The following is a 72089-nucleotide window of genomic DNA, read 5'->3' on the forward strand; positions in this document are numbered from 1 at the left end:
AGTTTGTTGTTTAAAACATGAACGGGTCAAATAAGTTGAAAATAAATATAAAGCCGAGAGCTTAAAGTTAAAAATTTTGTTAATCTAAATGTCGGATTTTAACTCCATACGATGCAGAATCGAATTAAGATCACGTAGAAACAAACGGGACGTAAAACGGATAAAAATTCAGAAAGTTATGGCCAATTTGGTAAAAATTGGCAAAGCTGGGAATATGCAGCTCCAGCTTAGAAACCTTCTGTCAAAATCAGGGTGTTGCGCCTCATGACAGGTTTTGTTAATCACAGTCGTGGCCCGCCAGAGCCTTCGCGCCCCGCGACAGTTAAACCATGATTCGTCCGCGCCCCGCGACGGCCTAAAAAGCTGTTGAAAAGTTGTTGTTTGCTTGTTTTGGCTTACGAACTTGTTTAAACGTATTATTAACTCTCATAACTAACGTTTATAACGGTTTTGATTATAGGTAACTACTATAAACTTTTGGATGATCATCAAGCTTGCTCGAGAACCGAACACACATACAAATGAAGCTTCCACATCTATATTAGTTTCTTTTGTTACTAAAAATTTGTGTAAAACTTTTATAAACATATTTTGAATGTTTTAAACTCTATGTAAACATCGTTAAGCCGATGCTTTTGTAAAAATGGCATTTTGTATATAAATGCACACTTTATTTTATGAATTATTCAATGTTATTGTAAGAGTCTTATACAGTTCGAACATACTTACAAAACGTCATTTCATAATTTTAGCGTTTATTTTAAAAACTTTCCTTTCCTTCAATACTTAAGCCATCTGTTCGGGCCTTAGCCCGTCATTCACTCCAATTCTCAAGAGACACGTTGCAATTTGTCTATCACGTGACTTCATTCGATCCTTTTCATTCTTACCTTTCATTCTTATAAGTCTGATCCGCACTAGCTTATGGATTTAAACTTTTCATTCTTGATTTACATTCTTTTATGTTTAAATCCGTCTATAGATTCAAACTTCTTTCATTCATACTTTTAATTCCTTTATGTTTGAATCTGTCTATGAATTCAAACCTTTCATTCTTACTTGATTGGTCCGTTCTTACTTACGGACTCATACCTTTTCATCCTTACCATTCATTCTTAACTGTTTGATCTGTAATCACTTACGGATTCACACATTTTCATTCTTACCATTCATGCTTTTCTTTCATGCCTTTCATTCTAACAAGTTTGACTCGTACATCAACTACGGATTCAAACTTTTCATTCATGCTTTTCTTTCTTATAGAGTACTCTCAGTTTCCTGAGAGTCTTACAACTTCTTTCACCCACATGTCCACCTACTACCCAATTCTACCGGACATACCTGCAATGATTATCATGGTCTCACGAATATCATATGCTTCTTGCGTACTGGCCAGGGGCGCAATCCACATACTAGTTTCGTGCCTTCACGTAATCATCACCTTATGTCTGAAGAAGTAGGTTTCAGTTCGTGCAACATCTTTAAAACCTTAACAAGACAATACCTTTGTCTTCCGTTTAATAGTTACCCTTCCCAAGGCGATTCTTCCTTTTTCCTTTAACACCGGTACCCATATACATTAATATTGTGTACCTGAGATCCATTCGTCTAATTAATGCTTTGGCATTTATCCCAGACCGCATCCTCGAATCATCCTCCTCAAATAGTTAAGCTTACCTTGCATATACAATACTGTTAGCTTCTTTATATGAATACATAAGTACACTTTTTAATTCAATTTCTACCTTTGGATCTTGATCGAGTCTTGGATTGTATGGTTTCCTTGTCACGAGAGCACATGTGTTTGAGTTCAAGTACTTAACTTCTCGTACTTGATTCTCTCAAACCAAGGCTCTAATACCAACTTGTAACACCCTAACACGTTTTAACCGAAAAGACGCAGCGGAAATACATACCGTAAAATTTCTTTCTTTATAAATATCCTTTCATACTTGATAACCATTTAAAACAACTTCTTTAGAAGAATTACATTATTCATCCTTCATTTTGTAAATCGAATATAACATACTATTACAAGTTACATGACCACCTATTCCGTACAAACCATGTCTCTCTAACTCGATCATCGATCGCTTGTTCTTCATGATGATGATCCATTATTCCCTACGACCTGCACTCACCAAAAACAATCACATCATTAGTACACATTATATATATATATATATATATATATATATATATATATATATATATGGGACCGCTAAAATGAAAACCACCTCCAGTTGTAAGAACCATGAGAACTACACCGTACAGGGCGAGTTGGACGAAATTTTTTTTTTCATACACGTAGATGTAAAAACATTTACGGTGCCCGTAAGCACAAACTTGTGGTGCTCAACACTACACACACGACAATTTTCTTTGATTTTTTTTTTTACAAATGTGTTTATAATACACGCATCTACGTTTATGAAAAAAAATTTTAGTCCAACTCGCCCCGGATAAAAAAGTTCTCATGGTTCTTACAACTGGAGGTGGTTTTCATTTTAGCGGTCCCCTATATATATATATATATATATATATATATATGTTTGTATACACATGTCCAAGATCCATAATTATAGGGTCTCATATCATTCTATTCTCGTATGCATTCCATTATGTTATCTTTCTGAATTCCAGTAATTCATCTCGGTATCTAATCTTTAGTGAGTCAACAATAATGTACCTGCACTTCATTTCATTTTGAAAGGCAATCCGGTTAACATCGGTAATACTCATGTATATTAACACCATAAATACTTACAAATTACATCTGAGAGTTCACACATTCGAATACCCATGGTTCATTAGTGCGCATTGATGCGTGTTAGTGTATATATGTTTTTAGATGTTTATTTAAGCCCTTTTTACACTTTTAGCCAAGTTTTAAATTTATAAAACACGATATTTACTAACACTAAGCACACATATGGGCAAGTGCACCCATCGTGGACGTAGTATAGTGTTGGTAAGATACCGAGGTCGTCCAAGGACACAAGAGCTTTTAATACCGGTTTATCCTCAACGTCTAATCAAATCAAAAAGTTAGAAAAATATTTTAAACTAAGAAAAATAAAAACTAACTAAATGCTGAAAAATAAAAATAAAATAAAAACAGATAGACAAGATGAATCACTTGGATCCGACACGTGTATTAGTATAACCTTTGATTATTTTCGCACTTTTGCACTTGTTTAAGAGATTATCTTAGTTATTGTAGTAGGCCCCTTTTTCGAAGGCGACGTTACCCTCAACCCAGTAGTTTGAGTCAGCAAGGATACAATCCTAAAGGGTCGGATTATTGAAAGATAATGAATTAAGTTATTAATGCAAATTATGGTAGGCCCCGCTTTCGGCGGTGACGTTACCCTCGGCTAAGTAGTCTGAGTCAGCAGGGATACAGTCCTAAATAGCCGGGTTATAGTATTAATAGTAGTTAGCTTATGAGGGGGTCAAAGAGTTTGGATCCCCGCCATCCAATACCTATGGGCATTGAAGGAGATCCTACTAAATTTGACCCAGGTCCCAAGCAGGACCTCTAAACGCTGAACAAGGGCAAGACCTTTACCAAACCGTTCCCTTAACCCCCGACCAGGTAGTCAACATACCTCCATATAGACCGTGGAGATATGAATGGTGAAAATCTTTTATTTTATATAGACAGTAAAATAATGCCAAGACACCACGGACAAACGATAAGGAAAGATCACCTTCAACATAAGTAACTAGTTATTAAAGTCATTAATACAAAACCAAATAAAAAGTGCAAAAGATTAAAAATAAAAAGTATTATACTAAACACTTGTCTTCACCAAGTGATGTAAGAGACTTAGGCAAACATGGCCTTGATTGTCAAGAACTCTTACGATCAATCTTGGATCCCGAGACGACTCACACACTCTATGATGGACAATGGATGATGGTGGTGGATGATGGTGTTATGGTGGTGATGGGTGGTGGATGAAGTGTGAGAGAGGTGGTGTGCCAAGGGATGAGAGAGAATGAAACCAAGCTCCTCTATTTATAGGCTGAACAGAACGCTGGACACGGCCCCGTGTCCGCTGGACACGGCCCCGTGCCCGTCTGACATTCTCTCTCTTCATTAATTGTAATTGCGAATTACAATTAATGCGCCTGCTGTACTTTCAACACGCCCCCGTGTCCGCTGGGCACGGCCCCGTGGTGAGCAATGGAAGCTTCTACTGGTTTGTCTTTTCTGCTGCTTCCTGGGCACGCCCCCGTGTTCACTGGACACGGGGCGTGTTCAGACTTCTGTTCTCTTCTCTTTGTCTTGGGAGGTGCCGTTGAGGGTCCGGGCAGTTTACTTTTGTCCCTTTTCTTGTATTTATGGTAGAATTAGTGGTCTTTTTGCTTCTTTTGTGATTTTGAGCTCATTTCATCCTGAAAATACAAAAGGAAGACAAAAACACTCTTTTTCCAACATTAGTACTTAAAAAGGGTTAGTTTTATGCCTTAATTGATGTGTTTTATATGTTGCATTTTACACACATCAAATACCCCCACACTTGAACTTTTGCTTGTCCTCAAGCAAAACTCTTTTAATGTGGCTTACACTCCCAAATGGAATAGGTAGAAGAGAAGTTTTTAACTTGTCCTAGAGTGTCGGGAATCCAAGGTTTGTATAGGTTCTATTTTTATTTTATTTACAATCTTATTCGTCGTGGCTTATTTTGAACTTTTCATAAGATAAACTACTTATTTGGGCATAGCATGCCTTATTAAAATTCCATTTATATACAAGTTCACATACCTCACGGGAGATCACTCAATCACTCGGCCGAAGGTGTATATTTAAGTGAATCACTCGAGAGCGGCACGGATTTACATTCTCCATATGCTTGCCAAGCGATCAATCCTCCTCCTTTTTAACTTTTTACCTTTGTAAATATCAAGAGGTCTTTTGGGGTGAAGGCTTGGGTTTAAAGGTGGGTGGTTGGTTAGTGGTTAGTAAAAAGGGCGAAAATCGTAACAAGTGTCGGTTTTCGTGAAATACCTTATTTTTGGTGACATTTATTTTTGAAGTATTTCTCCAAACAAGCTTTTTGTAGCTTAAGTTTGTTTTTGACTTCATTCATTTTTTTTTTTTTTTCGTCACTTAAAGGGTATGTTTATGAAAAACCGAGTTTGTTACTAAAATAAAGGTGAAAAAAAATAAAAAAAGGTTTTTGGTGGGTAAAAAAAATTTGTTTTGGGGGTAATGAAATGAAAGGTTTAGGCTCAAAGGGGTTTTCTAGGGGGATTTTGGGTAGGTAAAAAAATGAAAAAAATGGTTTTGAAAGAAAAATAGTTAGTCCTAATGCCTCCATCATTTACTTACTTGGGTTTAAGTTGGTAAGGACCGGGAATGTATCGTCGTGGCAAGTTCTAGATTTGTAAAGACCGAGCGGCTATTCACACAAGAAACGAAAAATGAGCATTTAATCTAAATATGTGTATTTTTATGCTCAATAAAGGCTCAAAACTCACTTTTTGTGGGAATGGGTTTTTAATGTGACCAAGCATATATAATCGAATTTTAGCTAGACTTGTTATACCGGTTCATAATTTTCTTATGTTAGTTCTTTTTATCACGACGCTATCGGTTGTAAGTTTGTAAAAATATAACCCTTTTATAACTTGTTATTCCCAACTTAAACTAAGACAAGTAAATAATAAAAAAAATGAAAAAGTTTTTGAAAAAAATTTGGGGTGTTTAGCGGTTCCAATAGAGTTTTGTGTAAGGCTTGTTTTAGGAGTTTGCAAAATTCCAAGGTTTTAGCATCCCCCCACACTTATTTTACACATTGTCCTCAATGTGTCCAAAAATAAAGTTTTTGGTTGATTAGAATATGTAAAAGTGTGTTTAAAAACAAAGATTTGTGTTACTGGCGCTCTGGACACGGCCCCGTGTTGACCGGGCACGGCCCCGTGGTCAAGTGCCAGTAACAAAAATTATAAAAGTGAAACAGAAGCCTGGACACGGGGGCGTGTTCGCTGAACACGGCCCGTGTCCAGTTACCTGAACTGGGTGATTTCCTGCAGGGGGCTCAGCACGGGGCCGTGTTGGTTGGGCACGGCCCGTGTGGAGCCTTCTGTTATGGAGATTTTTGTCGGTTTGTTCTGTTCTTCTGCATGGTTCCATTTTTTCTCGTTCCCTTTTTCATCCATTACCACCACGAGCCCATAAATCATAAAAACCATCATAACATTGCTAATAGAGAGATAATACATAAAAAAAAAAAAAAAATTACATAGATAGTAAGCTTATGGAGTTCTAGCCCTATGTTTTATTTTAATGTTAGCAAAATTTCCAAGAATCTACTGATCTTGGTTAGATAAGGCTTTGTAGAGCTCCATCTTTCGGACACGTTTTTCCTCATATGTCGGCAAGCCACTCCTCTACCTCCCTTGGAAGGAGGAAGGAAGGCTCGTTTGCATTTGTTTGAGGAGTTTCAACTTCCGCCGGGACTTCTTGTGGGATTTCCATAGGAGGTTCCGCGGGGATGTCTCCCCACCCGGTAGGGTTGTTAATACCGAGTGCTAAGTTCCAGTCTTGTTGTGGAAGGACTGGTTCCATGGGAGGTGCCACCAAAATGTTTAACCTTTGGTGCAAAAGGTTAATCTCTTGGAAGCTGCTTTCCAATCCCATCGTAAGATCGTTGATACGGTCAATGAGGACCTCCTCTACGGACGTCATTTCGTCGAGAGCCTCTCTTAGTGCTATCACGTAGTGCACAAGTGTGGCTTCAACGGAGGGCCTCCTTCCCCTTCGGCTGTTTGAGGAATGAACGGATGATGTTTCGCTGTTTTCACTCGCCATTCTACGAAAAATAAACCAAAAATAGTTTATAAGACTAAACAGTTTCTGGACACGGCCCCGTGCTCATTGAGCACGGCCCCGTGTTCATCTTTCTGCAGAATTTTGGAGCAAGGAATCTTGGGTTTTTAAGTTATTTTCTGGGTTTATGCAAGCTTTTTGTCAGCAAATAACTTTAAACAATGTTACATAACATGTTTTTACCAAGATTCTATGATCAAAACTCATTGTTCCCTACCACAAAGATTGAAAATTCAAACTTTTCATGGTAGTTCTTGAAGAAAGATGAAGAAGAAGGAAATGTCTAGAAGAGGAAAGGACAAGATGGGTTGTTGGAAACTTCTTTTAGACTTACCTAGGATTGTTTGAGAGAAGATTCCTTCAAATCTCTGTCCCCAAGTTGGTCCAAATGTGCAGGATTTTTGGCTGCATTTATAGAAAACGACAGCCTGCTGGACACGGCCCCGTGTCCGCTGGACACGGCCCCGTGTGCAGAGAAAATTCTGACACAGTTTGTCCGTATTCTGACGTCATGATCAGAAGGGAATCTTTTGATGGACACGGGGGCGTGTTGGCCGAGCACGGCCCCGTGTCGGAAAGCTGATTTATGAAGTTTTGTCTTTATTAAGGAGCTAATTCTTATCGGGTGGCTCCTGACTTGTTGGAACAACCCCAAAGTGCCTAAGATACCTTAATTGTCCTATACTAAGGCGAGAACGCAAGAGGTTGTCGGTGAGGGTAATTCCTATTTTCATTCTAGGTGGACAAGTCCAACCCTTTCCCGGGCTCTCGTTAAAGAAGGTGTATGCCGAATCGCTCAGGTCTATGTATGCACCGAACGAGGTCGATGGGGAGTCCTTCACGGCACAATCGGCACAGGGACGACTATCGTCCACGTCTTGTCTAGGAAGAAAGGTATTTTCGGGAGCAACGAGGTTGTCAGAATGCGGTTCCAACATTTCCTCATGGTCATCATCTTGGGATGGATCTAAGAAATCCTTCCTAAGTTCTTTTGACCAATTTAGAAGTAGTTCTTCTAGTTGAAATAGCTCGTCAAGGAGCATATCTCCTAGAATATCCGGTTGGGCGCATTCGAGGGAGAAATAGTGTTTATTTTTACTTTCGCCCCTCTTAAGGCTACAAGGAATTGGTGGGTCTATATAGTGTGGCCTATAAGTGAGGAAGAAACATTTTAATTCCTCGTGTTCGCCCCCACATAATTGACACCACAAACCATAAGAGTGCCGAAAGTAAAAAGAATCACTATTACTCATGTTTGTATCAGAAGTTACCAACCGCCGGGATCAAACGGTTCTGTTTTCAGTAACTGAATCTTGGGCACGGGGGCGTGTTGAGTGGACACGGCCCCGTGTTCAGCCTACTGTCTGATATAAAACAGGATTGCCAGTTCCAATGATTGGGCACGGGGGCGTGTTCAGCGGGCACGGCCCCGTGCTGAGCTCTGCAGAAGCTGAAAAATCTAAAAAAAAATCCTAAAAATTAAAGAAAAATAAAAAGATGATTAGGCCGTTGATTCCTAACTTTCTTAAAATCCTTGTGTCCCCGGCAGCGGCGCCAAAAAACTTGATGCGTGTTAGTGTATATATGTTTTTAGATGTTTATTTAAGCCCTTTTTACACTTTTAGCCAAGTTTTAAATTTATAAAACACGATATTTACTAACACTAAGCACACATATGGGCAAGTGCACCCATCGTGGACGTAGTATAGTGTTGGTAAGATACCGAGGTCGTCCAAGGACACAAGAGCTTTTAATACCGGTTTATCCTCAACGTCTAATCAAATCAAAAAGTTAGAAAAATATTTTAAACTAAGAAAAATAAAAACTAACTAAATGCTGAAAAATAAAAATAAAATAAAAACAGATAGACAAGATGAATCACTTGGATCCGACACGTGTATTAGTATAACCTTTGATTATTTTCGCACTTTTGCACTTGTTTAAGAGATTATCTTAGTTATTGTAGTAGGCCCCTTTTTCGAAGGCGACGTTACCCTCAACCCAGTAGTTTGAGTCAGCAAGGATACAATCCTAAAGGGTCGGATTATTGAAAGATAATGAATTAAGTTATTAATGCAAATTATGGTAGGCCCCGCTTTCGGCGGTGACGTTACCCTCGGCTAAGTAGTCTGAGTCAGCAGGGATACAGTCCTAAATAGCCGGGTTATAGTATTAATAGTAGTTAGCTTATGAGGGGGTCAAAGAGTTTGGATCCCCGCCATCCAATACCTATGGGCATTGAAGGAGATCCTACTAAATTTGACCCAGGTCCCAAGCAGGACCTCTAAACGCTGAACAAGGGCAAGACCTTTACCAAACCGTTCCCTTAACCCCCGACCAGGTAGTCAACATACCTCCATATAGACCGTGGAGATATGAATGGTGAAAATCTTTTATTTTATATAGACAGTAAAATAATGCCAAGACACCACGGACAAACGATAAGGAAAGATCACCTTCAACATAAGTAACTAGTTATTAAAGTCATTAATACAAAACCAAATAAAAAGTGCAAAAGATTAAAAATAAAAAGTATTATACTAAACACTTGTCTTCACCAAGTGATGTAAGAGACTTAGGCAAACATGGCCTTGATTGTCAAGAACTCTTACGATCAATCTTGGATCCCGAGACGACTCACACACTCTATGATGGACAATGGATGATGGTGGTGGATGATGGTGTTATGGTGGTGATGGGTGGTGGATGAAGTGTGAGAGAGGTGGTGTGCCAAGGGATGAGAGAGAATGAAACCAAGCTCCTCTATTTATAGGCTGAACAGAACGCTGGACACGGCCCCGTGTCCGCTGGACACGGCCCCGTGCCCGTCTGACATTCTCTCTCTTCATTAATTGTAATTGCGAATTACAATTAATGCGCCTGCTGTACTTTCAACACGCCCCCGTGTCCGCTGGGCACGGCCCCGTGGTGAGCAATGGAAGCTTCTACTGGTTTGTCTTTTCTGCTGCTTCCTGGGCACGCCCCCGTGTTCACTGGACACGGGGCGTGTTCAGACTTCTGTTCTCTTCTCTTTGTCTTGGGAGGTGCCGTTGAGGGTCCGGGCAGTTTACTTTTGTCCCTTTTCTTGTATTTATGGTAGAATTAGTGGTCTTTTTGCTTCTTTTGTGATTTTGAGCTCATTTCATCCTGAAAATACAAAAGGAAGACAAAAACACTCTTTTTCCAACATTAGTACTTAAAAAGGGTTAGTTTTATGCCTTAATTGATGTGTTTTATATGTTGCATTTTACACACATCAGCATACACCTTATCTAATACAAACTCTTACTTACAATTTACGTTCTTACATATTTAATTGAAGAGGCCTTAGTCACACACTACTATACATAAGACATGTAAACAACAACATACGTGTATATTTATTTCTATTTATGCTTACTTATAAATTCCATCCACTGGATTGTGATTAAATCTATACATACATGCCTACATACTCAATTCATTCCCACGCATACTTACTTACACGCCCCATTCTTACTCGTACTTCATAAACGCTTTTTTAATGACCTCCAGGTACATTTCGGGATCTAAAAAATGAGTTATATACTCGCCCATAGCTCACCAAGCCATTTGGTAAGATTGAGGTACGTTATAGAAGTTAAACGGGGCTTGGAATGGGTTCATGGGGTCCGAAATCGAAGAAAACGAAGAATACATAAACTTTACATTTTGCATATGGCCTCCACCGTAAGCTACGGTAGCCACCGTAGCTTACAGTGGCATAAAAATCCCCACGGTGATTCATAAATGTCTTACGGCTACCGTAGCTTACGGTGGCATTAAAAAACCCACGGTGACTCATAACTGTCTTACGGTGAAAATGTATCATTCCTACCTACCGTAGATTATGGTACCTACCGTAAGCTACGGTAGAGCCCAGTACCAACTTGCTGATTTACTTCATTTTCAGCTCTCTTTTGACCCGTTCCGAATACGTTTTGATTAAGCTGGCCCCCGAGACGTCCAGATATGCATTTAATTAATATTTTATCTGATAATCCTTATATCTAAACCTTCCCCTAACATTAACACATCCCCATACTTCCCGTCTTAAAATATTTCGACTAAAAGTTATGACCCATTTACCCCTATATTGAGGTTTTACCGGTTTAATATCATACCAACCATTTCACAAATCTTACCTTAGCATTTCTCACTTATTTGTACATTCCACCTTGATTTCAAATATCCAAATATATATATGTATATGTATATATTCATGTGACTAAATACGAAGTGATTGCAAAAATCACTTACCTTGTGCATCCGTTTTCGTGCTTGTCTCCTTGCTTCCTCTTGACCCGTTAGCCTTCTATGCTTGAGTCCATGCTAGTGTGATTCCTATCCTTTCATGTCGTCATGCCCATAAAATGTTAGTATTCATGCTCATTCATAATAACATGCATTTTACGACTCTTATCTACATTGACTTTCACTAACACGCATACGGCATGAATTGTCAGCCAGCCACATTGTCCAATATCTTCGAAATCCGAATTCATTATCACACATAACACATAATTGATCTAACACATATCTCATGATCTCCTAAATTCTTACATTTGTGTCAAAATGCCTACTCATGCTATTAATACTTGGTTGACTTTCGGAAGTCAACCTTCTAACATATAACTTCCAACTTCTTTTGAACACACATACATGTTGTTATGGTAGACCATAATAATGACATCATATTCATTTCATACATGATGTTGTATGACACATCCAACCACATGATCACTTAGTTACATACACAATATGCACATAATCAATTTGTACATACTTATACTTTCATGATTCTACATTTGACAATCAGATTCTATGTTAGTTAACCTAACATAATCATAACATCATCCTTTCCTTGGAAGGTCATATGCTATATATTTAGTACACATTCACTTCTTAATCGCAATCAAGTAATTAATAGAACACATGGCGAGCATCACCCGTTCAAGCACAATATACAAACCCCTAATGCAGAATCTTGACATAAACCATAGATTTAACCCGAATTCTTGTACGAGTTCCATCTAACGCACCTTCTTCAAGTTAGTTTACTACTAATATCGTCATTATCATATTTCATTCATAAATTTCAAGCCATTTCATACAATCTCATATCCTAACATCACTTAGACATTTCATCATACACTTGGTGTGCCTACTACTTTCTAAGCATAATGTATAACCCATTCATGCCTTAAATTCCCACTTCTTGCATTCATCTTATCAACATAACTATAATCAAATAAATTTCATACTATACATTAAACTAACTAACATATATGCATCACACACCACATAATACATTACATTTGCACTAGGATTAGGCATGGGTGACACATTCATGTCATTATCTTCGTCATCTCAAATGGGTTTCATTTCAAAACATGAAATTACTCAAAATTATACACAACACAAGTTTTATTTGGTGATTCTAATACACAATCATGCTTAATTTCATATCAATACACGGATTGATCATAACCCACTTCGTATAAAATCACCAAATTGAATTCTACAACTTGCCACATGATTATTAGCACCAGATGGTTGGGATTCTTCATTCATGCATTAGTTTCCTCATCATTTGATCTTGAATTGGCTTGAACTTGATAAATTGACCTAGAGAGTTCTTCCTCTCTCAAGACATCGAAGCATACACACACACACACACACCTTCAAGGGAAATGCAGAATTTTGACTTTATTTCCTTTTTGTTAACCATTTTCCTCAATTTCTAAGATGTCATAATTGGCCCTTGTACTTTCCCTCATTCGTTCTATTTACTCTTTTATGTTTAACTAAAAGAACCGGATTGAAAGGAATCCCTGAGTAGAGTTGGTTCCATGAACCAGAGAACCAGAATCAAACCACCAAGAATTAGCACGAACATTTAAATTATAGGACTCAAGTATCATGAAAAAGTCATTACCTTTCTTAGCCAGCCACTCTTTAAAGTCAAGGTATTCCTTCTGCATATGTCCTGTCTTTTTACAGAACTTGCAGTAGATTTTGCCTAAAGAATTCTTAGAGCTAGAAGGTGCACTTGTATTAGGATTGGGCCTTTGGACCTTGGAAGCACCCCTTCTTGGATAATTGCTCTTCCTTTTCTTAGAGTTAGAGGTGGTGAAGTTTGCAACATCAGTAGTGCGATCCATCTTCATATGCTCTTCCTCCTACAACACATAGCGATCAGCTCACTCATTGTCCATTTGTCCTTCTGAGTGTTGTAATTGATCTTGAATGCTTCATAGGACGAAGGAAGCGAAGTAATGATGAAGTGAACAAGGAAACCATCACTAATTTCCATGTCTAGCCCCTTTAGCTTATTGGCCATGTCATTCATCATCATGATGTGTGCACGAATGCCGTTCCTCCCATCATACTTAGTTGTCACCATCTTGAGGATTAGAGTACTAGCGTGTGCTTTAGACGCCCCCTTGAATTGCGCCTCCACAGAAGCCAAATAGGTTTTAGCATCATCAGAATCAGGAATGGCTCCTCTGATTGCATTGTTTACGGACTGCTTCATAAACATGAGAGACATGCGGTTAGACTTAGTCCACTTTTCATGAATCATCTGCTCAGCAGCAGTACTTTGAGGTAGGGGTGTGCAAAAAGCCTAATTAACCGAACCATAACCGAATTAATCGACAAAACCGAACCGAAAAAACGAACCAAATAAAAAACTGGTGGGTCGGTTAATGGTTTTTTTAAAACCGAAAGTAGTGGGTCGGTTATGGTTATCGTTTTTTCCATACCTATCATAACCGAACCGACATGTAATAAATCTTTGTAAGATTTATGATTTTTCACCATATTTTTAATATTTGATGTTTTTTTACTGAAGATTTTTACTACTTATAGGTTTTCCATATCATTTTGTGGTTTTGGTTGAATGTTTATTTGAATTTATGGAATGTATCATATCACTTTATTTGAATATTAGATAATAATTGGTATTAATATTATAGATTATATGTATTTTTTAATACTATGTAATATACTATTATATACAAATATACAATAACAATTTGTTTCATGTTAAAAAAATTAAGCTATTTTTTAGCTAAGCTAAATACATGGTTAACCACCCACAACTGACCCGCTATAACCATCAAAACCGAATAACCATAACCACCATAACGGATCGGTTATGGTTATGGTTATCCAACAACCGATATCGCAGTTATGGTTATGTTTTTTAGTCAAACCCGACCCAAACCGACCCATGCACACCCCTACTTTGAGGAGTAAGGTCCGCTGGCTTATTCTCTCTTAAAGCATAATCGAAGTCAAGCAATCCAAGCGTAAGCATGAGAGAGTCCTTCCATGCAGCAAAGTTATCACCAGTCAAAGGTGGAATCCCGCAATTGGGTGCTGATAGTGGAAATAAGATGAGCGAATTATGATACAAATCAAGAAGTCCTAATGTGATCTAAGGGCATGTTATACTAAGGCAGGCATAAATAATGACCATTTAAATTATGAAGCTGTGATATTGTCTATTACTAACATAAAAATAATAGACTTAGTTAAAGTTCTACTTAAACAAAGACAAATCAACTTTGGCCAGAAGTGTAATCATTTAAGCATGTATGCAAAGTGACCGTGACAAATCAGCTTTGGCCAGAGATGAGACAATCACTTTAGTATGCACTTGTTAAGTATGCTAGACATAAATGAATTAAATCAGCTTTGGCCAAAAATAAGATATTGACGTTTGTAATGCATTCATAACATAGCTTACGTAATACTTGAACGATAAATAGATGCATCAAATCAGCTTTGGCCAGAAGTGATACATCAAAAGCTCATCCAAGTTAAGCCATCTTTGTTTTGTAAAACATTATCTAATTCTGACTAATTAACTAAGTATTTACAAAAATCAAGTGTCTAATAGCAAACGACCTGTTAGCGCGGATCGAACTTAACTTAGATTTCGAGTGAGATCTTGAGTTCACCTTAGATTTCGAGTGAGATCTCGAGTTCACCTTAGATTGAACTAAATAAAGTAATGAGATTTTGAGTGAGGTTTCGAGTTCACCTTAGATTTCGAGTGAGACCTCAACTCAGTTATGAAATCTCGACTTAACTTGAGATTTTGAGTGAGATCTCGAGTAAGGTTTCGAGTAAGATTTCGACTAATTATGAGTTCCTTTATGATTTTGAGTGGCCTTTTAATCTCGAATTCCTAACGAGATTTCGAGTCCCTTAATGATGTCGAGATCTTGTGAGATTTCGATTTCTAAGTGGGGTTTCGATATCTACAATGATTTCGAGTCATTAATGCCAGTCGCAACCTCACTCGAAATGTCGAGGTTTCGAGTTATGAAGACTAATGCCTTAATGTGATTTCGAGTTCATTATGAGATTTCGAGTCGCAACAACCTGATTGCGAGTCGAAATCTCAGTCGTAATCTCAGTTCTCCTTGAATTTTAGTGAGATTTCGAGTAAAAATCTCAGTCAGAACCTTAGTCGAAACCATCTAATCTCGAAACTTATTCTCCAGGTCTCGAAACCTGCTTGTCAATAGCTGTTAATGGAGATAAGATTGAAAATTCGAATTTTTAGGGATTGTGAGATACAATTTCCTGGTTTAGTACTGATTTAATTTTATCAAAATATTTTGAAAAAATAATCTGATTATCAATTAAAAGTTTTCGAAAAAACTTAGAAGATAAAATTGGATCAAAAGAGAAAAAACACTCAATAATCCTAATTACATTCCAAAACATAAAGGAATTTTGAATTTTCCTAAGAACACATGATGAACCCTAAAATAAAACCATAATTTCTTGAACCCGAAACCTGGATTTTAAGGTTTTTTTAAACAGATTTCAGACATAAATTTACCCATTTTGTTTTTGAGACACATCATTAACCATTCTTTTTCTTTCTTTTTTCCTAAAACAGTGATTTCGGTAGTGTTATATGACTTGAAACAGGCTGTTAGTTTTATTAGGTTTTCAAAATTCTATTTTCCAGATTTCAATCCCCGAATAAGGGTTACGGAAACAGAACCGATTTATCAACATATGCTCTGATACCACATGTTGTTAAGTTCTATTTATACATAATGGAAAACATGAAAACATACCCGTGATTGCAGACAGGCCAGCAGAAAATCCAGTAAGAGATGCTTGTCAAGATGATCTGGTTCCTCATTAGGGTGCAATCTAATGATGGTGATGATGAACTGATAAAGGGTAATCGGTTTGGAGAGAGAGGGAGACGAAAATTGATGTTGTTGAGTAATTAGGTTGTCTAACATTTTAACCTCTACATTAGTCTCCTTATATTTGCACCTAAGAGGAAACCTAATTAGTTAATGAGGGTAATATGGTCCATCAACAATTACCAACTAATAATTTAATAGGTTGTTATATATTTTAATCTATACTATGTAAATGATTATAATGTCTACTAGATTAAATATAACATCATAATATATTTAATCTTACATCGTTAATGGTATTACTTTGTACCTTAGTGTTGTTCTTGACAACTATATTCCTTCAATAAATTTCTCAAACATTCTCTTTATGAAGAATGCTACTAATTTAACCAAACAGTCTTGAAAAATCAAACTCAATAGCGAATGATTGTTGAAGGTAATTTGAAGAACATTATGTATCGTAGTTTTACAAACAAATTAGGTGTTAGGACAAAAGATGTTTATATAATGAGATTGATTTTCTAGTTAGTTAAAGATTTGAAGTAGGTATGTTATAATTGTAATTTGTAACATGATACATTTTTATTACAATATTAAATTAAAACTAAGCACAAAATTTAACATTAGTCTTCAATGGATTGCACTACAATTGTCTTTTACTCTGTCAATGGCATTGACGACGTCTCTCGTCTTTCAGTCCTTTAAAGAAATCCATTCATTATTATGTTGCTAAAAGGAAATTTCCCTGAAATAGGCATTAAAAATGAGTGATGTTATATCCCCCAGTGTCTTCGCCAACAGTACACCTTTCTCTTAAGACAATTAAGTTTTTAAAAGATAAACAAACCAATTTCATTTATTCAATTGCTAGAAAATAATAGTATACAATAATAGATAGTTTTATTTAGTGGTGAAGCTTGAAATTTCCGACCAAAGGTCGAAGACGGATATACCCAAAATTTCTATAAAATCGAGGGGTCAAAAACGTATATACACAAAAATATCTATATGAAAACTGCATACTCTTCACTACTGAGTGAAAAGTTTGGGGGGTCGGCGGCTCCCTCCCCCCCCCCCCCCCAAAGCTACTCCCTTGATTTTATTCTCTTTAAAATTCCTATTATAATAAATGATTTCAAAGAATATCACGTGTTACTGCAATTAATCTCTCACTTTTATCTTTTACATTAGTTTTAATTCAAACTAGAAGATTGACCCGCACGTGTTGTGGCGCGGTCAAAGAAATTGACATGTTGTTGATCAGATTTACATTTACAACGTCTTAAAGATTTTTTGTCGGTTAAATCTGTATTACTATCTTATACAAATAAGTAATTCACTAAATAAACTCAATACAATTAATGGTATCATAATTACTCCGTTATATGACCTGCATCCATATAAATAACCTATCGCATTGAGCCCCCGCGTTGTGGTGGGGGCGTAAAACCGTGACAAATAGCATCAATGCCACAATATAGCCAACGACCACCAACATTGAAGTTGTGGCGTCTTAACGTGGAGAAATTAGACTGACATATAAAACATAGAAAATAATAACTCACTCGATTTAGGACTCGAGCGTTGTGACGAACTTATTAAACGGAAATACACTGAACCACAAACGTACGTTGTGCCATGTTAACTCGTAAAATTTAGAACGAAGCGTATAACATAACGTAAAATCGTTGAACCACACACACACTGTGCCGTGTTAACTCGTAAAATTTATAACTAAACGTAAAACGATTTTTTTTGCAAAATATGGAAAACATAGGGGATCAAAGTTAAAAAGTAAAAAAGTTGTGAGGTTAAATTGGAAAAATTAAAAACTTTTGGGTTAAAACTAAAAAATCAAGTAGTTTTTGGTGTAAAGTGAAATATCAATTTTTTTTTTTTTGAAAATCCCCAAAACATGAGGTACAACACCTCAATGCCTTAACTTGTTGCTAATTTATATTAATTTTTAATTCGTACAATATAGAATACATACATGTTAAATCATTATATAGTTTTTATCTTTACCACTTCTCTATCTCTTCTGTATCTCTGTATTATTACTTATTTATTATACATTATACCTATAAACCTAATACTAATGATGATCAATGATACTCCATTAAGAAAGACAAAACATGTAAACACCTAAGTATTGTAGGGGAAGATCTTGGGTTCAAGTTTCGTACATGACGAGCAACTTAATTTTTGTTTTCCACATAAACCATATAGCCATTTAACTTACACGCAAATCCTTATCTATTTCAAATTTACCCGATTTTTTTTCGTGATTACATTTAATATATATATATATATATATATATATATATATATATATATATATATATTCCTTATTTCCTTTACATCAAACTTGCACGTTTTTCAATATTTTTTTCTTTACACTCTTATAATAAAATTTTAATTTACCGTTATTTAATTTGTTTTCCTTTTACTAAAAAGAGTTGTAATTCCTTTTTTTTTCCTCATTTTCCTTTATAAACCCACAAAACTAAAATTGCAAAAATAAAACCAAGTTTTACTAATTAAAGCCGTATAGTATAATATTTGTGGTTCTAACCTATTATATTTTAAAAAAAAGATATTATTTATACATCAAATATATTTTATTTATATCAGTAAAATAACGCTAAGGTCATCAAAATGTCAAACAATTGTTATTTATGATATTGTAAGAAGAAAGTTGGTGGAAATTTAAGTGTGAAAGATAGGAATTTATATCTCAATAAAATAGCGCTAAGGTCATCAAAATGTCAAACAATTGTTATTTATGATATTGTAAGAAGAAAGTTGGAGGAAATTTAAGTGTGAAAGATAGGAAGGGGAACCACATGTACGTCATCCACCCCATCTATATATTCAACTACTTTCCATAGGCAAAACAAACCAAATCACATTACTCTTTCATTTTAACTTAGATGTGTCTTCACTTATGTTGATTCACAACACATCAATGGCATCTTCTTCTTATTCTTCTCAGTTGCGTAAAAACTACGATGTATTTCTTAGTTTCAGAGGAGAAGATACCCGCAAAACTTTTGCAGATTATCTCTACTCCACTCTTGAGGATCGGCTGATCTCTACTTACAAGGACGATGTAGCACTTCCCCGAGGTGAATCCATCCGTCCATCCCTCTTCAAGGCTATCGAAGGGTCACGAATTGCTGTTATTATATTTTCAGAAAAATATGCGGACTCTTCATGGTGTTTGGATGAACTTGCACATATTATGAAATGCAGGGAAGAGAGAAACCTAATTGTTATGCCCGTATTCTATTGTGTGGATCCCTCAGAAGTGAGAAAACAGAAGGGAAAATTCGAAGAAGCATTTGCCAAACACAAGATAGAGAACAACAACAAGGTTGAATCATGGAGAGATGCACTTGTTCGTGCAACTGAAATTGCTGGATGGGAACCCAAAAACATTGCAAACGGGTAATTTAAGATTTATTTTAAAGTTAATACTTAATATGTGTGTTTAAGACATTTATATATAATTCAAATATACTTGTCCCATATAGGTTTCTAGTCACATATTGATATATTAACTTATACCTTATGTCAGAGGGGGCTAAACTAGATAACTATATCCCGAGCTTGAGCTTGACAAAACTCAAACTTGATTCGTTAAACTAAAACTCAAGCTCCGCTTTCTTTATGTATAATTGTATAAATAATGAGCTCGATAAACGGTCTTGCCCAGAACTAGGTATGAGATTTTTTTACCGAATTACGGGTACCGTAACGGTACCGGTATTGGTAATAGATTTTTCAAAATTCGGTATCGGTAAAACGGTATCCGTAAAGATATTTTTCGGTAAATACTGGTATTAATACCGAATTTAATAATGAATTCCAAGGGGTTTTTAGGTTGGATTACGAAGACCAAACTTGTATATCGAGCAACTATGTTGTCAAAAGCGCAAAAAGCGCGCGCCTAGGCGCAGCGAGGCGCGCAGCAGAAAAAAATTTAAAAAAAAAACGAAACTGAACTGAGTACGAATAAAAGCTGCCTCACGTGGGCCCGGGCTTTTCGGAGCTGCATTCGTGTCCGCATGAGTTCAACCAAATTCCAGCTCAGAAACTCATTTTTGCTGGGACAAAGTATTTAGCACCTTTTGAGACTTTTATTCACACACCCAAAACTTACAACATATAAGTCCTAAACTTTTGCTACTAACTATTAGCTCCATGATCTTAAATGACATGTATAATAGTTTTTTTAATTATATATGTGGAATCTTATTTATTTTCAAAGCATAACATATTTTTTATATTTTTTTTCTCTATGTGCGCTTTTCTTAAAAAAGCCCACGCTTTTTTTGCGCCTTACGCCTAGGCTCCGGGCGAGGCCGATGCGCCTCGCCTGCGCCTTGCGTCTTTGACAACATAGTCGAGCAGTGGAGATGAGAAAAATAAATAAATAAATAAATAAAAATGTCGTTGTTAATCACTATTTACTATTAAGCAACATATTACAAACGCTATGTAGCGCGCTATAGCTGCTAGACAAGACAAACTACAAATGGCTTAAAGTTTACACCTTTTCACATATAACCAATGTAACCACTAACTACAAGGGAAAATCTTAACTAATCATTCACAATTACACACGATGATAGCAATTGAAAACAATAAAGAAACTTCAAACAATTCTTCTAATACTGACCATGAATTCTCTGATTATACCACTTTTGCAACACTACTGATTGCAAATTTGCAATGATAGCAAGTTAGCAACACCAAAGCTGAGCACAATGATAACCAATATTCATGGGCACAAACAGAGTAAAAGCCAATTTGCCTACAGATCAATTTTAAGTTTTTCACAGCAGATAATGAAGTTTAGAATTAATAACAAAATTTTGAATTTTTGCAATTAAATTGATTAAAAGATACAATTTTTATAATGGGTTTCTCATAGTTTCAATTTATTTTGGTGAAATATTTTAGAATATTTTAGAATTAAAAGTCAAACCCATTGATATTTACCTTTTGATTTTTTTTTTTACTACTTAATATGTTTACCTTTTGTTTACATTCCTCTATATATTACTCTAGTTCAATTAATAATGGATGGATGGGTTGCACATGATATTTTTTTAGGTAAAACGATGGATGACACCAAAGAGGTATCAATGTGGTAAAGTACCGAAATACCGGTACCGATACATGTACCGTACCGGTACCGAATCTATAAATACGGTACGGTAATCGGTATCCACATCTCCTCAATTTTGGTAACGGTATTTACGGTATCGGTACCGGGTACGTTACCGGTATCGTACCGATCTCATCCCTACCCAGAACTTGATCTTTGATCTCTAGAACAATGAAATAACTTGTATATAATCCGAATGTTTTGTACATGAATGAATATTATATAACCCTACAAAAAGTAACTTGGGTTACCTCTAGAAAATGAAAAGTCATGACTTTTAACAAACCACACATACATACCCTTTGCTTAATTATTATATTATATACATGTAAAAAACCAACCGGTGCCGGTTAAAAACAAACGCCGGTCAGAAAAGGGATAACGTTTTGGTTCAGTTACCTCGCCCACATGACATGACGCATTGTTTCAATTAAATTTAACAACAGTTACAAAAAATGCTACACAACCCTACAGCGTCCCTTGTGGAGAGCGGAAATGGAAAAAATTCCGACGAAGCTTGCTTTAAGAAACAGGAATGTGTTTAACGGAGATCCGAGCTGCCCCTTGTGCAGTTCTGCGGACGAGTCAGCTGAACATATTTTTACTTCTTGTTACGTGTCTTCAGTGGTATGGAACGACATTAGTTCGTGGTGTAGGATTCCGTTCATTTATGCTTTCTCGATCATCGACCTCCTCGGTATACATAAATCCATCCCAGTTTCAGCGAAGAAGAAGGAGGCGGTGTACGGCATAGTCATCGTTGCGTGTTGGAGCCTTTGGCGTGCTAGGAATAATTTGGTTTTCTCAAATAGCCCGGTAAGGATAGATAGGATTTTGAGCGAGATTAAAGTGCTTAGTTTCCTTTGGTTTTCTAACAGATCCAAGTTTAAAGGGGTTAGTTGGGAAGAGTGGATCTCGTTTGTAAATATGTAATTTGTTTGTAGTGTTTTGGGTCGGCCCGGTTTGGGTCGGCTTGTTGTGAATGAAGTTTACGTTTCAAAAAAAAAAAAAACCCTACAGCGTCCGGCTCACCGTTTGAAAAATTAACTGCCAATCATCACAAAACATTCAAGCAACCGTCATCTTCCCTTCCGTCAAATAACCGCAGTCATCTACTAAACATCACAAAACATTCAAGAAACTGTCGTATCTCCTCCAATCGTCACAAAAACCAACATTCAACCGTCATATCTCCTCCAATCAGGCACCAAACCCAACATATATCTATATATAGATGATTTAGGGTTTCCTTGCAGAAAAATCACAAAAATAGATGATATTGGTATAATAGATTTTTCTCAGGGTCTCGAGTTTACCCCCATTTTCACCGGTGCAACCACTACTTTAAAACGACGACCCAGCAGCGGTGGACCTCAAGGAGTGAGGCGGCTGCGTTTCCGACCAGTACGAGGCAGCCGGCGAGTCTGCATGTCTCGATCTAGACCAGTTTTCGAGCGGTGTTTAGGATTACCGATGATGGTCGTTTCCGGCGATTGAAGGTGATATAGATATAGGGTTTCGATCCCCTCGGCGACAATGGATCTATACTAAGGAGAAGAAGAAAAAAAAAAGGTGATATGATGTGTCGTTTTGGAGGCTGCAAATGGAGACGTGGCGGTGGCCATGCCGACAACGGTGGCGAGTATGGAGGTGCAGCGATGGGTGTCTGGGTTGGGTTATGAGAAAATCGCGAAGTCAACCTGTTTTGATCGGAAAATCGCGAAGTCAAACCAGAACCGCTTCAACGGAAACCAAATTCCCACGTCCCGTTCTCACTGTTCAAACTCCGTCCGTAAACAAATCTTTGTTTACTCGATGTTTCATCCTCTTCAATGGCCGTTAACAACCATAGGTTTGATTGTTAGATCTGGATGACTCAAACAAATTTTGTTTGTTTTGAATCTGAGATCTGTAAAAATGTGAAACCAATTTGGGGGAAGGTTTAGAGATCCAAGCGTAGGTTAGGGTTTGTAGATTTTTTTTACTTGAAGGGATTAAGAGTGGTTCCCCAGAGAGTAAATAGAGGATTTAAGAATTTTGTTGGTGAAAAGAATTAAACATATTTTATATGGGTTTTGAATCTATCTGTTTTTTTATTTATAGTAACTTATTATATTATTTAAGTAGTTTTTGTAAAATATTATTAACTAGGTTATCGTCCCGTGTGTTACACGAGCTGATTAGTGAAAATGATGTAATTTATTATTTGTAAATACTTATTATTTTTAATCTACTCTTGATAGTTTTGATTGAACATACATGATAAATTCATAGGTTGTCATTAATAACATTGAATTTCGAGACAGGATAGGAGTTGGCCAGAAAGTCCAAATTTCCTAAAAAGTGTAAAAAGTCATAAAACACCATAATGTCAACCATAAAACACACCAAAAACCCACAAATAATATGATGAAGATTACTAAAATATCATGTATGTGGGTTTTATGTTGTGTTTTAGATGTTAAGGCTCTGATTGTGGAATGACAAATATTATTGTGTTTTATGTTGTTTAGCATTGTGTGTTTTATCTTCATAGTTCTACGATGGTGTGTTTGAAGTTTTTATGGACTATTAGAGTTTGAATATGGTGTTTTAGTAATATTCATTCTATTATTTATGAGTTTTAGGTGTGTTTTATGCCTGAAATTATTGTGTTTTATGACTTTTTACACTTTTTAGGAAAAACACACTTTCCGTAGGATCCCCACTCTTTCGAGACAAACCTTTAATAACAATGAATTTCATGGGATAAACATCCTAAAATTATAAAATAAAAAAATAAAGTCATTAAAATTCACACCAACAAAACTTAGGAAAAGTTGAATTAAAGAAAGGAATATTGGATTTTAATAATCCCAACTATTCGCCGTTGGCCGCTAACAGTTCTAATTTCAAAATGACCACTGGCCGTCCGAACTATTAACATATTGGCTTCCAATAGAGAACTGACTAACAGAACCGTAATATTGTTAGTCTTCGATCGCCGGAAAAACGTTTTTAGCCAGAAAAAGGTTCTTAAAGGTCCGATATAAGGTTATAAAAGGGTTTGGGACGAAAATGTTGAGTTTTCCGGCCAAAAACTTGAGTTTTTCGGACAAAAAGCAGTTTTCTAGCGATGAAAGAATTTACGACGACCTTAATAATTGGGTCTTTTAGTAGAAAAAGGTTCCTAAAATAAGTAATACGGTTACAAAGAGGTTTGAGACCAAAAAAATGAGTTTTCCGACCAAAAACGTTTTTTCGGCGACCGGAGACTAACGACGTTAGGGTTCTGTTAGTTAGGGTCCATTGGAGGTCAAGATGTTAATAGTTGGGAGTGCCAATGTGGTTACTTATTAAGTTGGGACTATTGGCGGTCAACGACGAATAGTTGTTATTATTGAAATCCAATATTCCCTAAAGAAACATGCAACTGCTTTGATTCTTTTTACTCACTTTTACTACTTTGTGTGCGTTAATTGAAAAGAAGAGTCTTGGTATCAATACATGCATCTCAATCCAATGGAAAATGTCCCCTTTTTATTTCTTTTATTATATAATCTTGTGTAATGTACGGGTTGAATAAATGTAATTTTATATACCAAATAATAAAAAAAAGTTATATCTTTAAAAATCCTATGTATTATACAAGTTGAATAAATGTAATTTTGTATATCATTAAAAATCCCTTGTGTATTAATTTTTAAAAAGCCTCGTGTATTACACGGGTTGAATAAATGTAATTTTATATATGTTATTCTTTATTTGAATCTTATGAAAAAATACCCAATTACAAAAAAAGTATATTAAACTGTTTTATTATTATAGTTTGGGGTAAATTACACTTTTCGTCATTCTATCAAATTGCAATGGATACCCTTTAACTTTAATAATTACAGTCATAATCCTTTATTTCGAAAATTCATTACAACTTACGTCCTTTGGCCCTAACTTGATTAAAATTTTCAGTTATTTTTATTCACTTAAGGGCAATCTAGTCTTTTTATTTATTTAATTGTTTATAGTATAAATCAAAGAAAATAACAATTAAAATTAAGAAAATAAACATAAGTACACTTTTTCTCACTGTCACACACGTAGAGACACATTTGAACAAACCAGGTGCAACCACCACCACCAAACCTACCACCACCGCCACTACCATCACCACCGCTGGTTATGTCCACCACCATCAGCCCGCCTCTACAACAACCACCACCTCTTTAAACACTCTTCTTTCTCTCTATAAACTGAAACACTGCTACCGCCAGTTACATCACCAATTCACCACCACCGGTGACGACCACCATCATCGGATTTACACCACTGCCTCGCTTTCTCTTTCTCTCTCTAATCTCATAACACCACCACTGCTTAAGTCCACCACCACTGATGTGACCACCACCACGGTCAGATCTACAAACACCACCAGCGCCGCCGCTTCTCCCATTATATACCATCCGCCCATCCGGACCTCGCTCAGATTCTGGATGTCGAGTTCATATCGGTGGTGTTATGCCGGCCATCTCCACTTAAATCCTGTCGGCCACCTAAAACCCCTTATTGATCCTATTGTTACCCCAAATCTGAGTCAGATCTGAAAGGTTGCATAACAATCGCCTCCATAACTAGCCTCCGCACCACCTCCAATGATTTCTGGTTCAAATATAACAACCAGCCACTTTACATTTGGGATGTGATAAATATACCCATCACAAGGATTAATATACCCAAAAGTCAAAGTTAATAATAATTTTGTAATGATTAACTACTTTATTATATTATTTTATTATAAAATAAAAAGTAATAATTATGTTTTATTATAAAGGAGCTTTTCCTAATTATGATTTTAATTTTCTGACTAACTCTTTATATTTTTTAGCAATATTTTTTTTTCAAACCTGCAGCTCACTGTTTTAGATCTTTTTATGCTTTATAAATTCAAATTTATATCTATGCATGCACCAACTTGAAAAAAGAGTATTGATGTCGAAAAACAAGCACCTCAACTAAATGACTAGCAATTTAAACTAGGAAGTTCACATAAAAACACAATTGAAGTTGCAGCAACCACTAACAGCGACCACTAACACTGAAGTTGCAGCGTGTTAATGCGAAAAAAAATAAACCGAAACGTTAAACATATAAAAATAAGTAAGTCGATCTAGGACCCGAGCGTTACGATGAACCTGTGAAACGGAAAAAAATAGACGACGTAAAAACATTTAACCACACACGCACGTTGCGCTGTGTTAACTCGCAAAATTATTTATAGTTTTTAAATGAAAAACAAATTTATCTTTAGTGGTACAACCCATTAAGCATTATATTACAAACCATAATGCATAGATATGAATTTGTCTTTAGTGATGCAACCCACTAAGCATTATGTTACAAAACCATAATGCATAGATATGTTGCAAATTAATACATACTAGGACCAAGTATGAAATTTTTGCAAACCACAGGGACCAACCAAGCATTTAACTCTACAAATTAACAACCACCTAAAGCACATAATACTCACAAAGCTCAATGTACAACAATAGGAAGCATACTGATGTTACAAATTAATAGTATATAACGCACACCAATGTCACACTACTACCAGCGACCACTAACACTGAAGTTGCAGCGTGTTAATGCGAAAAAAAAAAAATAAACCGAAACGTTAAACATATAAAAATAAGTAAGTCGATCTAGGACCCGAGCGTTACGATGAACCTGTGAAACGGAAAAAAATAGACGACGTAAAAACATTTAACCACACACGCACGTTGCGCTGTGTTAACTCGCAAAATTATTTATAGTTTTTAAATGAAATACAAATTTATTCAACATTTTATTTGGTTTAAAAGTTAAATAATTTATTCAAAAACATTTTATTCAACTTCATTTGGTTTAAAAGTTAAATAATTTATTCAAAAACATTTGTCAAGTATGTGTGTTATAACAAAGATTAAGAAAACTAATTACATAAAAATTTGATTGTATAAAAAATACTTTATGTTTACTTAAAAAATAATATAAAAGGTAAAAACTAATGATTGTAATTAATAATTAAAAAATAAAATAGAAATATTAATTAATGATTTAAGTAATTAATGACAGCCGTTTTCTCTCTCCTACCATCTTCTCTCTTCTCAAAAGTTGACTTTTTGGTATATTTAACAACACCCTTACATTTTTTATGCTTTTCGTGTTTAGTTTTGAAGATCGTGATCAATTATCGAAAAGTGTTCTGATTTTTGATGCTTTTCGTTCATACACCAATAAAGTGGTTGCAGAGGATAAGGATGAATGTTTCAAACAAATGTCAGTTGATTTTGATCTACATGAATATATTAGTTTTAGTTTGTTATTTTTTTGTTTTGTTTATTAAGAAATTTTAAATAAAAAACGTGAAATGACCGGTATACCTCATGTGATTAAATTTAACTGAAAATTTTAACCAAGCTAGGGACAAAGGACGTAAAGTGTAACGAGTTTTCAAAATAAAGAACTGTGACTGTAATTATTGAAGTTAAAGAGTATCTATTGCAATTCGATACAAACATAAAGGACGAAAAGTGTAATTTATCCTATAGTTTGTTTTATGCGATTAATAGAATAAATTGATTAAAATAATAAAAATTACAAAAAGTATATTAAACTGTTTTATTATTATAAGTTTGTTTTATGTGATCAATCTAGTTGTTTGGGGTAAAAGATAAAAAGATAAAATTTAGGGACTAAAATAATATATTTTTTATTTAAATCTTATTAACAAATATTATCAATATCTATTTATTTAGGCGGGAAAAAATTATTCAGATCACCTTATAGAGTGTCATATGTCCCCAATATGATTTACTTTATTATATGTATAGATTTTGATTTTAGAACTTAAATAAAATATCATAATTATTTATCGTAACTTATTGTTCCAATTAAGATGGGAACTGAATCTATTTTTTTTTTTTAATTCTCAAACAAAAATACAGTTATCATCTTTTTTATTTTTAGAAATTGATTTGAAATGAAACCGTCTTAATATTGTACATTAATGTTCCATAGATTGATATGAACATGAAAGTTAATTTTTTTCTTTTCTCAACATCATTTTTATAATACTGTTATTTTGTTTTAGTGTCCAGTCAACATTAACATCCTTTCTACTTTTAAATATGGCAGCATTCACATCTCTTTTTTTCACATCAACACTTACCATTCCTTTTTATTTAAAAAAAAAACTTTGAAAAAAAAGTCATTTTTACCCACATCGAGTTTCTAAAGTTTTTAGTTTATCATTCTTCAACTTTAAAAAAACATACTATTTTCTTACGTGGTTATTTTTATGTATGTGTCGACATAAATTTAAATTGGTTTAAGATCCCGCTGCAACGCGCGGGTAAGCGTTAACTCGTTGATTACAAATGGGAAATCTAAAGCCAATTTATACTATTCTAAGAAGTGCGAATGAATGGATGTGTCTCCTCTTGAAAAACACGTCTCTTGATCCATGTGGTGTTTGCCGCCTTCTAAATCGATGCGTCTGATGGAGAGATGTTGATTCCCTTAATAGTAGGTTATAATCTTCCACTTTGTCACTTCCGGTCCTCGCAATTGTTTAAACTAATCTAATTACAATACAAATTGACTATATACTATTAACATAATAACCCTTAGACTTAGGATGTGAAATGATTTGATCTTCATTTACCCCCTAATCACAAACATCCTTGAGTTGTTGTAGGTCTTGAACTCCTAACAGTTCGCGCATTGTAGCAAACTTGACCCTTGCTAGTGCCTTTGTTAATGTGTCTGTCCTTTGAAGTTCTCCATTGATGTGTTCCACATTGATGTGTTCATTCTCCACGCATTCTCTTATAAAATGATAATGTGTGTCTATGTGCGTGCTCCTTCCATGAAAGACTAGATTCTTCATGAGTGCTATTGCAGAAATACTATCCACCCATAGTGTTATCTTTTCTTCTTTCTAGCTTGTAACTTCACTTAACAACCTTTTAAGCCATAGTGCTTGGCAAGTTGTCGTAGTGACTGCTATGAGTTCAGATTCACATGACGAAAGTGCCACTGTTTGTTGTTTTTGTGTGCACCAGGTTATAAGTGATTCTCCAAAGTAGAATACTAGACCATTTGTATCTTTTCCTTGGTCTGTGTTAACACCATAATTGCTATCACTATAACATGTAATCTAACATCCCCCTTGCTTCTTGTAAATGTTCCATGCTCCTTAGTTCCTTTGATACAACGTAGTACTGGCTTGACTGCCTTCATGTGATGCTCTTTTGGTTCTCGCATGAATCTACTAAGCAAATTGACTGGATAACATAGATCTAGCCTTGAATGCAGTAAGTACCTGAGAGAACCAATCAGGCTTCTGTAATGTGTTGCATCTACTAGATATCCTTCTTCAGTCTTTGTTAATTGTCTTATGGATTCATAGGAATGTTTGTTTCATTGCAGGTTAACATATCGGCATCTTTGAGTATCTTGTTTATATACCATGTCAGTTTTATAGCTATTTCACCCCTTGCTTGAGTGACTTATATTCCTAGATTGTATGCTAGCAGTCCTAGATTGCTCATTTCAAACTTCTTCTCCGTCTGACACATGAAAATATTTAGCTCCTTCTTTGAAGTTCAAGTGACTATCAAATCAACAACGTAGACTCCAACAATCAGTGTAGAAGTCTTAGTTGTCCTTGTATTTATTGCTTGTTCTAAAGTCAACTTCTTGATGTTAAGTGACTTTAGCGTTTGATCTAACTTCATGTAATCACATGGTGCTTATCTCAATCCAATAGTTTGTAAAGCTTTCCTTCATCTCCCGACTTTATAAATCCTCTGGTTGTGAGACATAGACTTCATCGTTGAGATCTCCATATAGGAATGCAGACTTAACATCTAAGGGATGTACATCCTAACAATGATATGTTGCTAAAGCCAACATGAGATGAAGTGTCTCGATACATGCCGCCAGTGCAAATACTTCCTCAAAATTTATCCCATGTTGTTGGATGTAACCTTTTGCTACCAGTCTTGCTTTGTGTCTGAGGACTTTTCCATTTGCATCTTTCTTAGTCTTGAATACCCACTTTAATCCTATTGCCTTGTGATATCTTGGCAATTCTGTCAATCTCTAAGTGTTATTCTAGTTTATTGAATCTAACTCTACCTCCATTACCTCAATCCATTTGCTATCAATGGATGCTACCTTGTAATTTCTTGGTTCATCTTCAACGTAGTAATTCATGTGGATCTACTAGAATTTACTGCGTTTCATCATATAATTCGTCAAGACTTCTTAGTCGTACTGAAGTGTCACTAATTACTCCTGGTTGTACTTTCAGATGTAGATTGATCTCTACTTGTTGATAAGCTCTCTAGATGTTCCGGAGGAGTTCGGATTGTACTAGTAGGCTGTTGAAGTTACAAGGAGTCTGGATTGTTTTCTGATTAATCCACTCCTGCATCTTCATGGTGTGGCCCACTATTATCAGGACTACTTGGTGCGTCTTCTTCTAATTCTGGTGGGTCATCGTTTTCTTGTATGATAAAGTTTGTCCATTCAGGATTTCTTGATTCTACCCCTTCCATGTAGGTATTCCAACTCCATGGTTAATCTTCCATGAGCTTTACATCTCTACTGACACATATGTTGTTCTTTGTTGGATCGTATAACCTAGATGCCTTTGACCCTTCTTCTATTCCAAGATATACCATAGGCATGCTTCTATCATCTAACTTCTTGAGTTGACATGGTAATACCTTAGCATATGCAGTGTAGCCAGAAACCTATAGGCGTTCCAGATTCGGCTTTCTTCCATTTAATGCTTCATATTGTGTCTTGTTCACTAAGGCTTTCGTTAGAAACCTGTTTAGTAGGTATATTACATGTCGTACTGCTTATGGTCATCCAAACCGCTCGCCGCTCGCTCAGAAATTGCTAGGAAAATGCTCGTTCGATTTGAGGCTCGGTTGTAAACGAGCCGCTCTACGTGGTTTGGTTTGTAAACGAGCCAAGCATGAGCAAAGGTCGGTCCGCCTCGAATTATTATTTTTAATTAGTATATATATATGTTAGGTACATGATGCACTTACGAACATAGAACTCACACACACACAATTTTCTGATGAAGAACACAAAGATTTATAGTGGTTCGGTCGATTCTGACCTACATCCACTGTGGTAACTAGGAGTATTTGTTATTAAGCTTGGTACAATTATTTCAGATACAAAACAATCTCTTATATAAGATTGGATGAAAGAGAAAGGGTGAAGAAAACAAGATCCGTGAATAATGGGTCACAGACCCATGTCACCTTATCCTCTTATCCTTTGATAAGAAAGGATTTTCTAATCTCCACTTGATCAAGTGGCCTTCACACTCAACAATCTCCCACTTGAAGCCACGGAATAATCTTAACCTGTGCTTCAACTGTGCATCAGTATCTCTGTAATAACTTTGATCTTCTTCACATTCCTAGTTACCCTGCCTTCTCTTCAATTAACCTGAAGGCCAGTTGAAGCTATGCAAAGCTTCAACTTCTCTAAGGTGACAACCTTAGTCAACATATCAGATGAATTTTCACTTCCTTTGATCTTCTTCAACTTCAGAGTGCCTTCACTAACTTGCTCTCTGATGAAGTGATATCTCAGCTGTATGTGCTTTGTCTTTGAATGGAAGACAAGATTCTTTGCAAGATGAATTGCACTTTGATTGTCACAAAACAGTGCACAATCAACTAGTTCCTTGCCGAGCTCTTTGAGAAAATTCTTCAACCATATAAGCCCTTTGCGTGCTTCAGCAACTGCCATATACTCAGCTTATGTGGTTGAAAGGGCAACACTTTTCTGCAGTTTGGGCATCCAGCTTACTGCAGTGCCTCCCACTGTAAAGACATATCCGGTGGTGCTTTTGTAAGATTCTTTACAACCACCAAGGTCAGCATCAGCAAAACCCTTCAGAATAACCTCTTTCCCCTTAAACTGTAACGCCACTTTTGAAGTCCCCTTCAAATATCTTAGCAGCCATTAAACTGCCTCCCAATGTTCTCTCCCTGGATTGGACATAAACCGACTAACAACTCCCACTGCATGAGCTATATCTGGTCTCGTGCATACCATTTCATACATGAGGCTACCAACTGCCGATGCATACAGAACTTTAGCCATATTTGCTTTGTCTTCATCTGATCTGGGTGACTGAACTTTAGAAAGCTTAAAGTGACTTCCCAAAGGTGTGCTTCAAATCTTGGCATCTTTAAGGCTGAATCTTTCTAACACTTTCTCAATGTATTTCTCTTGAGAGAGTGTCAAGGAACCATCTTCTTTGTTTCTGAAAATACTCATCCCGAGTATTTGGTTTGCAGCTCCCAAGTCTTTCATCTCAAACTCTTCAGACATTTGCTTCTTCAGCTTCTTGATCTCTGTCATGTCTGAACCTGCAATCAACATATCATCCACATATAGTAATAGAATGATATAAGAACCCTTAAACCTCTTGATGTAACAACAATGGTCATTGTCACATCTCTTGTATCCGACTCTTCCCATGAAGTTATCAAACTTCAAATACCATTGTCTGGGCGCTTGTTTCAGACCATACAAACTCTTCTTCAACTTACACACCAAGTTTTCTATGCCTTTAACCTGAAAAGCTTCTGGTTGTGTCATGTAGATATCTTCTTCTAGGTCACCATGTAGAAAAGCTGTCTTGACATCTAGCTGCTCTAGATGCAAGCCTTCTGCTGCTACAATACTGAGAACAAGTCTGATAGTAGTCATCTTCACCACTGGAGAAAATATTTCATTGAAATCAATTCCCTCTTTCTGCTGAAATCCCTTAACCACTAATCTTGCTTTGTACCGTTTGGTACCATCATGTTCATCTTTGACCCTGAAAACCCACTTGTTCTGAAGAGCCTTCTTCCCAGCTCGAAGCTTTGTTAAGTGCCAGGTCTTGTTTTTCTCAAGCGACTTCATCTCATCTTTCATTGCTAACTCCCACTGCAATGAATCTTTCAACCCCATGGCTTCTGAGTAACACTGGGGTTCACCATTTTCTGTCAAAAGTATGTAATTGACGGATGGTGAATATCTGTCTGGTGGTCTAACGACTCTGGAGGATCTTCTTGGTTGAAACTGAGGAGTTTCTGGGGAATCTGAAATTTGAGGAGCGACCTCTTCTTCTTCTTCTTCTTCTGCAGAATCATTACTAGAATCATCCCCTGAGCTCCCACTGTCGATTGACTCGTTCCCATTTTCTGGAATGTCGACTGAAGCTTCTTTCCTTATTTCACCACTTTCAAATTCAACATAGTCTTTCTGAGCTTCTGGTCCTTTGGTGTTTCTGTCTTTATACAATTCGTTTTCATTGAAGACGACCTTCTTGCTTCTGATTACTTTTCTGCCTTCATTATCCCAAAGCCTGTAACCCATTTGTTCTGACCCATAACCAATGAATGTGCACTTCTTGGATTTTGAGTCTAACTTATCCCTGTCACCCGCTTCTAACAAATCGTAAGCACTACAACCAAAGACTCGTAAGTGTTTGAGACTTACCTCCTTTCTTGCCACATTTCTTCAGGCAACTTGAAATCTAAGGGACCGGTTGGTGAACGGTTGATCAATTAGGTTGCAGTGTTAACTGCATCGGCCCAGAATGTCTTGGGCATCCCGGGATTTAGCCTCATGCTTCTAGCCCTCTCATTGAGAGTTCTATTCATTCTCTCAGCTACACCATTCTGCTGAGGAGTTCCGGGAACTGTCTTGATCATCTTTATCCTTTCTTTGGCGCAATAGTCAGTGAACTGCTTGCTTATGTATTCACCACCATTATCAGACTTTAAGCACTTTACCTTCAAGTTAGTTTCATTTTCAACAGCAGATTTCCATATCTTAAAAGCATCAAATACAGCAGATTTATGCTTAAGAAAATATACCCATACCTTTCATGTTGAATCATCGATGAAAGTAACATAATATCTTGAGCCTCCTAGAGATAAAACTGAGGTTGGTCCATATACATCCGAGTGAACAAGCTCTAACTTCTGAGCTTTCGGTGTCCTCCCTGTCTTCACAAAAGTAACCCTCTTTTGTTTTCCAAGAACACAAGGTTCACAGAATTCAATTTCCACTTTCTTCAAGTCTGGAAACTTACCTTTCTGAGCCAACATCTTCAATCCCTTCTCGCTCATGTGTCCGAGTCGGTTGTGCCATAAATTTGATGGACTCGGACCAGTGGTCATTGCATGAAAACCTTCAGCAGAAGCTTCTGCCATGTATAGAGTACCTTGCTTCTTTCCTTTGGCAATCACTAAATTGCCTTTGATCACTTTCCATTGTCCACCCCCAAAGTGAACATTAAACCCTTCATCATCCAGTTTACCAACTGAAATCAACTTTCTCCTCAGATTAGGATAACCCTGACATTTTTCAATGTCCATATAGTTCCTAATGAGGTCTTCAAGTCTACATCTCCAATACCTGTGATATCAAGCATTTGATCATCTGCTAAACGAACTTTACCAAAGTTACATGTTCGTAGATTCTTGACCATATCTGGGCATGAGATAGCATGGAAAGAAGCACCTGAATCCATAATCCAAGATTTAGCTGAATCTTCAACAGAACAGATGAGAACATCACCTTGTTCTTTTGAGGATACACTGTTTACTTCTTTCTTTGAAACGTGTTTGGTACATTGGCTTCTATAGTGACCTTTTTCTTTGCAATTCCAACGTCTTTTCTGTTCTTTGATTGTCCCCTTCTTCTAGACTTGGACCTGCCTCGATTATGTCCTCTTTCGTTTCTTCTTCCTCTACTTTCTGTATGCAATAAAGAACTAGAATTAGAAGTCTCACCACTACTTCTCCGTCTGATATCTTCATTTACTATCAAGTCACAAATACTATCGAAAGTGAGTTTGGTAGTACCGAATGCACTACTAAGAGCTGTGACTGTGCCTGACCAACTGTCGGGCAACGATGATAAAAGGAATAGTGCTTGTACTTCATCTTCAAACTTTATTTCAACTGAGGCTAAGCGAGAGATAATCGAGTTAAACTCATTTATGTGGGCGGTAACCGACATGCCTTCCTTCATCTTGGTGTTAACCAATTGTCGGATGGGGAATACTTTGTTTGAAGCGGATGGCTTTTCATACATGTTGGACAAAGCTTTCAATACACCATATGTGGTTGTTTCATTGACTATGTTGTAAGCAACACTCTTTGCCAAAGAAAGCCTAACCACACCCAAACCTTGTCTATCCAACAACTTCCATTCTTCATCATACATGTCATCTGGTTGTTCACCTGACATAGGCAAATTCAAACTTTTCTGATACAATAAATCTTCAATTTGCATTTTCCAAAATCCATAATCACTTCCATCGAACTTATCAATCTTGATTTTACTATCTTCTGCCATTAAAAAAAATATACCAAATTACTACCAACCAAACGGGTTTGTACTGCTAAGTGGTAATTTATACGAGCGAAAGCAATAATCAGAAACAAATAACTTATCTGTTTCAAGCTTTAATGGCAAGGACAAGTATTGATGGATAATGAGATCTTGTTCACAGTTGGGGGGCCTTTTTGATCAAATTGAAACTTTAATTTCTCCACCAGAAATAAAAGTTGAGGCGGCCTTTCTGTTTAAATTGAGAAACTCAATTTCCAACACAAAATAAAACACGTTCAGTGTTTCTTCTTCCCCAATTCCACAGAACAAAAAAAAATAGGGTTCTTCTCTTTCTTCCCCTACGATCTCCCAAGAGAACAGGCAGATGACAGCACCGGTGGTGCTTGTGACTGCGAAGAGAGGCAGCGACGGCGACTGCTTGCGACGGCGAAGAGAGGCAGCAGCGGCGACTGCTTGCGATGGCGAAGAGGTGGCGGCGGTTCTGATCGTTTCTCATCGTTTCTAATCGGTTTCTGATCGGATTCTGATTCCGATTTCACACTATCAGGTATCTTCTTCCTTCACCCTTTCTGTTCGTGTGTCGATCGAGAGCCAACGACTCTGATACCAGTTGTTAGGTACAGGATGCACTTACGAACACAGAACTCACACACACACACAATTTTCTGATGAAGAACACAAAGATTTATAGTGGTTCGGTCGATTCTGACCTACATCTACTATGGTAATTAGGAGTATTTGTTATTAAGCTTGGTACAATTATTTCAGATACAAAACAATCTTTTATATAAGATTGGATGAAAGAGAAAGAGTGAAGAAAACAAGATCCGTGAATAATGGGTCACAGACCCATGTCACCTTATCCTCTTATCCTTTGATAAGAAAGGATTTTCTAATCCCCACTTGATCAAGTGGCCTTCACACTCAACATATATACACATATATATACATGCATACATATATAAATATGTATATACACATGTATACACAAATATAAATTATACATGTATATATACACATATACATACATAAATATAAATTAAATTTATAGTTTTATACATACCACTCTATTAGATTTTGGTCCACTATATACAATTTTAAATTTACAACTATATCTATTCGTACTAGCTCAATCACACCAATATACAAAATTAACACCAAATCTAAAATTTAAAGCTTAAACCACTAAATGACACTCTACTCATCGTCTTAGTGTCTCATGTTATTACCCTAAATCGATTGTCTCCTGCTCTCAACGTCATTTTTCGTGCAATATAATCATTGCCTTATCAGTCGCAACATTGTTATTCATAAGAAAAATACTATGCCATGAAATGTGTATGTTTTTATAAACATAAAAACTTGAGACCCAACATTGTCACTATCTCTCTCTGCAAATTAAAATCGGACGACAAAACTGTCAAAATTGCTCGAAGTTCACATGAAACTCGCTCTGATTTATTGCTTAGAAAATGATCGTTTGATTTGAGGATCGGTTTTGAACCAGCCGCTCTGCTCGGTTCGATTTGTAAATGAGCCATGCACGAGCAAAGGTTTGCTCGGTTCGGCTCAGCTTGTGAATAACACTAGTACCACTTCAGCCTAAAAACTATGTTGCATGTTCATTGCCTTTAGCATGCTGCGAGTACTGAATAACATCATCTCGTTTCTTCTTTCTATTGCTCCATTTTGCTATGGGGAATATGGCGTTGTAAGTTCCCTTGCTATCTCGTTATCTTTGAAGTACTGGTTGAATTCAGCCGACTTGAATTCTCCACCTTTGTCTGTCCTTAGCATCTTTAACTTGGTTCGCGGTTCTGTCTCCACCTTTTCTTTGAACTCCTTGAAAGTTTTGAATGTTTGATCCTTGGAAGTTAGTAGATATGTCCACCTGTAGCGAGTGCAATCGTCTACAAATAGAAATACATACTTCTTCCTCGCATATGTTGGTGGGGATATAGGACCACACAAATCTCCATAGAATGATTTGGAATTGGTGTACTATGTTTCCCTAGTAAGCATCCGTCACAGATTTGAATAGCATAACTTAATTGTGGAATTCCTTGTACCAAGTTCTTTCGAGTTATTTCTTTGATAGCATGAAAGTGCAAATGACCTAACCTTGTGTGCCATGACCATGACCATGCTAAATCTTCCGTGTTAGAGAGCAGACAGATTAGCCTCCCAATCTTAAATTTAACATTGTATAGCATGTTCTTCTTTCTCCTGACTCACATTAGTAACTTTATATTTCAATCAAGGAGTGTTAGTAGATCTCCGCCCATAATCACTTTGCAACCAATTTTTGTGAGTTGTCCAAGGCTCGATATGTTGCTTTTCAGACTTGGAATGTAATACACTTGAGAAATAATTCTCTATTCTTGGTTCTAAAACTCTAGTAGTATTGAACCCTTGCCTTTACTTTCTACATGCAAACCATCACCAAAACGTACTTGTCCAGTCACCTTTTCATCTAATTCTCTAAAGTGACTTTACACACATATCATGTGGTTACTCACCCCATTGACTAAGTACCATAGACATTCGCCTTATGTGGCATGCCTTGTTGTTTCTACGCATTCTTCATTTAGTAAAACCTCATTCTGGACTTCATTGTCTTCACTAATTTCCATCAACACTGTTGGTACTTCATCTTCTTACACAAGATTTGAATGTTCTTATACAAGTCCCTTTTCGGGACAGTCTCTCTTAAAGTGTCCAAACTTCTAACACTTCATGCACTAGATCTTGTTTGGGTCAGTTTGGTTCCTTGCAAACTTCCTCCAATTTCTATAATTTCCACCTCTAGGCCTATATGAGGATCCTTCATTCTTAGTGCTTTTCTTATCTTTAATATCTCGCCAGTTTCCATGCGGTTAGTTAAAACTGCCACTCCTACGATTGCGAAACCGTCTTCTGCAGAGAGAATTGTTATCTTGATGTGTAAACATGAATCTGTCTTGGCTATCTCATCCGCTACCTTTCTTTAACCCAAGTATATCTTCGTAAGTCTTTAGTCTTTCTACTGCTTCTTCTAGCGTCATTGTATCCAAATCAGAGTAATGTTATATAGAGGCGACAATCTGAGTGAATATATCTAGTACAACATTTAGAAGTTTGCATACTAGATTCGGTTGACTCAGTGTTTGTCACACCCTTCAAAATCAACATGTGGAGTTTTACCGTGAGGTGTGCGACTGACTAGGATCAAGCCACTAATCATGTTGAACAAATATTTAAGTTATTAAAAATCATCACAATCAACACGATTAGTGATTAATATTTAAAAGTCCAAAACATAGTTTAAACCAACAGCGGAAGCTAAATGTAAAAACCCAGACATGGTTTAAAACCCACCATGTTTAACAAAATTTAAAACCAAAAGTTTATTGCAGCCACGACACTCCAAATGCTGCAAGCTCCCATGCTGTACCCAACGATGTTCAAAGCATGCACTAGTGTGTCAACATAAAGTTGGTGGGTTCACGATTTTAGTTAAGCGTAGAGCATAAGCGTAACTTCACATGTAAAAACGTTATAAGTATGACTCGAGTAACTAACCCTCATCACATGACTAAACTGTGTAGATACCGAAAGCTGACATAGTAAGTTTTTGTGCCCTCCATCAATGTCTATTCGTATTAATGCAATAGGAAAGGTCAATAGTTCAAGCCCGGATCCCAGCACGGTGTGAGGTTTGTCAAACCTAATAGTAGGGACGAGATTTTTTACAGAAATACCGGTACCATGTCGGTACCATACCGGTACCGTACTGATGTCGTACCATACCGATCATAAACGGTACCGGTATTGGTAATAGATTTTTTGAAATTCGGTATCGGTACCGGTATTTTTCGGTAAATACCGATATTAATACCGAATTTAATAATGACTTTGTGTATCAAGATTTATCATTATGCATTCACGTTAATATAGATTTAGCTTTCTATATACATGCTAAAAGTCTTGTGTCTATTATATAAACTTGATTTATTCTTTGACACACTGACAAATATATATAGAAAAAATAAGAGATGAAATATCTGGAATCCTATCACTACAAATAAGCTACAATAAACTTATTAAAAGACGATCCAAAAATACAAACATAATTTGAATTTTGAATTATTTCTTTGGAGTTTAACTACCTGTATTATTATCTCTAATATCGTTTATATAATATATTTATATGCTTTTATACTCATGTTCTATTGTGACCTTGGCAAAGTCTTATTATAAAATATAGTATACATTTTGTTTTTCTTCAGTTTATACTATTTTGAAGATTTTTTTAGGTAAAGTTTTATTCTATTATGCTTTCATACATGATATTTTTTTAGGTAAAACAATGGATGACACCAAAGCGGCACCAATGTGGTAAAGTATCGAAAAACCGGTACCGATACCGGTACCGGTACCGTACCGTACCGGTACCGAATCTATAAATAACGTACGGTAAGCTGTATCCACATTTCCTCAATTTAGTAACGGTATTTACGGTATCGGTACCGGTATAGTACCGATCACATCCCTACCTAATAGCGCTATCAACTAATACCCCATCTGTAACCCGACAAAGTAATCGATATAATATGTAGGGACTTTCACGATAGAGTTTTTCGCTTAGTCCAAGTGTACTACTCCACCTCCATTGGATAGTATGTTTCAGTGATTCCAACATGAAACGCGCGTGTAGCCCCAAACCAGGGGTACCGTATGTGTTTCCCAAACAAGGGAAATAAGTGTGTTGTCCTAAACTAGGGACACATGCTTTAGTAAAGAGTTGTTAACTCACCTTATTTCTGCTCGATAAGACTTAAATGCATTATAAGTTAATGTAGTCAACCACGACCTATAATGATACCCATAGGGTTATTAGTGCGTTTATGCAAAGTTCATAAGTTCTACACTCATCTAGCACACATAGCACGCGAACAAGTTGTCATACCGTGTGGTTTTTATGCACATGTTCATAATAAGGCCTACGACATGTCATATGTCATTACACAATAACTAACCAAGTGCGGGCACTTAAAATAACACTTTCGACTCTTATAAGTTTATCAATCATGCATAGGAAATTCACTAAAATTAGGATGTCATAGAAAGCTTGTTGACCATACTTACAATGTTGCAAAAATTATGATCTTTTACTGAGACGTACCCATCGATGGGGTTGTCCTTATGTTAAATATTTGAGGCCTAACTCTTTACCGAAAAATTTAGAAAAATCATTTACGATGCAGTGGCCAGATTCATCACTTTCTGACTGCAGCTTAAGAAAAAATTTATTTAAAATTCCTCGATTACCTGATTGACCCGATTCCACTAGGAGATTTGTATAGACACCTAAGACCATCTACTGTATAAATTTCATGACCTAACTCCAACATTCACCGAGATATGACGTAAAACACAATGCACAAATTCTGCAAAAAAAAAAAAAGCAGCTTTGACCACTGAAGCGAAATAATTTGTTTAAAATATCAAACGACATCCAAAATGTTTGTGATTCCAGCGCCATTCGAAACGTATTTCAAAATACCACATTTTGGACTCAAGAAAATTTAGTTTTCTTTATGTTATGACCCGGTTATAGCCAACCGAATCGGCTGTAACGATTGGACATAAGTTGTTTTTCACATATACTTTAAGAAAACGAGTTTTCGGGGTTTCTCTATCATGTTTTACCGTTATATAATGCCTCTACACTATTCATAGCAGGTTAATGTTGTTTTATATCAGATTCATTCAACAAGCACATCAAGATCATCAAGAACATAAACCCTGATCCATATATATATGTGTCTACGCAAACATAATCGACGATACGAAGCATCATACTTGATTTTTATGAACACAGAACTATCATTTATCATTATAAATATAACAAATCCAGAAGATACACCAAAACACAGCCGAGATATATGTATAACATCATTCATAAAAACGTATAACTATTACAAAAAGCACAAGAACAAGATACCTAGCAGTGAAGGGGATCTGTAAGCCTAGAAATCGAGAACTTGAAGTTCTTTGGGTCTTGTTTCACGTTGACAGGAGCAAGAGAAGAGGGAGAGTGGCGAGATGAATATGGAGGCAGTGAGGGTTTGAGACTTGACCATGTTGCATGCATAAACATACACACACGTACGAGTTTTTGGGATTTTGGAGGTTGGGCTGAGAATTAAAGGTTTTGGGCCGAAGGTATATGTGGCGGGGTGCGTTATCCTGGTTTGGGCCGAGAGTGAGGGAGGGGGTGAGGTTGGGTTGTGCGCACATGGTTCGGGTTTCGGGTTGGGCCGCGAGTGAAACATAGAGTAAGTTGGGCCGAACGCGTTTCGGGTTTCGTTTCGAGTTTTAAATAATACGCAACACACTTATTGATTATATTTTATAAAATAAACTAAATTATAAAACATAACGAGAATCGAATCAGGAAAAATACCTGATTTTTCGAGATGTCACATTATCTCCCAAGTTGAAAGAAATTTCATCTTGAAATTTAGTAAGTTGTCACTGAAGAAGTTAGTGTGTTTGAGAACTTTCTGGGGGTGCCACATCATCCCCAAGTTGATTTGGAATTTCTTCCTAAAATTCGGTAGTAGCTTCAGTGATTGCTGTAACGTTTCTAAACAAATGGGGATACTTGCGCATCATTTGATCTTCTCGTTCCCATGTGAACCACGATCCACGCTTTGAATTCTAGGGATCTTACTGTGCATTCGAGTTTTGACCTCTCTGTCCATTATTTCAACTGGTTCTTCAATAAAACAAAGTTGTTCATCGATTTCCAACTCATTGGTTAGAACGACGAGGGTCTCATCAGATAAACACTTCTTTAAATTAGAGACATGGAAGACTTTATGTACACCACTGAGTTCCTCAGGTATATTTAGTCTATACACCATGGTACCAATTCTTTCTGTAATTTCAAAGAGTCTGACGTAACGCGGATTGAGCTTGCCCCGTTTACTGAAACGAACAACATCCTTCCAAGGGGAGACTTTTAACAAGACTCTGTCACCAACTTGGAATTCCAACAGTTTCCTACGCTTATCAGCGTAGCTTTCCTGACGGTCACGAGCTGCCGCCATACGGTTTCTGATTTGAACAATCTTATTCGAAGTTTCAAGCACGAGTTTAGGGCAAGTGATTTGACTATCTCCAGCTTCAGCCCAACATAGAGGTGACCGACATTTCCGTCCGTACAATGCTTCGAATGGTGCAGCCTGAATACTAGTGTGGTAACTATTGTTATACGAGAATTCCACCAGGGGTAGGTGTCTTTCCCAACCGTCACCGAAATCAATGACACATGCTCGCAGCATGTCTTCTAGAGTTTGAATGGTACGCTCGGTTTGACCATCGGTTTGTGGGTGATAGGCTGTGCTCATATCTAGACACGAGCCGAATGATTTATGCATAGCTTGCCACAGATCAGAAGCAAAACGTGGGTCACGATCGGAGATGATGTAGATCGGCACTCCTTGCCGAAAGACTACCTCCTTCAAGTATATACTGGCAAGTTTGGTAAACTTGTTGGTTTCTTTGATCTCGAGGAAGTAGGCAGGCCTAGTTAGAGGGTCCATGATCACCCAAATGGTGTCGTTCCCACTCTGAGTCCTGGGTAAACCGGTAATGAAATCCATGGAAATTTGCTCGCATTTCCACATTGGTAGCTCTGGTTGTTGCACTAGCCCGGATGGCTTTTGGTATTTTATTTTGACCCTAGCACAGGTCAACCACTTGCTCACGTAGGTGACTATGGGTCTTAAGGTCATGATACATCTTATTAGAGCCAGGGTGAATAGAGTAGCGAGATTTATGAGCTTCATCCCTAATGAGATCCCTCAAATGTCCATGTAGTGGAACCCATATTCGCTCCATGAAATAGCGAATACCGTCCGAATGGTTTCAAGTTGCTTTTCCATGCCCCACATGGACTCAGCTTGAAGGTTTTCCTCCTTCAATGCTTTGGTTTGTGCAACATGGATCTGATCAGGGAGGTTAGAATGAATAGTAAGTTGCAATGCTCGAACTCACTTGGGTCTGGTTCTTTTCTAACTGAGGGCATAGGCTACCACATTAGCCTTACCCGGATGGTACTTGATCGCACAGTCGTAGTCATCCAGGAGTTCAACCTAACGACGTTGTTAAATGTTGAACTCCTTTTTGTCGAGAATATGCTGAAGACTTATGTGGTCGGTGTAGATGATACACTTAGTACCATACAAGTAGTGTCACCAGATTTTGAGGGCAAAAACTACGGCTCCCAACTCCAAATCGTGGGTAGTGTAGTTCTTTTTGTGAACCTTGAGCTGACGAGATGTGTAGGCTATTACCTTCATGCGTTACATTAGAACGCAACCGAGACCTTGGATAAATGCGTCACAATACACAACAAAATCGTTAGCACCTTCTTGTAAGGATAAGATAGGTGCACTGCAGAGTTTCTGTTTTAACCACTGGATAGCAGACTCATGGGTATCACCTCACTTGCAAACAGTACCCTTCTGTGTCAGAGTAGTGAGAGGTTGGGCAATCTTGGAGAATCCCTCGATGAATCTATCATAATAACCCACTAGACCACGGAATTAGCGGATTTTAGTTGGAGTTTTAGGCATAGGCCAATTTTGGATGGATTTGATTTTGGCTGGGTCGACCTGTATTCCAGCTTCATTGATTGCATGTCCAAGGAAATGCACTTCCTGAATCCAGAAGTCACATTTCGATAGTTTTTGCATAAAGTTACTCGTTCCTCAGAAGCTCTAAGATAAGGCATAAATGCTCTGCGTGCTCCTCCTTGTTCTTAGAATAGACCAGGATATCATCTATAAAGACGATGACAAACTTGTCGAGGTAAGTTTTGCACACACGGTTCATACGATCCATGAAAAGCGCAGGTGCATTATCTTGGTATATATTGATAATGCTATATCGGTTGCGGTTGACTGTGGTAGATGACTAGCTCCCGGTCTATGAGGGAATAAGTACGGAAATAAAGAGGTCAATGAAGATGAGGTTATACATAAGTATGGTGCTTTCACGCGAAAATGGTGTTGACCTCGGCATACCTCACTGAAGTAGAAGCTTTACTTTGTGCTCCTGCACGTGATGAACTTAAGTATGGCTCGTTGCTCCCCGAGTAACGTTCGTAGAGAGTGATTTAACCAAGCGAGGATTCGCTCATAACAGAGTTAGACAAGAACTATGGTATTCATTTGTACAACAGGATAAGACGTGGAAAATATACCAAAGTGTGGCTGCTATCAATGTGTTCCACTTAGTGTAATACATAATTACTTTAGAATCATCCGTAAAGATTTATCTGATGATGAGGATATGGCTGGTCGTACGCAAGTGGTATAAATAGAAATAGAGAATGTTATTCGTCGATGGAAGTGTTACGTTAAAGGTGTTGGCACAACAAGAATTAACCAGAGAAAAATGGTTGTCGTCCGAGTTTGTAGTGTCTAGGTTCAACTGAAGCATTGGCTAAAGTTGTCGAGTTTGCCCGTGTGCGAGTAAGGATATATTCACTATGATCCACGACTTAAATGAGTTTGCGATTAGTCAAACCGGTAAGCAACCAAATTCGAAAGGGTTGAACTAACTCGTGTGCATGAATTAGAAATAACACATATGTCGTCAAGAAGTTTCATTAGGAGGACGCAAAAAAAAAAGGATCGAAACGGTATGGTAGTATTAACAATATAGATCACCATCTTCAGAATTCAAGAAGTGATCACCAAGGATCGAAAATCGAGTTTAACAACTTCCCTAAGCTAGAGCGCAATATTATTGTAGTTTCTGCATGGAGAAGCGAAGATGTAGTGTCATTGTGATAATGGAATGATAGATTTGTCTAAGTCGATTAAAGTAACTAGATATCGCATCAAACGGTAAGCATCGGCCAATGCAAAGGTTAGTGAGAAAAAATTCGCATAAAAAGAAAAACCCTAATGGGATAAAGACTCTATTAATAAAAGGGGTAAAGTAGATGTTCAAGTTATTGTGCCCATCTGTTGGTTGAATAATTTGTATCTCTGTCTCCCAATATCCCCGAGACCATCGAACCATTTGGGGGAAGAGCCGTTTGCAAAGTTGGATATGCTAAGGTGTAAATCAAGTTAGACCAAGGATTAACCATATAATAGAGTAATCGAGGGGCAACCTTATGATATGGTTGTTAGCGGTTCGTTATTTCGGTTGTGGATCTAAGGAACGGGTGGGTGGTGGTGCTCCGCCAAAGAATTAAGCGAAAAACAACGAATCCGGCAAGTAACGAAGAATTCCGACAACTATTCTGGTCACCGACGACACCTCCAGCAGCAGCCTGGAACGGCAATGGCATGGGATGAAAGTTTGTTGCGTCACGGTCATGTGGATATATCGTTTGTCCAAAACAGAGTTTGGAAGATAGGGCTTTAAGCTGTGCGATGACAAACGCACAAAACTGTGACTTCTAGCCATTGTTTTGTTTTTTGGTGACCGTAGGGGTGGTTTCCATCGATGAAGATAGGTGGAGATGATGTGTTTCATCGACACGAACATGTGGATATATCATTCGCCTAAATCCGAGTTCGTTTAAGCTGGTTTTGGTCTACTCGAATATTGACGCGGAAAATCGAACGCATGGAGAGGCAGATCTGTATTCTGGCAGCAGCAGCGACGTCGGTGGACGACGCCGATAATTTTTTGATGTCGTGCATGTTGAGACGATCATGTGGATAGGTAGAACACATGAAACGGATGTTGTATGGTCTAGTAATGGGTGAAACAAGATTCTACTCGCATTTTGTGTCAAGAGTTCAGAGTAAAATAGACGCGCCAAGGACGTCACGTACGCAAAGGTATGTGTCCGTAGAAACTTATATTCATTTTTGGGGCTTATTTTGGGTTGTGAAAAAAAATGTCGAGGACGGTTTTTGGGAACGTTTTCGGTAACGTTAAATCATGGGTATTGTACGCGAATGGACGTGTTGGTTGTATGGTTTGGAGCGGTTTTAAGCCGAGCTTGCAACCTTTTGATTTGGAGTAAATAGGTTGGGTATTGCGATTGAGGTGGTGGTTCAGGAACGACCGGTTCCTTGCTTGGTGCATGAGGCGAACTCGAAATCGACATTCCTATAAGTATAACGTGTGGGAATGCCATGCATAAATGTCAAACAAATGTGTGTGTATGCATAACTAATGCAATGCATGTATAAATATCAAGTAGGCACATATGTAGTATTGGCAGTAAAGATGTTGGGAATTGCACTTTGGAGTGTAGTGTCGTTGAGGCTTTTTCGGTACAGAAGAGGTTATAGTCTGGTTTTTCTCAAAAGTTTTAAACCAAGTTCACTATATCCAATGGCTCTGATACCAATCTGTCACACCCTCAAAATCCACATGCGGAGTTTTACCGCGAGGCGTGCGACTGGACAGGATCAAGCCACTAATCATGTTGAACAAATATTTAAGTTATTAAAAACCGTCACAATCAACACGATTAGTGATTAATATTTAAGTGTCCAAAACATAGTTTAAACCAAAAGAGAAAGCTAAACATAAAAACCCGGACATGGGTTAAAACCCACAATGTTTAGTAAAATTTAAAACCAAAAGTTTTTGTAGCCACGACACTCCAAATGCTGCAAGCTCCCATGCTGTACCTAACGACCTTCAAAGCATGCACTAGTGTGTCAACATAAAGTTGGTGGGTTCACGGTTTTAGTCAAGCATAGAGTTTAAGCGTAACTTCACGTGTAAAAAGCGTTATAAGTATGACTCGGATAGCTAACCCTCATCACATGACTAAACTGTGTAGATACCGAAAACTGACGTAGTAAGCTTTTGTTCCCTCCATCAATGTCTATCCTAATTGATGCAATAGGAAAGGTTAATAGTTCACGCTCGATCGGCTCCCAGCACGGTGTAACATTTGTCAAACCCAATAGCACTATCAACTAATGCCCCATCTGCCAACCCGGCAAGCTAATCGTTATAATGTGTAGGGACTTTCAGGAAACAGTTTTTTGTTTAGTCCAAGTGTACTAATCCACCCCCAGTGGATAGTATGTTTCAATGGTTCCAACAAGGAAAGCGTGTGTAGCCCCAAACCAGGGGTACCGTATGTGTTTCCCAAACTAGGGAAATAAGTGTGTTGTCTTAAACCAGGGACACATGCTTTTAGTAAAGAGTTGTGAACTTACCTTAGTTTTGCTTGGTAAGACTTAAATGCGTTATAAGATGATGTGGTCAACCACGACCTATTTTCTTACCCATAGGGTTATTAGTGTGTTTATGCAAAGTTCATAAGTTCTACACTCATCTAGCACACATAGAATGCGAACAAGTTGTCACAAGATATTTTACCTTGTGTTTTTCATGCACATGTTCATAATAAAACCTATGACATGTCATATATCATTTACACAATAACTAACTAAGTGTGTGCACTTAAAATAACAATTTTGACTCTTATAAGTTTATCAATCATGCATAGTAAATTCACTGAAATTAGGCTGTTTTAGGAAGCTCGTTTACCATACTTACGATGTTGAAAAAATTATGGTCTCTATATAGGATGTACCCCTCGGTGGGGTTGTCCTTGTGTTAAATCTTTAAGGCCTAACTCTTTACCAAAAAATTTAGAAAAATCATTTACTACACAGTGGGCAAATTCGTCACTTTCTAACTGCAGCTTAAGGAAAACTTTATTTAAAATTCCTCGATTACCCGATTGACACAATTCCACTTATAGATTCGTACAGACACCTAAGACCATCTACTGTATAAATTTCATGATCTAACTCTAAGTATTCACAGAGATATGACGTAAAAGACAATGCACAAATTCTGCATAAAAATGCAGCTTTGACCACTGAAGTGAAATAATTTGCGAAAAATATCAGACGACATCCAAAAATTGTGATTCCAGCGCATTTCGAAAAACCATATTTTAGACTCATAAAAATCCAGTTTTCGTTATGTTATGACCTGGTTACAGCCAACCGAAGTCGGCTGTAACGATTGGACAAAAGCTGTTTTTCACATAAACTTTAATAAAACGAGTTTCCGGGTTTCTCTATCGTGTTTTACCGTTATATAACGCCTCTTCATTATTCATAGCAGGTTAATGGTTTTTTTATATCAGATTCATCAACAAGTACATCAAGATCATCAAGAACATAAACCCTAATCCATATATATGTGTCTACGCAAACATAATCGATGATACTAAGCATTTTACTTGATTTTTATGAGCATAGAATTATCAGTTATCATTATAAACATAACAAATCCAGAAGATACACCAAAACACAGCCGAGATATATGTATAACATCATGCATAAAAACGTATAACTATCGCAAAAAAGCACAATAACTAGATACCTAATAGTGAAGGGAATCCGATAAGCCTAGAAGCCGAGAACTTGAAGTTCTTTGGGTCTTGTTTCGCGTCGACGGGAGCAAGAGAAGAGGGAGAGTAGCAAGATAAAGATGGAGGCAGTGAGGGTTTGAGACTTGGCCTTGTTGCATGCATAAACATACACACACGTATGGGTTTTGGGGATTTAGGAGGTATATGGGGCGGGGTGGGTTATCCTGGTTTGGGCCGAGAGTGTGGGAGGGGGTGAGGTTGGGTTGTGCGCACATGGTTCGGGTTTCGGGTTGGGCCGCGAGTGAAACATAGAGTAAGTTGGGCCGAACGTGTTTCGGGTTTCGTTTCGAGTTTTAAATAATAAGCAACACACTTATTGATTATATTTTATAAAATAAACTAACAAAATGAGAATCAAATCAGAACAGATACCTGATTTTCCGGGATGTCACAGTGTTCTGCCAAGTTCAGTTGCCCTTGTAACAACATTGTTTATCTTTGTAGAGAAAGAATCCACATTGTTGTCTTCCTTCATGTGCAATAACTCGAATTCTGATATGAGTGTATGCAAACGAGCCTTTTGTATTCGCTCAACGCCAACGTGTCTTGTTTTCAACGTGTTCCAAATTTCCTTTGCATTTTTACAACTTGCAGTACAACATCTTCTAGTATTGCTAGGAACAAAAATGTGATTGCTGACTTATCTTTCTTTACATCCAGTTGTGTAATTTTTAATGGTTCAATCACGTCCCAAAGTCCATTCGCTTCTAATACAATTTTTATGAGAACCGTGTATTTGATTTAGTCTTGTTGTTCCTGACATGATTTCTGACCGAGCGAGTTTCACTTTAACAAAAACTTGTAATCAAACAATCTTACTTTCTTGTTTCTTAAAATTCCTGAGCACCAATACAAACCATTGTACCAGTAAATTCAATTCCCTTGAATTTAATAAACTTTCTAATTCTTTAACCGGCGAATAACCGAATCGCGTAATACCAAATTCTTGTGATTAACTAATTCGCAATATGACCCGAAACCAAAACCAAAACCTTAACCTGATTTCGAACAGAACCCTAGTTCGATCCTAACCTTGAACCAAAAACCTGATTTTTGCGAATTAAAAAAAAATAGAAACCTATGATCGAGAATGACGCCTGTGATTCTCCTTACCTTGCGATTCCCGGTGTCTAGTGCCTAATACTCTGATACCAATTGTTGCCCGAAACTTGATCTTTGATCTCTGGAACAATGAAATAACATGTAGATAATGAATGAATATTGATTTGATTACAAATGAGAAATCTAAATCCTACTTATACTAATCAAAGAGGTGCAAATGAATGGATGTGTATCCTCTTGAAATGTCACGTCTCTTGATCTCTGTGGTGTTTGCAGCCTTCTGAATCGATGCATCTGATGGAGAGACGTCAATTCCTATAGTAGTAGGTTATAATCTTCCACTTTATTATTAACTATATATATTTGTAACAGTGTACACTGGATGAAGTGAGGGGGTGTGATTACCGGAATCAGAGCCGGTCTTCTCTGTTTTGTCGCCCATAGCCGACAGAAGAGGAGAAGATTGGATGATGAAAAAAACGGTGAAAGAGGGAGGGCCGTAGCCAGCAGGATCGAAGATTACAAGGGGGGTCGGCTTGGGTATAGAGCACAATGCTCTGATACCATGTGAATATTCAAATGAGTTGATGATTTCTATTACCAAGAATGAGGAATATATACAGAAATCCCTAACCGACTAGGATAAATACAGGCAAGCCAAAAGGCATTATCATCAATACAAAATATTTATAAATACAAATATATACAGTTAATATTTATCACTTCCAAACTAACTATTTACCATTTACAGAACAACCCTTATACTTAGGATGTGAAGGGATTAGATCTTCAAACGGCTCTAAAAGGCCAAAGTTTGGGTCGATTTCAGCTACTTATGCAATAAAAATAATTCTTTCTTATTTGTAGGTGGTATAGGAAATTAATAAGTGTTTATTAGACTTTTATAGAACATGTTTGATAAGAACTTTTGTGATTTCGAAATAAAATGAATCCTGAGAGATTTGAATGATATGCTCTAACAACCTTTCACACATGACTTGAAGCTTAGTTTAACACCTCACACATGACTTAAAGATAAGTAGTTTAACACTGCATTGGACTATCAGTACTTTCTTTCTTGGTTTTAAAGTTCATATGTGAAGTTACTAGGTTAGTTATAACTTGGGGCTTGTGTTACATGTGCTCCATTTCATACATGTACTAGACATACCCATTATTTGAAACTGTTGTTCTCCATAAAATTAATTGTTGCAGTTTATATATACTCACATTTCCATATGTGGAGGACAATACGACAATGTTGGTCATAACTCATAACGAGTATTTGTAATGTTGACTTTTGTGTAGTGATTATATTCCATAGACAAATCTATGATAAAACATAACCCATCACCTCATTTTGTTGGCTAAATGGCCACTTTGTAAATTGATGATAACATAACTAATTATCCATATATATCCAATTTGCAGCCATGAAATGAAAGCCATCAACCAAATTGTTGATACAATTTTTGAGACATTGTTTTCCTTAACATCATTAGATGTTGAGGAAGACCTTGTCGGAATGGGGGTTCGCCTGCAACAACTAGAAGCAGAAGTAGATATCAAGTCGCCCGGTGTGCGCATGGTTGGGATATGGGGGGTCGGGGGCAGTGGTAAGACTACTCTTGCAACTTCTATTTGTATGAGAATCTCTTGTCATTTTCAAGGTCATTGTGTTGTTGAAAATATTCGAGAGGAATCAGCCACATGTGGTTTAAAAACATTGCAAGAAAAAATTCTATCGTGTCTTTTGAAAACAGAGACTAGGTTGCAGAGTGTTGCACAAGGAAAGCACATTATAAGAAGTAGGTTAAGTCAAAGCAATGTTTTAATAATTCTTGACGATGTCGATCACATTGACCAACTAGATGCTTTAGCCGGATCGAATGATTGGTTTGGCAATGGGAGCCGAATCATAATCACAACAAGAAATGAAGAATTGCTAATAAGCCACAAGGAAGTCCAAGTATTTCCTGTCACATTGTTATCACGTGAAGAAGCTATTCAACTTTTTAATAAAAGAGCATATAACAAAAACAAGCCTATAAAAGATTATGATTCACTTTCATTAAGTGTGGTTTCTTATGCTGCTGGGCTCCCATTAGCCCTCAAAGTTATAGGTTCTTTTCTATGTGGCAAAAACGAGGAGGAGTGGAGGTGTACCTTGGCTAGACTGAAAGAAAAACCAGATATGGAAATTGTGGAAATCCTCAAAATTAGTTATGATGGACTTAAACCTTTGGAGAAACAGTTATTCTTAGATATCACATGCTTCTTCAGGTGGGAAAGCACGCTTCATGCAATGGAGGTATTTGAAGCCTGTGGTTATGGTCCCGGTATTGGTATAGACATAACAGTGTTGAGACAAAAAGCTCTAATAACTATTGTGAATGGTAGGTTTATTATGCATGATCTCATTCAAGAAATGGGTCATTACATTGTTAGACACGAACATCCTAATGATCCTGAAAAGCATAGTCGAGTTTGGAAACGTGATGAAATAGAAAACATGCATCTTAGGGATACAACAATGGTAATGGTAAAGCTAATTAACTTTTCAAAAAATATACGTTATATGTTGTATTTACTAATGCACATTTGTATACTGATAGAATATGTGAATCCAGTCTTAACAATTTTTTTCTCTTACTTGCAGGAAAATGCTAAGATCAAAGCGATACAATATTTAGATCCTCGTGATGGTTATTTATCACTCTTCTGCCAGAATGTTTCAAATATGAAGAACCTAAGGTACCTTAAAGCAGTACTGACTACGCTGGATTACATTGATGAGAATACCGAAGCGCCTAGTTTTCTTTCAAATGAGTTGTGCTATATAGAATGGAAGGGGTATCCTAGAAGTCCATTCCCAAACAGTTTCAAACCAATGAAGCTTGTTACTTTAAAACTTCAATACAGCTTGCAAAAGAAACTTTGGAAGGGTTACAAGGTATATCAATTGGTATTTAGCATATAAAATTCATGCATTATAAATGACTAATGTAGACTATAACTTTATGTTAGCACAATGGTTCCTAGAATCATTGGGATTTTTCACAGGATTCATGATTGACACAAACAGAATCACAAGCAACAACATTTTGATATATGATTGGATTGAAATATGCAAAATAGATAGTGAGAGAATGGAATTGAACGTGAATTAAACACAATGTGGAATTGGATATGTAGGCTATGTGAGGAAGGGAGGTCTTTTGGTCCAGTTACATTATAAATAGTGCATTAACATAATAATAATAATAATAATAATAATAATAATAATAATAATAATAATAATAATAATAATAATAATAATAATAATAATAAATTACCTATGCAGCCCGATACTTAAAAAACTAACATGAATTACGGTCTAATACTTTACTGTTATGTATTAATACAACGCTTAATCATGGTGTTGTACAAACCGTTTCTTATTTCTAACATTGAGTTATGTGATCTTAACTGTATCATACTAGTTCCATTAAATTCTGATATTAACTTGTCTATTCTTTTATACATTAATCAGCATCTACCAAATTTGAAAGTGCTTCTGCTTAGTCACATGGGGTATCTACTTAGCACACCAGATTTTGATGAACTTCCATGCCTTGAAAAGTTGATACTCAATAGCTGTGGGTTAAAAAAGATTCATCCATCACTTGGAAATCACAAAAGTGTAGAATACGTAAGTATAACGGGTTGTTGGAAGCTAAGAATGGTTCCTAAGATTGTTCATATGGGAAAGCTTAAGACTCTTAAAATCCACCACCCCTCCTTCACTTATATTAAGAAGTTCCCAACGGTGAAGTTCCCAAAGGTCGAATCAAACATGGAAAGCTTGGTAGAGTTATCTTTGGAATGTATGGAGATAGATACTCTACTCTCATTAATTGGTGAGCGATGTGCCAACCTTATTTCGGTAGAGTTGAGAGACTGTTGTATAAAGAAGAACAAAGCCAACTTTGATGGATTACGACATCTGGAAAAGTTCACATTAAATGGCTTGTTTTATCTGGATATGCCTGGCAATCTTTTTTGTAACTTCTGGTTAAATACTATTAAAGTTGATCGTAGAAGATATATTAGGCCACCGTTCGTGTTCCCACAGTTCACACATTTACGGAAATTGAATGTGAGTGTTTGTGGGTTGACAGATGCAGCAATGCCATCTGAGATTGGCGAGATATTCAACTTAGAAGAGTTAGATCTAAGTTATAATCATTTTACAAAATTAGATTTCTGCCTCTCACAACTTACTAGGCTCAAAGTCCTCAACCTGACTCATTGTGGAGAGCTTCTAGAATTGCCGGAGCTACCATCAGGTTTAATAATCCTTAGAGTAGAATTTTGCTACTCACTTACAATCGTTACAGAATTTTACACACGTTGTAAATGTTTATGTGACGTTTCATTTTCGGGAGTGAGAACTATAAATGATGGCGACCAATTACTAGAATCCATGTTTCAGGTATCTCTGTCTCTCTCTGAATATTAATAATTGAAGCTTTACATCTACACACACTGACACACACAATATTCAATATGGTTCATGGTAATAATGACTTTGTGTCAATTAAATAGGGAAAGGCTGTTGAAAATCATTGTATGGTTCTTATACTTGAAGGCCTTGAGATTGCAAAGGAGTTTACACCTCCTCTTCTTAGGGAGCCTAGATATACGTTAGAACTTCCGGATAATTGGTGTAATAACTTTTCTGGGTTCTTAATGTGTGGTGTTGTGAGAAATCCTTGCTTTTCCGTCACGGATCAACGAATGATAAGTATAGAGCAGGTCATGAGTGGTATGGATTCTCATAATGATGGGGTTTGGGAGGGGAGTGATGATGATGGACGATCAAAAACAGTGGTTCTTTATGTTTCATTTGCCTCATTGAGACACACTAAATGGTGGGATGAGACGCGTAAAGAAGTCTTGTTTTACATTCAAAAAGGGAGCTTACGTCTTTCCTCATGCCATGGGATTGGGGTTAGACTAATTCCTAAGAAAAGTGGAAACGGTCCAACAGAAACATCAACAACACAAGAAGAACAAGATTTTTCTCTTTACACACCTAACATAGAGATTCGACAGGACTCACAATATGCTTTAGAATTTTGGTTAAAACCTTATCGATTATGAAGTTAAATTTACAACTGAATCATAAATATCCTATTTTGTTATTTCTAAATGTAAAGATCTTATTTTAAACTTTAAGAATTGCTGTTAATTCTTTAAGTGTGTCTGAGAGAGAATTGCTTGTGAATCATATCATTGTGTTTCTTTTATGGGTGTCGAAATTGACACTAAGGCCGGAGGGTATGGAGGCGCCACTAGGGCTACCTCATCCCCTATAGCGTCGTCCCACACCCACAAAATTAACTCTGGGCGCCATTGATGACGCTCCATCATGGTAACGATAAAGCCCCCTGGCATTGAGGGGGTTTTATCCCACACCCCGCAAGTTAAGGCGGGGGGGGGGGGGCGTGATAAAGCCCCCTGGCTGACGTGGATTCTATGTGGCGCTGACATGTCCTGATAAGCCCCTCGGGGCTCCATCCCACACCCTCCAACCTAACCAATTAACCCAACCGACCCTAAAGTAATCATAATAGGGTAGTTTGGTTTGGATAACACACAGGATGATTCGGGTTTCAGTTAAACCAAAATATATTGGATCCGCATATGGGTTTGGACACACTAAATGGTGGGATGAGACGCGTAAAGAGGTCCTGTTTTACATTGAAAAAAGGAGCTTCCGTCTTTACCCATGGCATGGGATTGGGGTTAGACTAATTCCTAAGAAAAGTGGAAACGGTCCAACAGAGACATCAACAACAGAAGAAGAACAAAAATTTTCTCTTTACACACCTAAGATAGAGATTCTACAGGACTCACAATATGCTTTAGAATTTTTGTTAAACCATTATGGATTATGAAGTTAAATTTACAACTGAATATAAATATCCTATTTTGTTATTTCTAAATGTAAAGATCTTATTGTAAACTTTAAGAATTGCTGGTAATTCTTTAAGTGTGTCTGAGAGAGAATTGCTTGTGAATCATTGTGTTTCTTTTGTGGGTGTCGAAATTGACACTAACCAATTAGCGCAACCGACCCTAAAGTAATCATAATAATAAGGGTAGTTTGGTTTGGATAACGCGGAGGATGATTCGGGTTTCAGATAAGCCAAAATATATTGGGTCCGCAAATGGGTTTGGCAGAAAAATGGGTATACCTGATGTTATAAACAGGTAAACAAAATGGTTTTATTAGAAAATTAACAAACAAACAGAAATCACACAGATTATGTTGATAGAGATAAAGACAGACAAAAATGGTTTTTAGAACACAAAGAGATGTAAAGATGAAGATAGCACAAGTTTCCAATCTTCCACTTTGAGACTTTGACTATTAAGATAGGGCTCCAGAGTTTATCATGCGATGAAAAAGGATGGCCAAAGAAAGATAAAACAATAAGCCAGGACCGTTTTTAAAAATCATAAACAAAATTTTGGCCCTATGCGAGATAAAAAATTAATCTCTATTTAATATAAACTCGTCAATGTGTATATAATTTGAATAATTATTTTTAGCTAAAGTAATTTATTAATTAAAGGTAAAGCAAAATTAAGCATTAAATGTCACTAACATAAAAAAAAACCAAAAAATAAGCTAGATTATGATGTGGGTAATGAAAAGGTGTCCTTCTATTTCTACGTGGGTCGATTTTTTATATGGTCAACCAGCTAGATTATATGTGGGGGATGAGTTTATTTGGTCTACTACTGGCGTTCAACAGGAGGACCTCTTGGGGCCCCTCCTTTTTACCCTTGTTCTACACCCCCTTGTTCACCGAATAAGGGATCGCTGCAAACTTCTATTTCACGCCTGGTACCTAGATGACGGAACGCTTATTGGAGATGCCACCCAAGTGGCTAATGCTTTAGATATCATCAGAGCTGGCGGTCCTTCCTTAGGGCTTCAACTTAATATAAAGAAAACTGAAGTTTTCTGGCCAACCTGCAATGGTTTAAAGGTTCAGGAGGGCTTATTCCCTCGGGGGAGAGGCCGGTGCTGGGTGTGAAACTCCTGGGGGGTGCCGTTAGTCGTGATGCAAAGTTTATTAGTAGTATGGCTCTTAAAAGAGCGAACTGTGCAGTCGAGCTGATGAGGTTCCTTAAACGCCTACGTGACCCTCAGAGCGAGCTCCTCTTGCTTCGTTCTTGTATGGGTGTTGCTAAATTACTGTTTGGTCTTCGAACGTGTCAACCTTCTTTGGTCGGGGGAGCTGTCTCTGTTTTTGATGAAGGCCTCCGGGGAGCTTTAGAGGATATTGTTGTTTGTGGGGGTGCCTTTTTTGGAGATCTCCAGTGGAGGTTGGTTTCTCTTCCGACCCGGTTCAGAGGCTTAGGGATTTGTACTAATGCCTCTTCATATGCTTTCGTGGCTTCAAGGGCCCAATCTTGGGGTTTACAAGACCACATACTCCGAGAATGTGGTGGGGATGTTTTAGACTCCGATTACAGGAGTGCGTTGGACATTTTGCATAGTTCTCTTCCCGACCTTAATATTGGCGGTTTCTACATTAAAGATACCGCCCCTCCTAAATCCCAGAAAATTCTGGCGAATGCCTTATATGGCGAAATTGTCAAGAGGTTTGAAGAGAAGTTTGTTTTATCCCCTCTGCAAAGAGCTGATTTTGAATGTCTACCTGCCCCACATGCTCAGGATTTTCTGTCTGTCGCACCTATTGAAGGCTTGGGGCAACACATGTCGGCTTGGAATACTGTGTTATCCTTAGATATCGACTGATGATTCCTTTGTTCCCAGTTGACGAGCCATGTCCGGTATGCCGCAAAACGTGTTTGGATTCTTTCGGCGAGCACGTGATCCACTGTAAAAAGCTACCAGGGTTTAAATATCGGCATGATTGGGTGAGAGATGTGTTATGTGATGTTCTTAAGCGGGTCGGGATCTCTGCCAAAAAGGAGGCTCCAGTAAATTTCCTGAGTGACCCCTTAGAGGGGAGGTCCACTTTACGCCTGGCGGACATCCTTGTGTTTGAATGGGAAGGGGGAACACGCTTGTGTAGATCTAACTGGAGTCTCCCCCCTTGTCGGGCTCAAGGACAAGAGCTTTGTCCTAGGGCAAGCGGTGCTCAAGGCAGAGGGGAGCAAGGTGGCAAAACATGAGAAAGCCTTCCTGGAGAATCAACATGTGTTTGTCCCGTTTGCGTTTGATACCTTTGGTGGTCTCGCTCCTGACGCTGTGCGACTTTTGAATCGGGTTCAAAAAGTCGTTAACAGTAATTCTTCGTCGCTAAAGGTTTCAAACTTTGTATTTAGTAGAATTGGTTTTTCTATTCAAAAGGTGGTGGCGGCGCAACTTGTTGCCCGACTACCTGCCATTTGCTTTGTAATTGCCCTTTTTCGTGTGGAATGGTATTGTTTTTTTAATATTAAAAAATAAGCTAAAATAAAGAATTTGGAGATGCAAGGAATAGAATCCAGGTCTCGTTGTTATTTAAGCAAAACATTAACCAGTAGTACAAGGGGTCATTTATGTTATCTCATGATTTAGTACATATATATTATATCTTGTACAACGTAAATTCTATACAAAATTAACAAGATTTGGACCCTTGGAGGGTTTAGGCTTTGTGCCGTCACCCACCCCGCACCCCTACGGGCCGAATAGCCCAAGAAGTCAACCCAACATGCAAGAAATAAAAAAAGGAATTAGAAGAACTAAAAGGGATGCCCAAGAAGTCAACCGAGCGTGCAAGAAATAAAGAAAAATGAATTAGAAGAACTAAAAGGGATTAGAAAATTGAAAGAACCAAATATAAAATTTTACCAACATTTTAAACTTAGATGAAGGTCTGCCAACTCTGATAGTGAATTTACTCCGTGTTTTACTTTATTTCCTTGTTTTAACCTATCTTTGTTGAGTGATGCAGGCCTGAGGCCGAAGTGAGCTGTAAAATAGATTCTTAAAGGTCTATAAAAAATCGGGCAATTTCCAAACACTACAAGAAAAGCTCTTCCATAATGACTACCTCAAATGACCTTGAAAGAATAAAGAGTTAACTTTCGTTTTACTTCCTATAGTTTGGTCATTTTAACGGCTTTACTCCAATAGCTTAAAAATAGTCATTTTCCTCTCTAATCTTTCGAGTTTGTCGCAGTTTGCTCCCTGGTTCTAACTCAGTTAAAACGTTCAAGCAAAGAATGCAATTTCTTCGATTAAAAATTAAAAGTAGAGGTATTTCGGTAATTTACTCCCTGGCTCTAACTCAATTATAACGTTTAGTTAAAAGTCACGGTAGTCGTGGTCGCCAGATGGTAGTTGCAGGTGGTGGTGGACGGTGGTGGCCGGTAGAAAGTGTGGTTGGAAAGATGGGGATCAGAAAAGAATTACTTATATACATGTAAATAAACAAGTTATAGGTTTATTTAGGTGAAAAGACTTACATGCCCTTGCTTTTATCTATAAAATTAACAAAATTTCCTTCTAGTTAATGGATTTTTTGGATCGAGTTTGAGGCGGGGAGCAAAATGACGATAACAGGGAGGAAAATGGCTATTTTTAAACTGTTGGGACAAAACCGTTAAAATAACCAAATCATAGGGGGCAAAATGAAAGTTAACTCAAGAATGAATAAATGAATGATGTCACCTAGGAGAGAAATTAAGAACTCCTTTATCTCTTTGAAACTGTTACCTACCAGAGAATCAATATTTGTGTGGAGGTGCAAATAAAGGTAGAGTGAATTAAGGGAAGGTTAATTTGAGAAGAAATTTAATGCGAGAAGAAAAAGAAGAAAGGGCATAATAATAAAATACTATTTCTTTTATATCTCATATCATTAATTTTTCTCTCTTTAATTAATTAGTCAACTAATCATTAATTATCCTACATATAATCTACAAAACCTACACATATCAAAATTTTCCTACATATACCTACACATTATATAATTTTATCCTACACGGTCGAAATTTATCCTACACACCTCGAAATATATCCTACGCAACTCATAATTTATCCTACACAACTAGTAATTTATTCTACACTTTAAATTAAGTTGTTTTTTTAATTTGGAAAAAATATATATTTTGAAAAGGAGTTACAAATTTAATTTAGTTAGTTATTAAAATGGAAGAATACAAATTAATGATTTATGTAAGTTTACCAATATACCCTTATATTAAAATTAAATGCAAATATTAAATGAAGTAAAATGAAGCATTCTTATTGGTTGAAACTTCTTCTTTTTTCTTCTTACAAAAAATTTTTCTCATTTGAACCCTCCACTAGTGAATTAACCCCTTAAGAGTTATACTTATGTTACTTTTTTTTTATTCTGATTAAAAAAAAAGGAAGTCCTGATGAACTTCTTGACCGATCCGTTACAAGGGAGATCTACCATATCGTCCGCTGACATTCTTGTTTTTTTATAGGAAGGAGGGAAACACACGTGCGTCGATTTGACAGGTGTGACCCACTCGTCGGGCTAAGGGACCACGGGTTTGTGGCGGGCCAGGCGATAACCAAGGCGGAGGCATGCACAGTAGCTAAGCACAAAAAAGCTTGCATCGAGAATGAGCACGTGTTCGTCCCGTTCGCTTTCGATACCTTTGGGGCTCTCGCCCCTGATGCGGTGCGGTTTCTCAAGCGGGTTCAGCAGTTGATAAGCAGCAACACCGCACATGTTAAGGGGCAGAATTTTGTGTTTAGCAGGGTATGGTTTGCTATTCTGAGGGGGATATCGACGCAACTTGTTGCCTGTCTACCTGCCATTAGTCTGTAATCGTCTTTGTTTTAATAATAACCAATAATAAACATTATTAAAAAAAATACAACTCCTAAATAAGGGTTTATATTGCACAAAGGTTTTGGTTCCATTGTGGGAAACATATGTGTGTGTGTGTATTTTGGTGTATGAGATACCGAGAAAGAGAATCGGTTAATAACAAGACGTGTATTGGAATTTGGTAACCAATACAATAAGTACACATGTAAAAAATATTGGCTATGAGTTTAATAATATCAATAACTACTTAATTACCTTCACAGCAAGATACACTTGTAGAGTAATTTTGATAATTACCCTACAAGATCAAAATTACTTAATAAGACCATCTTACAAAATTACTCTACAAGATCAAAATTACTCTACAGGATAATTTGTAAAGTAATTTTGATAATTACGAAAATGCCACCGCGTTTTTTCAGCAAAACTTTCAATTCGTACGTTTTGTACGTTAAAGTTATTTATATTTGATCTTTTGTCTTACTATTGAGGGGAAGCATCACTTAAAGTTATTCATTCCTGGGTTTAATCCAAGTTATCTACTTGTTTAAGTAATGATCAAAAGTGGATATGAAAATGCACAAGTTGGATATGATTTCTATGGCCTTTCGAGGTATCTTATGTGTGTTTTTTTGTCTATAGTTTATAGTAGAGGTGGGAAAAGGGGCAACATACGTATAGGAAAAGGTACGCTTGAAGCTGAAAAAGAAGATATTATTCGGTTCACTACTACTAAAACCTAAAAAGAGGGTAGTTCTAAGGTCCACAGACAAAATACAAGTACTAAATCTAGCTTTATGTTCTTCAAGGGAGAAGTCTCACTACACAATTATGCCATTAGATTAGGCATAAGCAACGAGAATATTCATAATACAAAAGAACAGCTGGTTAAAATAGGTAGTCACATTTTAATAATGTTTATGTATGGTAATCTTAGTATTCTAATTAACATATGATAAATTTACTCTAGTTCTATATGTTTTCTTACTAGAAATCAACGAATAACTAAATGAGAGTTAATAACAAATTTAAATATTTAGCCCATAAGAATCATAATAAACTGTTTTCTAATTACGTTTTATGATACCTTACATAATATTCTGGAGATTAATCAGAATTTAGTATCAATACTTAAGCTACATTATAACAGTTGTGAGGTTTGAATAGCCAACATAAAGTCACCATTACCTTAAACACTCATATTATTTGTTATAAATATATGGATAGAAACATTTATAAGAAGGAATTAGATGATACTTTACGCTTTTACAATTTTTTTATCATGCAAATGAGGATTTAACAAAAGACAAATGAGACTTATAAAATTCATCTATTGTAATCCAAATTCATGAGAAATTAAGAAAAGGTTGATGAGGATGGTTTTTTCATTTAATCTCGTTCTTAGTGATTTTAGATCATGTGTGTCGTAGCCCCCGACCCCACCCTGGTGGATGGCATCGGTGTTTATTAAATTTACAACAGAATAACTCGTTAGGATCGCAGTTAGGAAATAATTTCAGAGTTTATAAAACACCAAACTTTTTATATTAAACAAATGGGCAAAAACCATATTGCATTTCAAATGTATTTATAGGGATAAACCGTAATTGCTGAAAATATAAATTTATGCTTTTGATCAGGTAACTATAGCCACTTTATTTAAGCCTTCAGTGCTCCAAAGCTGGCTTCTATTACCTTCACAGCAAGTTACCTGAAACGTGATTTGAAAACATTTTATCAGCAAGAAATACTGGCGAGTTCATTCCATTATAAAAGGACACATTGTTATAACTTTACAGCATCAAGGGGAATTACAATGTTTATATCTATCAATTATTCAACACAGCATGCGACTGAGGAAAATCCCCTGTGCTAGTGGTCATATTACTTTCAGTCCTGTCACCCAATAGTAACGGTTCCTGTCACACCCTTGGTGACTGTGGACTAGTGATGTATACAAAACCCCACATACTGGCAATAATTTCATAATACAAAGACTTAATCACTGTAAGTATAACTGAAAAACATTTAGGGTTTTGTAAAGCAATTTAAGTAAAAATGTATCACAATATGTGATAAAAAGAAGAATGACTCACTTTAATGTGAGAAAAAGAAGAATGACTCACTTTGTAAACTTAGGGTTTTTACTATAAGCTTCCTGATAATATTTTCTGGCGAATTTCCTAAGTTCCTAATAAAATATACAATGTACACGTTGATACGTGGTCGAATAACGGTGCTTGTATATGTTTAAGTTTGGGTTTTTACTTGGCTTTTAATCTTGAATGGCCTACTTTTAATTAGATTTGTGTTTTGCAGGTTTATTATTGAAGTTTAAGGGGCTTTTGGGGAGCTTTACGAGCTACCGGGATGAAAAACGGACAACTGGGACGCATTACAGATCAAACGGGAACCCAAGAAGTGAAAATTGGAGAATGAGAAATGGAGAGGTCGTCGGCGACGCCCCTTGGAAAGTCCCATCGGCCAAGATCACCCGTATACAGACAAACAAGCCGTCAGAGAGATCTCAGCAACAGAGAGGCTGTCGCCGACGGGCCCCCAGGCGTCGGCGACGGGCTTCAATTTCGTCAAACACGAATTTCGGTTATTTTGTTCTTAAGAACGATTTCCATTGGATCTTTGGGCATTCAAGTTGGGAGTTACACACTAATTGGAGTTGAAATCTTCATCCTGGAGCCATACTTCACCAACCACTTCATTCCGAATGATCCATTATTGCCAACCATCATCCGAATTAAGAATCATTATCACCAATTTCACCATCATCTCCATTCAACCCATCCATTCATTCTCATCACCATTACTCACCACAAATCCTAATCACCATTTATTTCCATAATCAAGCTTCAAGATGTCGGGATTCAAGCTTTCGTCATCCGGTGATCAAGTTCCTTCAACCATGAGCGGCTAATCACCTTGGTTTCACCCCGGTGTAGGTAGTTGTATTATCTAGTGTTTCGATTTGTGTTTAGTTTTGACTTGTCTGACAAATTGTGTTTTGATTTTGAACACCTTTGATAATTGTCGTGTATTTGAATTGGATTTGCAAATTGTCAAACGATGATAAAGTTATGACTTTGTGAAATGAATTTGTGCACTTATGCGTTATCTTGGTTAGGATTTACTTGTATTGATTACAAAGTGCATTCTTGTCCGTTCTTAGGAATGATGATAGTTATTGGTGTCACACCCCGACCGCGTAAAACAACAAATCACGGCAGAAACATCGGGGAGTGTCATAACAGAATCATTGTTTCACAACACATGGTAATTTAAGTTCAGTTTTATTGAATTAAAATGTTTACATTGATAAAAATTTACAGAAACATAACATAAATTAAACTGTCTTTCATAGTTTTAAGTCACTAAGGCCCAAGTCCGCCTAGGTGTGTCACGAACATCATCATGCAATAGCTTCTGAAACACATGTGAAAATAGGTATGTCAGCATAAAAATGCCTGCGAGATACATAGGTTTTGTTGTTATAGGATTCATGACTTGTAAGTAAAAAGAAGTGTTTAAACAAAAGATAGTCATGAATCTTTGTTAAACGTTTTCTTTTATAAAATCTTATGAAATTCAAAAAGGAAATCAGATGTTATAAAAGAAAAATGTATGGTTAAACAAATAACCAAGTAAAAATGAGCTTGTATAAGATATGTCGTTTGTAAAACGATGTCTTGTGAAAATAAGTAAAATGTATCCTGTCTTTATTTTTGTCAAAGTGGTTTAGATAACGCTACGATATGTAATATCATAAAAGCACTTATATATAGGAAGTACCAGCGGCGTATCCACCATGCTTTTATCATATTACACATGCCTCGTTATTTAAATCACTTACCAAATAAACCACCAATAATGTCTTTGTCAAACCAATGTCAGATAACAACTAATGTCTTGTATGGTGAATAAAAGAATTTACTCAACCCCATGGTTGGGATATGGGGGGTTGGGGGAAGTGGTAAGACTACTCTTGCAACTTCTCTTTGTATGAGAATCTCTTGTCATTTTCAAGGTCATTGTATTGTTGAAACTATTCGAGAGGAATCGGCCAAATGTGGTTTAAAAACATTGCAAGAAAATATTCTATCGTGTCTTTTGAAAATAGAGACTAGGTTGCAGAGTGTTGCACAAGGAAAGCACATTATAAGAAGTAGGTTAAGTCAAAGCAATTTTTTAATAATTCTTGACGATGTCGATCACATTGACCAACTAGATGCTTTAGCCGGATCGCATGATTGGTTTGGCAATGGTAGCCGAATCATAATCACAACAAGAAATAAAGAATTGCTAATAAGCCACAAGGAAGTCCAAGTATGTCCTGTCACATTGTTATCACCTGAAGAAGCTATTCAACTTTTTAATAAAAGAGCATATAACAAAAACAAGCCTGTAAAAGATTATGATTCACTTTCACTAAGTGTGGTTTCTTATGCTGTTGGGCTCCCATTAGCCCTCAAAGTTAGAGGTTCTTTTCTATGTGGCAAAAACGAGGAGGAGCGGAGGTGTACCTTGGCTAGACTGAAAGAAAAACCAGATATGAAATTGTGGAAATCCTCAAAATTAGTTATGATGGGCTTAAACCTTCGGAGAAACAGTTATTCTTAGATATCACATGCTTCTTCAGGTGGGTAAGCATGCTTCATGCAATGGAGGTATTTGAAGCCTGTGGTTATGGTCCCGGTATTGGTATAGACATAACAGCGTTGAGACAAAAAGCTCTAATAACTATTGTGAATGGTAGGTTTATTATGCATGATCTCATTCAAGAAATGGGTCATTACATTGTTAGACACGAACATCCTAATGATCCTGAAAAGCATAGTCGAGTTTGGAAATGTGATGAAATAGAAAACATGCATCTCAGGGAACAACAATGGTAATGGTAAAGCTAATTAACTTTTCAAAAAATATACATTATATGTTGTATTTACTAATGCACATTTGTATACTGATAGAATATGTGAATCCAGTCTTAACAATTTTTTCTCCTACTTGCAGGAAAATGATAAGATCAAAGAGATAGAATATTTATATCCTCATGATGGTTATTTATCACTCTTCTTCCAGAATGTTTCAAATATGAAGAACCTAAGGTACCTTAAAGCAGTACTGACTACACAGGATAACATTGATGAGAATACCGAAGCGCCTAGTTTTCTTTCAAATGAGTTGTGCTATATAGAATGGAAGGGGTATCCTAGAAGTCCATTCCCAAACAGTTTCAAACCAATGAAGCTTGTTACTTTAAAACTTCAATACAACTTGCAAAAGAAACTTTGGAAGGGTTACAAGGTATATCAATTGGTATTTAGCATATAAAATTCATGGATTATAAATGACTAATGTAGACTGTAACTTTATGTTAGCACAATGGTTCCCAGAATCATTGGGATTTTTCATAGGATTCATGATTGACACAAACAGAATCACAAGCAACAACATTTTGATAAATGATTGGATTGAAATATGAAAAATAGAGAGTGAGAGAAAGGAATTGAACGTGAATTATACACAATCTGGAATTATTTTTACAGAATGATGAGCGAGGGATATGTAGGTTTTAAACCTGTGTGAGGAAGGGAGGTATTTTGGTCCAGTTACATTATAAATAGTGTATTAACATAATAATAATAATAATAATAATAATAATAATAATAATAATAATAATAATAATAATAATAATAATAATAATAATAATAATAATAATATTTACCTATGCAGCCCAATACTTAAAAAACTAACATGAATTACCGTCTAATACTTTACTCTAAGGCCATGCGTAGTGGGGGTTTTTTGGGCGTTTTCCCCTTAAAAAACGCCCCACAATGCCCAACTCCCCCCCCCATGGCATTTTTTTCAACAACATTTGGATTGGCGTTGTTTTTTTCACGCCCAAGCTCCTTTTGTGTTGACCAATCACCTTTTTTATGGTTTTTATCCAATAACATTGTTTGATAGTTTTGTAAGATTAAATATATTATGTATTAATATTTAATCTATAGCCATTATAATCATTTACATAATATAGATCAAAATATATAATAACCTATTAAATAATTAGTTGGTAATTGTTGATGGACCATATTACCCTTATTAACTAATTAGGTTTCCTCCTGGGTGCTTATATAAGGAGACTTATGTGGAGGTTAAGGGGTTAGACAGTTACACAATTAGAGATACCCCATAAGCATAACATCATTACGTTCGACCTCCTCTCCTATAGCCGATACCCTTTTCGGTTTTCTTAGTCACCATCATCAGTCAGCACCCTAAGGAGGAACCAGATCACCTTGACAAAGATGTCGAACTCCATGTCGTCTTCTCTCACTAGATTCTCCACTGCACTGTCTGCGGTGACAGGTATGTTTTCATGTTTTCCATCATGTTTAAACAGAACTGATCCAACATGTGGTATCAGAGCATATGTTGATTAGTCAGTTCTGTTTTCGTATCCATAATTCTGGGATTGAAACTTGGAAAACGGATTTTTTGTAACTTTAAAACGGTGATAGCCGGTTTCGAGTCATGAAGATCGACTCGAGATCTCTGTTTTTGGGAAAAAGGATTAATTATATGTTCACTCGATTTCAACTGGGTTATGTTTTAACCGAAATATGTTTAGAAAAACTATTAAAATTCAGGTTTCGGGTTCCAGAATTTATGTTTTATGTTTTTTAGGGTTCATCATGTTCTTAGAAAAATTCGAAAATTCTATTATGTTTTGGAATGTTTTAGGATTAATGAGTGTTTTTTTCCATGTTTGATTCAATTTTATCTTTTAAGTTTATTCGAAAACTGTTATTAGATAAACAGTTATAATTTTCGAAATATGTTGATAAAATTAGATCATCTTAAAACAAGAAATAATATCTCATAATCCCTTAGAATTCGAATTTTCAGTTATGCTTTCACATTCACAGCTGTTAACAGGAAGCTTCGAGATCATCAGATTATGACTCGAGACCATCAGTCTCGACTCGAGACCATAAGGTCTCGACTCGAGACCATAAGGTCTCGACTCGAAATCATAAGGCCTCAAAAGTCTACAAATCGAGACAAAGGTCTTGACTCAAGACATAAGGTTGCGACTCGAGACCTCATCATGACTCGAGATCTCATAAGATATAGTAGTCGAGACCATGGTTCCGACTTGTGACAACAAGGTTGCGACTCGAGACCTCATAACTGACTCGAGATCTCATAACTCAGTTCGATCCGCGCTAACGGGTGGTTTGCTATTAAATGATTGGTTTTGTAATTATTTAGTTAATTAATCAGAATCAGATAATGTTTTGCAAAACCAAGATGGCTAAACTTGAATGAGCTTCTGATGTATCAATTTCTGGCCAAAGCTGATTTGATACATCTACTTATCATCCAAGTATTACGAAAGCCAAGTTAAGTGTGCATCATAAACATGAATGTATTAATATCTGGCCAAAGCTGATCTAATTCCTTCATAGATTGCATACTTAACAAGTGCATAACTAAAGTGATTGTCTCAATTTCTGGCCAAAGCTGATTTGTTACAACCACTTTGCACATATGCTTAAATGATTATACTTCTGGCCAAAGCTGTTTTGTCTTCGTTTAAGTAGAATTTTAACTAAGTCTATTATTTTGATGTTAGTAATAGACAATATCACAGCTTCATAACGTAAAATGGTCATTATTTATGCCTGCCTTAGTTTAACGTGCCCTTAGATCACATTAGGACTTCTTCCTTAGTATCATAATTTACTCATCTTATTTCCACTATTAGCGCCCAATTGCGGGATTCCACCTTTGACCGGTGATAACTATGCTGCATGGAAGGATGCTCTCATGCTTACACTTGGATTGCTGGATTTTGATTATGCTTTAAGAGAGAATAAGCCAGCGGACCTTACCACTCAAAGTACTGCTGCTGAGCAGTTAACTCATGAAAAGTGGACTAGGTGTAACCGCATGTCTCTCATGTTTATGAAGCAGTCCATAAGCAATGCAATCAGGGGAGCTATTCCTGATTCTGAAGATGCTAAAACCTACTTGGAACATGTGGAGGCGCAGTTCAAAGGGACGTCTAAAGGACACGCTAGTACCCTTATCCTCAAGCTGGTGACAACTAAGTATGATGGGAGGAGTGGCATTCGCGAGCACATCATGATGATGAATGACATGGCCAATAAGCTGAAGGGGCTGGAAATGGATATCAGTGATGGTTTCCTCGTTCATTTTATCATCACTTCGCTTCCTTCGTCCTTTGAAGCATTTAAGATCAATTACAACACTCAGAAGGAAAAATGGACGATGAGTGAGCTGGTCGCTATGTGCGTACAGGAGGAAGAGCGCTTGAGGATGGATCGCACTACTGATGTTGCCAACTTCACCACCTCCAACTCTAAGAAACGGAAGAACAATCATCAGAGGAAGAATGCTTCAAAAGTCCAAAGGCCTAATCCTAATACAAGTGCACCTTCCAGCTCTAAGAACTCCTTAGGCAGTATCCGCTGCAAGTTCTGTAAAAAGACAGGACACATGCAGAAGGAATGCCCTGACTTTAAGGAGTGGCTGGCTAAGAAAGGTAATGATTATTTTATGATACTTGAGTCCTATAATTTAAGTGTTCCTGCTAATTCTTGGTGGTTTGATTCCGGTTCTATGGTTCATGTTACCAATTCAACTCAGGGATTCCTTTCAATCCGGAAGCTGGAAAGAAACCAAAGAACGCTTAAGGTTGGGGATGATCGAGAATTAGAAGTGAAGGCCATTGGAACATTACAATTAGTTATGAAAACTGGTTTATGTATTAAACTTTATGATACCTTATATGTTCCTGAGGTAACTCGGAACCTTGTATCAGGACCAAAGTTAGACATGGACAGTTTTATTGTTTCCCATGGTCATCGCAAACTCTCTATCCTCTATGATTCTGTTCTTTATGGTACTGGTGTTCTGGATGGTGGTCTCTATAGATTAGAACTAGATGATGGCTTTTCCAAATCTTTGTTGTCATATAACATTAATGAATCACTCACAAAGATGGAAGAGAAACGAGACTTAAAGACTTCATCCATGTTGTAGCATCAGCGTTTAGGCCACATTTCAAAAGAACGATTAAATCGTCTCATAAAGGATGAAGTCTTACCTCCTATCGATTTCTCTGATTTTGGAACATGTGTCAAATGTCTTAAAGGTAAAATGACATTAGCGAATAAGAAAGGTGCCACTAGGAGCTCTAATTTATTAGAACTCATTCACACTGACATTAGTGGTCCCTACCAAATCGCTGGCATAATAGGACATACTTCATTAATCACTTTCATTGACGATTATTCTCGTTACATGTACTTGTATCTTATTAAGGAGAAATCTGAATCTCTTACAACTTTTAAAGATTATAAGGCTGAAGTTGAAAAGCAATTAGATCGTCAGATTAAAGTTGTGAGATCTGATAGAGGCGGTGAATATTATGGAAGACATACTGATGTGGGTCAAGCTCCTGGTCCATTTTAAGAGTTTTTTAAAGGCCAGGGGATTGTGAACCAATACACCATGCCGGTACACCTCAGCAGAACGGTCTCGCTGAAAGAAGAAACCGTACCCTCATGAACATGGTGCGCAGTATGTTAGCCAACACTAATTTACCATTATTTCTCTGGACTGAAGCATTAAAAGCAGCTGTTCATATACTCAATAGGGTTCCTTCTAAGTCTGTCCCTAAAACTTCTTATGAACTTTGGACAGGAAGGAAACCGAGTCTTAAATATATGAAAGTATGGGGCTGCATTGCTGAAGCAAAACTTTACAATCCTTTCCTAAGGAAACTTGACCCTAAAACAGTTACCTGTTTCTTTATCGGGTATACTGAGAACTCAAAGGGTTATCGTTTCTATTGTCCTTCCCATGTCACCCGTATTGTTGAAACCAAGCATGCCGCGTTCCTAGAGGATTTCAAGGTCAGTAGGAGCAGTACCAACCCTTACGAAGAATTGCAAGAAGTACAAGACGCGGGGGTGGGGGGGAGATTCGTCGCTTACCATTACTCCGATTACTCCTCTTGTACCCAATGCAACTACTGCACCTGAAGCTACTGCACCAACTCCAAATTCACCTCTACAATCAGAACCCATTATACCTCATGACGAAGGCACATCAAACGCTCATAACCAAGACAACGCTGAACCCGATAATCCACTCAGGAGGTCATCTAGGCAAAGAAGGCCTACTAATTGGGATGATTATGTTACCTACCTGACTGAAATGGATCCCGGAAAGCTCAATGATCCTATCTCTTACAATGAAGCCATTAGCAGTGATCAGTCTTCTGAATGGATTAAAGCAATGATTGATGAGCTTGAATCCATGAAGAAAAATGACGTTTGGGATTTGGTAGAATTACCCAACGGAGTCAAACCCGTAGGATGTAAATGGGTGTTCAAAACAAAACTGGATCCGAATGGGAACGTTGAACGCTACAAAGCGAGAATGGTTGCAAAGGGCAACACTCAGAAAGAGGGAATTGATTATCAAGAGACATTTTCACCTGTCTCTTGTAAAGATTCATTAAGGATCGTCATGGCCCTAGTAGCTCATTTCGATTTAGAGCTGCATCAGATGGACGTTAAAACCGCTTTCCTTAACGGAGACTTGGACGAAGATGTTTACATGAAACAACCTGAAGGCTTTAAACCTGAAGGTCAGGAGCATCTAGTCTGTAAGTTGAAGAAATCCATTTACGGGTTAAAACAAGCATCACGTCGGTGGTACCTCAAGTTTGATAAAGTCATGAAGAAGCAAGGTTTTATGAAGAATCAAGTGGATCAATGCACCTACCTCAAGATGAGTGGGAGTAACTTTACTATACTTGTCCTTTACGTAGATGATATTCTATTGGCAAGTAATAGTTTAGACATGTTGCATGAGTCGAAGCGGTTACTCTCGCATAACTTCGACATGAAGGATCTCGGAGATGCTTCTTACGTCATTGGCATCGAAATCCACCGAGATAGAAACAAAGGGATCTTAGGATTGTCCCAAAGGGCTTACATAGATCGTGTCCTCACACGTTACAACATGCAACAGTGCAAACCCTCCGTCGCTCCAGTAGTTAAGGGAGATGTTTTCGGTT

At 37.0% G+C, this 72089-nt stretch overlaps 2 protein-coding genes across 3 annotated transcripts; both read left to right on the forward strand.

Moving 5' to 3' along the window:
- Positions 1-18865: 18865 nt before the first annotated feature.
- Positions 18866-54694, forward strand: LOC110913133 (TMV resistance protein N). Of its 2 annotated transcripts, none has more exons than XM_022157993.2 (4): positions 18866-19494; positions 51561-52671; positions 52789-53082; positions 53662-54694. In XM_022157993.2, the coding sequence occupies exons 1-4, from the start codon at positions 18992-18994 to the stop codon at positions 54628-54630; spliced, it is 2877 nt and encodes a 958-aa protein (XP_022013685.1). In that variant the 5' UTR covers positions 18866-18991; the 3' UTR covers positions 54631-54694. The 2 variants fall into 2 exon arrangements, with proteins under 2 accessions (XP_022013685.1, XP_022013679.2); XM_022157987.2 differs by having other exon boundaries at positions 51561-52665.
- Positions 54695-64906: 10212 nt separating this feature from the next.
- Positions 64907-65584, forward strand: LOC110887974 (TMV resistance protein N-like). The gene has a single exon (XM_022135529.1). It carries the CDS (start codon positions 64907-64909, stop codon positions 65582-65584), a length of 678 nt encoding a protein of 225 aa, XP_021991221.1.
- The last annotated feature ends 6505 nt before the right edge of the window (positions 65585-72089 follow it).

Source organism: Helianthus annuus, chromosome 2 (assembly GCF_002127325.2).
Source record: "Helianthus annuus cultivar XRQ/B chromosome 2, HanXRQr2.0-SUNRISE, whole genome shotgun sequence".
NCBI lineage: Eukaryota > Viridiplantae > Streptophyta > Magnoliopsida > Asterales > Asteraceae > Helianthus > Helianthus annuus.

Coding starts and splice junctions, on each gene's coding strand:
- LOC110913133 (XM_022157993.2), top strand. CDS start 18,992: ATGTTGATTCACAACACATCAATGGCATCTTCTTCTTATTCTTCTCAG. Junction 19,495..51,560: donor CCCAAAAACATTGCAAACGG/GTAATTTAAGAT, acceptor TCCAATTTGCAG/CCATGAAATGAAAGCCATCA. Junction 53,083..53,661: donor AACTTTGGAAGGGTTACAAG/GTATATCAATTG, acceptor TACATTAATCAG/CATCTACCAAATTTGAAAGT.
- LOC110887974 (XM_022135529.1), top strand. CDS start 64,907: ATGGTTGGGATATGGGGGGTTGGGGGAAGTGGTAAGACTACTCTTGCA.